Source organism: Oncorhynchus kisutch, linkage group LG27 (assembly GCF_002021735.2).
Source record: "Oncorhynchus kisutch isolate 150728-3 linkage group LG27, Okis_V2, whole genome shotgun sequence".
In the NCBI taxonomy this organism is placed as follows: Eukaryota; Metazoa; Chordata; class Actinopteri; order Salmoniformes; family Salmonidae; genus Oncorhynchus; species Oncorhynchus kisutch.
Genome location: NC_034200.2, coordinates 6,425,056 through 6,497,144, shown reverse-complemented (window position 1 = coordinate 6,497,144; position 72,089 = coordinate 6,425,056). Strand labels below are relative to the sequence as shown.

At 43.5% G+C, this 72,089-nt stretch overlaps 1 protein-coding gene across 3 annotated transcripts; it reads left to right on the top strand.

The window, feature by feature from the left end:
* The first annotated feature begins 38,154 nt into the window (after positions 1 to 38,154).
* On the top strand, positions 38,155 to 50,129 carry LOC109872336 (ATP-sensitive inward rectifier potassium channel 10). Of its 3 annotated transcripts, none has more exons than XM_031807116.1 (6): positions 38,155 to 38,479; positions 43,370 to 43,715; positions 44,620 to 44,831; positions 45,254 to 45,385; positions 47,260 to 47,437; positions 47,721 to 50,129. In XM_031807116.1, the coding sequence occupies exons 2-6, from the start codon at positions 43,370 to 43,372 to the stop codon at positions 48,122 to 48,124; spliced, it is 1,272 nt and encodes a 423-aa protein (XP_031662976.1). In that variant the 5' UTR covers positions 38,155 to 38,479; the 3' UTR covers positions 48,125 to 50,129. The 3 variants fall into 3 exon arrangements, with proteins under 3 accessions (XP_031662976.1, XP_031662977.1, XP_020319126.1); XM_031807117.1 differs by lacking the exon at positions 38,155 to 38,479 and adding an exon at positions 40,798 to 40,997 and having other exon boundaries at positions 43,402 to 43,715; positions 47,721 to 50,127; XM_020463537.2 differs by lacking the exon at positions 38,155 to 38,479 and adding an exon at positions 40,823 to 40,997 and having other exon boundaries at positions 47,721 to 50,127.
* Positions 50,130 to 72,089: the final 21,960 nt, after the last annotated feature.

The window sequence follows — 72,089 nt, the reverse complement described above, 5'->3', positions numbered from 1 at the left end:
CATGGCCCCATCCATCCTCCCCTCAATACGGTGCAGTCGTCCTGTCCACTTTGCAGAAAAGCATCCCCAAAGAATGATGTTTCCACCTCCATGCTTCACGGTTGGGATGGTGTTCTTGGGGTTGTACTCATCCTTCTTCCTCCAAACACGTCGAGTGGAGTTTAGACCAAAAAGCTCATTTTTTGTCTCATCAGACCACATGACCTGCTCCTATTCCCCCTCTGGATCATCCGGATGGTCATTGGCAAACTTCAGACGGGCCTGGACATGCGCTGGCTTGAGCAGGGGGACCTTGCGTGCGCTGCAGGATTTTAATCCATGACGGCGTAGTGTGTTACTAATGGTTTTCTTTGAGACTGTGGTCCCAGCTCTCTTCAGGTCATTGACCAGGTCCCGCCATGTAGTTCTGGCCTCACCTTCCTCACGATCATTGATGCCCCACGAGGTGAGATCTTGCATGGAGCCCCAGACCAAGGGTGATTGACCGTCATCTTGAACTTCTTCCATTTTCTAATAATTACCAAGCTGCTTGCCTATTGTCCTGTAGCCCATCCCAGCCTTGTGCAGGTCTACTATTTTATCCCTGATGTCTTTACACAGCTCTCTGGTCTTGGCCATTGTGGAGAGGTTGGAGTCTGTTTAATTGAGTGTGTGGACAGGTGTCTTTTATACAGGTAACAAGTTCAAACAGGTGCATGAGTGGTAATGAGTGGAGAACAGGAGGGCTTCTTAAAGAAAAACTAACAGGTCTGTGAGAGCCGGAATTCTTACTGGTTGGTAGGTGATCAAATACTTATGTTATGCAATAAAATGCAAATTAATTACTTAAAAATCATACAATGTGATTTTCTGGATTTTTGTTTTAGATTCCGTCTCTCGCAGTTGAAGTGTACCTATGATAAAAATGACAGACCTCTACATGCTTTATAAGTAGGAAACACTGCCGATTTTGCAGGTTATCAAATACTTGTTCTCCCCACTGTATACACTTATTGCAGGCATTTTGCTGGTATGGTTTATTACGATAAGTAGCCTGTACTAGAGAAATGTGAAGTTTAAAATAAAATAAATATGCTAATTGTTAATGGCTACAACCATCGAACTAGCAGTAGCAGTTTTAAAGGATAATAAAAAAACATTATAAACATATCTTATTTATCGTTATAACTTCAATTCAGGCAATTTATCATGACATGGATTTTTGTCTGTATCTACCTGCTCTGTGTTAGCCCACTTAGCTAAAGCTTATAGGGATAAGTTCAGGAAGTTCATGTCAAGCACAACACGTTGCTTGCTTAACGAGTTCTTCCCTCGATCAGCTCACACCGAGACTCGAACTCATGACCTCTGCCTCGCGAACACACATGACCTCCCTCCAAAATGCAATTTCTCCACCATTAATTTTGATGTTAACTTTGTTGTTGTGGGCCCCCCGAGTGGCGCAGCGGTCTAAGGCTGCGTTACTACAGATCCTGGTTCAATACCAGGCTGTGTCGCAGCCGGCCGCGACCGGAAGACCCATGAGGAGACGCAATTGGCCCAGCGTTGTCCGGATTAGGGGAGGGTTTGGCCGGCCGGGATGTCCTTGTGCCATCGCGCTCTAGCGACTCCTGTGGTGGGCCGGGTGCATGCACACTGACAAGGTCGCCAGGTGTACGGTGTTTCCTCCGGCTGTCTTTTGGGTTAGGCGTGTATTGTGTCAAGAAGCAGTGCGGCTTGGCAGGGTTGTGTTTCGGAGGATGCACGGCTCTCGAACCTTCGCCTCTCCCGAGTCCGTACTGGAGTTGCAGCAATGGGAGAAGACTGTATCTACCAATTTGGATTTTAAAACAACTTTGTGGCTGTGTCATCTATTGGACCCTTCACGATAAGTGGCACGCATGACTCGGTTGTCACTAGTTACCACACCCACAAAGTAATAAGCCCTGCCCATTTCTACAATTTATCTTTTTCAAATGTGATTTTAAAACCTTAACCTTAACCCTAACCTTAAATTAAGATCTGAACGCATATTTTTGTTGTCATTCATTTTTATGATATAGCCAATTTTGACTTTGTGGCTGTGGTAACTACTGGAAACCACAAGACCCCCCTACCGGCGAACGATGAACTCAACTCTAAATACTCATGATTCTGCAAGCCTCTCTTTCACTATAGGGGGATGATTGGAGCTGTCATTTGTTACTGAGACTTGTAAAGTGTGCTTTAAACAATGTACAATTTATTGATACATTTCAAACAAGGTGTAGTTTTGGCCACAACCGGACTAGATTGTGAACAAATCTTGGTGGTGTTGTCGAGCTCGAGTAAAGTTGCCTAATTATCAGATCAAAAATATCATAGCAGGCCTGGTAAACTTTCCAAATGTTGACAACAAAATACGCTAGACAATGTGTGATCTTTTTGTGTAGGTAAAAGGAATTCTGCAACAAATGTCGGTGGAAAGGCTTTTATGTGCAAATATTGATCTAATAACTATCATATCGAAGTAAACGTCATGCGATGAGATGTTGTGTTTCCCCCCCACTACATCTTGTCTGGAAAGCTGGCGATTTATTAGGCCAGTGGTTCCCAAACTGAAAAAAAACAACGAACACAATTATATTTTGGAAACTCAGTCCGACTTTCAAACTTACTCTTGAAAGTTGTAATAGTGGAATGCACAAGATGCAATTTCGAAATTGGGTAGTGCATCATCAGTTTTCATCGTCATGTCAGTCATTGCATACCTCAGAGAGCTATTTATAACTGCATATTTTAGTGGCCTTTTATTGTCCCCAGCACAAGGTACACCTGTGTAATGTCCAGGGTTTTCGTCGGACGGGGGCCGGACCCCCCCCCGTCTCAGCCTCCAGTATCTATGCTGCAATAGTCTATGTGCCGGGGGCTAGGGTCAGTCTGTTCACCGGATGTGCTACCTTGTCCCGGACCTGCTGTTTTCGACTCACTCTCTCTCTAACGCACTTGCTGTCTCAACCTCTGAATGCTCGGCTATGAAAAGCCAACTGACATTTACTCCTGAAGTACTGACCTGTTGCACCCTCTACAACCACTGTGATTATTATTTGACCCTGCTGGTCATCTATGAACATTTGAACATCTGGTCTTACTGGCCGTGTACTCTTATAATCTCCACCCGGCACAGCCAGAAGAGGACTGGCCACCACTCAGAGTCCGGTTCCTCTCTAGTTATCTTCCTAGGTTCCTGTCTTTCTAGGGAGTTTTTCCTAGCCACCTGGCTTCTACATCTGCAGTGCTTGCTGTTTGGGGTTTTAGGCTGGGTTTCTGTACAGCACTTTGTGATATCTGCTGATCCCAGTCCCAGTCTTTTGTCTCCACATGCTTCAAGATGGTTTCAATTGTTCCTGTACCCAGGAAGGCAAAGATAAATTAACTAAATGACTACCGCCCCGTAGCACTCACTTCTGTTCTGAAGTGCTTTGAGAGACCAGTCAAGGATCATATCACCTTCACCTTACCGGCCACCCTAGACCCACTTCAGTTTGCATACCTCCCCAACAGGTCCACAGACGACTGCACACTGCCCTATCCCATCTGGACAAAAGGAATATTATGTAAGAATGCTGTGCATTGACTACAGCTCAGCATTCAATACCATAGTACCCTCCAAGCTCATCATCAAGCTGGCGGCCCTGGGTCTCAACCCCTCCCTGTGCAATTGGGTCCTGGACTTTCTGATGGGCCGCCCCCAGGTGGTGAAGGTAAGAAACAACATCTCCACTTCACTGACCCTCAACACTGGGGCCCCACAAGGGGTGTATGCTCAGCCCCCTCCATCATGCACGCCTCCAACTCCATCATCAAGTTTGCAGACGACACAACAGTAGTGAGCTTGATGATCAACAACGACGAGACAGTCTACAGGGAGGAGGCGAGGGCACTCGGAGTGTGGTGTCAGGAAAACAACCTCTCACTCAACATCAACAAAACAAAGGAGATGATTGTGGACTTCAGGTAACAGATGAGGGAGCACCCCCCTATCCACATCGAAGGGACAGCAGTGGAGAAGGTGGAACGTTTTATGTTCCTCAGCATAGACATCACAGACAAACTGAAATGGTCCACTCACACAAACAGTGTGGTGAAGAAGGCGCAACAGCACCTCTTCAAACTCGGGAGTCTGAAGACATTTGGCTTGTCACCTAAAACCCTGACAAACTTTTACAGATGCAAAGTCAGAGCTTCCTGTCGGACTGTATCACAGCCTGGTACAGCAACTGCACCGCCCTCAACTGCAAGGCTCTCCGGAGGGTTTTGCTGTCTACACAACTCATCACTGGGGGCAAACTACCTGCCCTCCATGACACATACAGCACCCGATGTCACAGAAAGGCCAAGAAGATCATCAAGGACATCAACCACCCGAGCCACTGCCTGTTCACATCGCTACCATCCAGAAGGCGAGGTCAGTACAGGTGCATCAAAGCTGGGACCGAGAGACTGAAAAACAGCTTCTATATCAAGGCCATCAGACTGCGAAACAGAAATCCCTAACTCAGAGAGGCTGCTGCTTACATTGAGACCCAATCACTGGCCACTTTAATAAATGGATAGCTAGTCACTTTATACAATGCACTCTAAATAATGCCACTTTAATCATGTTTACATATCTTACATTACTCATATCACATGTACATACTGTATTTTATACCCTCGATTGCGCCTTGCCTATGCCGCTCGGCCATCACTCATCCATATACGTACATATTCTCATTCACCCCTTTAGATTTGTGTGTATTAGGTAGTTGTTGGGGAATTGTTAGATTACTTGTTAGATATTACTCCACTGTTGGAACTAGAAGCACAAGCACTTTGCATCACTTGCATTAACATCTGCTAACCATGTGTATGTGACAAAAACTATTTGATTTGATAAAAAGGGCTTCATAAATATATTTGATTAATGATCATGCTGTTTAATCAGCTTCTTGATATGCCACACCTGTCAGGTAGATTGGATCGATTATCTTGGCAAAAGAGAAACGCTCACTAACAGGGATGTAAACAAATTTGTGCACAAAATATGAGAGAAATAATATGTTTGTGCATTTGGAACATTTCTGGGATCTTTTATTTCAGCTCATGAAACATGGGACCAACACTTCACATTTTTGTTCAGTATAGATTTTGTTCTGCCAAATGAGTTGAGTCAATTCAGTTTAGTCTACCTGCTAACATTTTTATAAACCCTATATCTGAGAGTCCTGCAGGAGCCCTCGAGCAGTTTTCTTGATGTCTGTAATCATTTGCTGTTTCAGATAAGTAAATGGACAGCTGTGCTTCAGACTGGAGACCCAGTCAATGAGGAGATGAGGATGCATTTGGTGTGAAGGACATTCCACTTGGGTCGGCTTTGGTAGATGTCAAGGTTTCTGTGTCCCATGATTCTTGTGTAGTTGAATCAGAGATTGTACCAAACTTATTCTTTTTGGATCCTAGGGGAGCAAAGGGCCTCAACGGTGCATCTCTGTTGAGGCCCTTTGCTCCACTAGGAGCTGCAAGGGACACCTTTCATGAAGGTAGAGAGACCGGATGAAGGACCACGGAGCAGGGCGCAACATGGAGGACCAAGTGGATGGGGTAACTGAATTTATTGGGTCATTAGACAGGCCTACTTCTGTTCAAAACAGGGTCTCTGTCCCAAATGGCACCCTATTCCCTATATAGTGCACTACTTTTAAACAGGGCCCATAGGGCTTTGGTCAAACTTAGTGCACTCTGTCGGGAATAGGGTGCCATTTGGAATGCATACTTACTTGGTTACTTGGTTTCCAAACCTTGTTATACTGACCATGGTTTTGAACTTTTAATTTGATAACATTTTGCAATTATATCATTTTTTGGTCCATATAAGGAGGGCATCAAATTCTTGACGTAAGTACATGTACAGCTGAAGTCGGAAGTTTACATACACTTAGGTTGGAGTCATTAAAACTCGTTTTTCAACCACTCCACACATTTATTGTTAACAACCTATAGTTTTGTCAAGTCGGTTAGGACATCTACTTTGTGCATGACACAATTCATTTTTCCAACAATTGTTTATGTCACTGTATCACAAATCCAGTGGGTCAGCTTGGATTATGTAATGGCTTTAGAAGCTTCTGATAGGCTAATTGACATAATTTGAGTCAATTGGAGGTGTACCTGTGGATGTATTTGAGGCCTACCTTCAAACTCAGTGCTTCTTTGCTTGACATTATGGGAAAATCGAAATAAATCAGCCAAGACCTCAGAAAAAAATTGTAGACCTCCACAAGTCTGGGTCATCCTTGGGAGCAATTTCCAAACGCCTGAAGATACCACGTTCATCTGTACAAACAATAGTGCGCAAGTAGGAACCTTATGGAGCCACACAGCCATCTTACCGCTCAGGAAGGAGACGCGTTCTGTCTCCTAGAGAACGTACTTTGGCAAAGGACAGCAAAGGACCTTGAGAAGATGCTGGAGGAAACGGATACACAAGTATCTATGTCCACAGTAAAACGAGTCCTATATCGACATAACCTGAAAGGCCGCCCCAGCAAGGAAGAAGCCACTGCTCCAAGACCGCCATAAAAAAGCCAGACTACGGTTTGCACATGGGGACAAAGATTTAACTTTTTGGAGAAATGTCCTCTGGTCTGATGAAACAAAAATAGAACTGTTTGCACTTAATGACCATTGTTATTTTTGGAGGAAAAAGAGGGAGGCTTGCAAGCCGAAGAACACCATCCCAACAGTGAAGCATGGGGGTGGCAGCATTATGTTGTGGGGGTGCTTTGCTGTAGGCGGGACTGGTGCACTTCACAAAATAGATGGCTTCATGAGGTAGGAAAATTATGTGGATATATTGAAGCAACATCTCAAGACATCAGTCAGGAAGTTAAAGCTTGGTCGCAAATGGGTCTTCCAAATGGACAATGACCCCAAGCATACTTCCAAAGTTGTGGAAGAATGGCTTAAGGACAACAAAGTCAAGGTATTGGAGTGGCCATCACAAAGCCCTGACCTCAATCCTATAGAAAATGTATGGGCAGAACTGAAAAAGCGTGTGCGAGCAAGGAGGCCTAGAAACCTGACTCAGTTACACCAGTTCTGTCAGGAGGAATGGGCCAAAATTCCCCCAACTTATTGTGGGAAGCTTGTGGAAGGCTACCTAAAGTTTGACTCAAGTTAAACAATTTATAGGCAATGCTACCAAATGCTAATTGAGTGTATGTAAACGTCTGACCCACTGGGAATGTGATGAAAGAAATAAAAGCTGAAATTAATCATTCTCTCTAATATTATTCTGACATTTCACATTTTTTAAATAAAGAGGTGATCCTAACTGACCAAAGACAGGGAATTTGTACTCAGATTAAATGTCGGAAATTGTGAAAAACTGAGTTGAAATGTATTTGGCTAAGGTGTATGTAAACTTCCGACTTCAACTGTATATCTTTTTTTGGGGCTTTGCAATTATAACTGAGTGATGTCTTTGCAGGAAACACCAGATACAGTGATAATGCCATCCAGAATCTCCCCATTGAGAATAATCAGCACTTGGAAGAAGAGGAGAATCATGCCCCACTAACCCTCCTAGAGGAGCAGCTGGCAGAAGATCCAGAGAAGCTCAGTAAGCTGCACCAGTCTGGGAACCGTGGAGAGCAGGAGACCAGTGTTCTGGAGTTTGTAATAAAGATGGAGAAGGAGGAAGAACATACTGGATTCGGTCAGAATGGATGTCAACAGAGGAACACAGAAAAGCAGGAGAACCCCTTGAGCTCTGAGTTTGTAATGGATGAAAAGAGACCGTCAAATGTGGTCGTCTATAGTTCAAGGGAATGACCCTGACATAGTCATAGACACTGACTTTCCTAATTTCTCTTGTTGCAGTATTCAACAGTTTTTCAGATTGCATCGATGCTCAGGTACTATCCAAATGGCACCCTATATTCCCTATTTAGTGCACTACATTTGACCAGAGTCCTGACTTTTGTTTTGGATCTGAAACTAAATAATTGTGTTAATTGCTACACACCAGAGGGCAGTGTAACACTTCATTCAAAAATTAGCACATGGTCACAGTCACTCTAGTGTGGTTTTGCTGAGGGAACAAGAACTAACCCAAATTTAAAGTTGTCCTTTACTGTTGGGTCCTTTAAAATAATAAATTAAACTGTAATGGAGGGGTTGTCAATTCTGGAGGGGTTGTCATATGCCAGAAATAGAGAAAGCTATGATGCTTTTCCAAGACGTAAGAGCTTTTCAATACAACACAACTTTAATTGCTATTAGTTACAGCGAACAACGGAAAAGTGTCTTCCCCTTGCACCTAGCCATATTTCACTGGTGTAGACAGGAGGCAGTCGCAGGTTTAGAACTACTGAATTGATTTAAGTACCATAGAACAAAGTGGGAAAAAACCCAAACACTGTTGTGCTCAAAATATATCTTCATAATCAAAAGGCACAGGGCAAACCCAAAGTGCAAAATATAAAGTACTCAGGAAATAGTAGGAGAGATTCCTTTCAGGAAAACAAGTAACATTTACAATGACTGACAAAGACAAATGACAGAAGGAGTATATATACAGTGATAGAGTGCGGATTGGAACCAGGTGTGTGTAATGATGACGAGGGGATGACGAATGGGATGATGATGACAAAGCTCACCATGAAGAAGTGAGTCCAACAGGCTGCGGACGGAGTACGCCGGGGCCCCCTCGACGTCCAAGGGAGGCGGAGGTGCGTCGTGGGGTCTAGCACTAGCCAAGGGACCAGCTGCCACCGGCCTGAGGAGAGATACATGAAACGAAGAGTGAGATACGGTAATTGACGGGGAGCTGTAATCTGTACTTCACCTCATTGACTCTCCTCAGGACTTTGAACGGCCCCACAAACTGCTGGCTCAGCTTCCTGCAGTGCAGACAAAGGGGCAGGTCCTTTGTAGAAAGCCAGACCCTGTCACCGGGGTGAAAGACCGGGCCACACTGCTGTGATGATTGGCCTGCGCCTTTTGCCGGTGGATGACATGCTGGAGACTGGTGTGCGCTGTTCCCTACCACCTCGACGTACTGGAACCAATCGTCCACCGCAGGAGCCTCAATCTGACTCTGGTGCCATTGTGCCAGGGTCAGCTGATAGCCTAGAACACAACCTCACACAATGATTGTGTGAGGTTAGTGGAGGAGTGACAGAGGGGGTTTTGTGCGTATTTTGCCCAAGGCAGCAATGCAGCCCACTCCCCTGGCCGGTCCTAACAGTAACTACGAAGGTACCTACCCAGTTCCTGATTTATCCTTTCCATCTGCCCATTTGAATGGGGACCGTGACCCCCAGTCGTTCCATGAAAGCCTTCCAGACACAGGTGGTGAACTGAGGACCACATTCCGACACGATGTCCTCCTGGATCCCATAGTGCCGGAAGACGTGAGAGAAGAGAGCCTCCGCGGTCTGCAGGGCCATAGGGAGACCAGGCAGAGGAATCAAATGACAGGCTTTGGAAAACCAGTCCACAACGACCAGGATGGTGGTGTGCCCCTCCGATGGGTGAAGGTCTGTGACAAAGTCCACGGAGAGATGGGTGGAGTTTGCCATAGGGGAGGTGTCTAGGTGTCTTGTGCTGTGCGCAGGTGGAGCAGAATGAGATTTAAACCCGGACGTCCTGGGACAAGGTGGGCCACCAGTACTTTGCGGAGAGACAGTCGATAGTATGGGCTATACCCGGGTGCCCCGACACAGGTGCTGTGTGTGCCCAGGCAAAGAGACGGTCCCACACATCGGAGGGCATGTAGATACCCCCTCGGGACAGTGGGCAGGTGAGGGCTCCTGACGCAGGGCTCGATGGATGTTCGCGTCCACATTCCACACGACAGGAGCCACAATGCGACAGAGGGGAATAATGGGTGTCACTTTCTCCCTCCGATCCTCTGTGTCATGTACCCGGGACAATGCATCGGCCTTAACGATCTTTGATCTTTCAGCCACTTCGCTGCTCGAAATTACTCCGAGTTCCTGTGGTCCATCCAGACAATGAATCGGTGTTTAGCACCCTCCAGCCAGTGCCGTCATGCTTTCAGCGCCTTCTTGACGGCCAACAACTCACGATCCCCCACGGCGTAATTCTGCTCCGCGGGAGCCAGAAGGCGCATGGATGGAGTTTGGGCAACGATCCAGTGTGTTGGGAGAGAACAGCCCCTACTCCAACCTCGGAGGCGTCCACCTCCACGATGAAATGCAGAGACGGGTCAGGGTGAGCCAGAACAGGTGCGTTAGTAAAATGTTCCTTGAGTGCACTGAAGGCTTCATTGGCCTTCCCAGTCCAGCGCAGCTGTCGAGGACCTCCCTTGAGAGGGGCCACCACTGTGCTGAAACCCCTAATGAAATGTCTGAAATAGTTGGAAAAACCAAGGAAGCGCTGCACCGTGTTGATGTTGGATGGAACAGGCCACAACTATACTGCACTGACCCTCTGCTCTTCCATCCCGCGGTGGATATCCGCTAGCCCAGGAAGGAGACCGCCTGCTGAAAGAAAAGGCACTTCTCCGCCTTGGCATACAGGTGATGCCCTATCAGCCTCTCCAAAATGGACCTGACATGAGAGACATATTGCTCGCTTGTAGTACACCAAGATGTCGTCTATGGACACCACTACACAATGACCCAACATATCTCTAAACACCTCGTTATTGAATGATTGAAACACAGAGGGTGCATTTGTCAGGCCATAGGTCATTACCCTGTATTTGTAGTGCCTGGTGCTGGTGTTGAAGGCGGTCTTCCATTCATCCCCCCTCTAACGCGCAGCAGGTTGTAGGCACTGGGGAAATCCTATTTAGTAAAGTACTTAGCATCGTGTATCTGTTCAATCACTGTGGTATTTTAACAGTAACCAAATTCAGTGTCCAGTTATCGATACAGGGAGACCCCCCCCCCCCCCTTCTTCACGAAAAAGAAGCTGGATGTGGACAGACGGATGAATCCTTAGGCCAGTGCCTCCTGGACGTAGGCCTCCATGGCTTCGTTCTCTACATGCGAGAGAGGGTTGATGTGCCCCCGCAGGAGGGTAGAACCGTTAGTGCAGTCCCATGGGCGATGAGGAGGCAGGCACGTGGCACGAGTCTTCGAAAAGGCCACCTGTCGGTCCCAGGACTCCTCCGGGAAAGGGACGTGGGTGGCCTGGTTCAGACTTTCCATGGAGTTGGCACAGATTGACACAGAGAGACACCTCCCCTGACATCGTCTATGCATAGTCACTTTAGCTATACCTACATGTACATATCTCAATTAGCCCGACTAACCGGTGCCTCCTCACATTGACTCTGTACCAGTACCACCAGTATATAGCCTCGCTACTGTAATTCACTGTCATTTGACTGTTTATTTTTATTTTGTATTTCTTTACTTATCTATTGTTTACCTAATACCTATTTTTTACATAAAAATTGCACTGTTGGTTAGGGCTTGTAATTAAGCATTTCATTTCACCTGCTGTATTCAGCGCATGTGACAAATAAACTTTGATTTGACACTCCTGTGGCCAACCCAACAGCCTCCTCTCTGTCCATGATATCCTGGGATTATGCAACTGTAGCCAGGGGAAACATAAAACTATGTGGTGTCCAGGAGAATCTAAGATGAGGAAAGGGATGCGTTCATGGTGGTTGTGAGGGAAATTGGAATCGTGGTCTGGCACACCAGTCTTGTTCCTAGGGGACGCTTGTCTAATGCAAGGACTAGGATAGGGGGTTGTAAAGGGACTAGAGGCATGCGTAATGATAAAGCCACTGACAGGTCGTAAAAATTACCTGAAGTACCTGAGTCGACTAGGGCAGGACTCAGTGGGGGGCCAGGATAGTCCGGGAAGGTGACAGGGAGGAGGATGGGCTGGGTGGACAGAGAGGAGCAAGGCACGTCCACACCTACCTGGGAAGGTGCAGGAGCGCTCCTCAGCCTGTCGCTTCCTCGCCTGGTTCTCCTTCTGGGACAGGTGTTCCAGGGGAGAAGGTGCGTCATGCCCACCTCCATGGGCTCAGTCTCGCTGGAGGTTCCTGGGAGAGGGTGATGATTGGCACACAGGAGATTATCCAGGCAGATGGCCATGGCGATAAGTCCAGCGTGAGGTCCTCATTGTAACAGGCTAGCTTGGTCTGGATGTCCGCCTGTAATCCGCTGCAGAAAACCGTCAACAGGGCCTGGTTGTTCCAGCCAGTGGACGCCGCCATGGTCCAGAAACCTAGAGAGCTTACTCCGACGCTGTCCTAGACCCCTGGCGTAGATGGAGGAGATGCTCACCTCCCTCTCGGCCCTCTGTAGGGTGGTCGAAGATGGCACGGAAAGGTTGGGTGAAACACTCATAGGACTGCACTTCTGGTCCATCCCTCTTCCAGCCATAGCCCAGCTTGTCAGCACCTAGATCACAAAGGCCACCTTGTCCCTCTCGGAAGCCGTCCCAGCATGGCAGGCCAGGTGGAGATCACACTGCAAGAGAAACCTCCTACACTGAGCTGGGGTGCCGTCAAACCACTCCGGGAGGGGCAGGTGAATGTTGATGATCAGATCGGGTGATGTAGATGGTGGTAGGGTGGCTTAAATGACCGCGGGGAGCTGGGAAGGTGGTGGTGTAGCCTGCAGTTGGTGTACGGCCTGGAGCACCTCGTTCATGGTAGTCCCGAGGCGGTGGTGGTGGAGCTTCGCTCCTACAGCGGAGAGGTCGGGATGTCCTGCTGCTTCCTGTTTTCTTGGGTCGGTCATTCTGTCACTGGTGTAGGCAGTCGCAGGTTTAGAACTTACTGAATTTATTTAAGCACTATAGATCAAAGCAGGAAAAACCCCAAAACTGCTGTGCTCAAAATATATCTTCATAAACAAAAAGGCACAAGTGCAAAATATACTCAGGAAATAGTAGGAGAGAGTCCTCTCAGGGAAACAAGTAACATTTACAATGACCGACAAAGACAAATGGCAGAGGGAGTATATATACAGTGATAGAGTGGGAATTGGAACCAGGTGTGTAATGATGATGAGACAAGTCCGGGGTTGATGAGTGAAGAGCGTTTGCCAGCATTCGTTTTGGCAGCAGCTATAGAACTGGTGTGACACCGTCGGGGGAATTTGGAAAGGTTGTGGCTGTTTTAACTTCACTTATTGTGGTTTTCTATTCAGCACCATGGATAGTGCTGGGGTTGATCAATTGCCCGCGAATCTAAACCCACTGTGAATCATGTGCTAAAAGCTAACATTTACATATTGCATTCTTTAGCCTAAAAATCTATGGTTGGCCCATTTCTAGCAATAAAGTAAATGATCATCTCTCAAGGTTTTGTTTCAAAATGTTTATTTTGTCACAGCATAAAATAAATGAACCGTGAGCCTTCTGGCTACACAATCGTGGACTATACAAAGGGGGTACAAAACATTAGGAACTCCTGCTCTTTCAATGACAGACTGACAATGTGAATCCAGGTGAAAGCAATGATCCCTTATTGATGTCACCGTATTGATGTTAAATCCACTTCAATCAGTGTAGATGAAAGGGAGAAAACAGGTTTAAAGAAGGATTTTTAAGCCTTGAAACAATTGAGACATCGATTGCGTATGTGTGCCATTCAGAGGGTGAATGAGCAAGACAAAAGATGCGAGTGCCTTTGAATGGGGTATGGTAGTAGGTGCGATTAGCACCAGTTTGATTGTGTCAAGAACTGCAACATTGCTGGGTTTTTCACGCTCTACAGTTTCCCGTGTGTATCAAGAATGGTCCACCCCCCAAAGAATATCCAGCCAACTTGACCCAACTGTGGGAAGCATTGGAGTCGATATGGGCCAGCATCCCTGTGGGAAGCTTTCGACACCTTGTAGAGTCCATGCCCCTGCGAATTGAGGCAGTTCTGAGGGCAAAAGGGATACAACTCAATTTTAGGACGGTGTTCCTAATGTTTTGTTCACTCTGTGTATAATCTAATTAAATAAACAAGTCAAGACCCAGCAATTATCATTTTCCATTATTACTTTTATTCGATACAGAAAAAACTAAATGTTCATAAAGCAGTTCAATTTGAGTTCATTAGAAGATTTTTAAAAATGACATGAACATGAAAAACATGAAAAACGATCTTAGTCAGAAACAGTAACTATAATTTTAGATAGGCCTAACTGTAATTGTAGCTGACTGATTCTTAAGACCCAGCCAAGCACAGTGGTGTAAAGTACAGTACTTAAGTAAAAATACTTTAAAGTACTACTTAAGTAGTTTTTTGGGGTATCTGTACTTTACTTACTATTTATATTTTTTACTACTTTTACGCTTTTACTTTTACTTCACTATATTCCTTACGAAAATATACTTTTTACTCTATCCATTACTTAAGTATATTTTCCTTGTCACCCAAAAGTAGTTACATTTTGAATGCTTAGCAGGACATGAAAATAGTCAAATTTACACACTTATCAACCAACCATCTCTGGTCATCCCTACTGCCTCTCATCTGGGGGACTCACTAAACACACATGCTTCGTTTGTAAAAGATGTCTGAATGTTGGAGTGTGTCCGTGTCTTTCTGGAAAAAAAGAAAAAGAAAATGGTGCCGTCTGGTTTGCTAAATATAAGGAATTTGAAATTACTTATAATTTTACTTTTAATACTTAAGTATATTTTAAACCAAGTACTTTTGTACTTTTACTCAAGTTGAATTTTACTGGGTGACTTTTACTTTTACTTGAGTCATTTTCTATTAAGGTATCTTTACTTTTACTCAAGTAAGATAGTTGGGTACTTTTTCCCCCACTGGGAAAACACATGTAGAATAACATTCTACACACAAACTAAGGTTAGAGGCTACATCAAATAACCTGGTAGGCCTACCCTGTAGCAAACAAACAAAGTATTTGCTTAGGCTATAGGCCTATCTGTTTAACTTTTCTCTTTTATGCTGAAGTGGGCTCCAAAAAGCATGTGCATCAATTGTTCCCGGACTCAGGCGGTTACTGATATTCGCCACAAATTGGCCACAGACTGAGAAGGCTCTCTTGACCTCCATAGAGGTAGCCTGGATCTTGGCGAGAGAGGATGCATGTTTTTTTACCTGGTTTTTTGTTGCTTAAATCAGGCAGAATTCCCTTAGATAGGATTTTTAACAGGTTGGTTTTGTAGTAGGCCTCATTGACATTAGTTTGAATAAAGCTGTGCCACACAGACAACCTTTTTTTAGTTAATAAAAGCAGTTAGGCCAAACAGTAGCTCAAAAGCTGGAGTCAATTTTGTTACCTATTAACTGCAATACAAGGTTGTGTATAGTTTCAGCATAAACAATGCGTGAGCTTTGAATTTATGGAGACTTTGTGTAAGTATATATGGTAGGCTACAAGAGCATTGATTATTGCTAATAAAGATAGCAGCTCAGAAATGGCCATATAATGACAGATTTAGACATTGCATATAATTTAACAGTTCCATTTCACGTCATGCTGTTCATACAGTAGAAATAGTGTCTTGGCACACTTAGAGTATTTGAAAGGTATTCAGACGCCTTCACTTTCTCCACATTTTGTTACGATATACACAATACCCCATAATGGCAAAGCAAAAACGTGTTTTTAGACATTTTAGCACATTTATGAAAAATGAAAAAACAAAATCCCTTATTTACATAAGTATGAGACTCGAAATTGAGTTCAGGTGCATCCTGTTTCCATTGATCATCCTTGAAATGTTTCTACAACTTGATTGGAGTCCACCTGTTGTAAATTCAATTGATTGGACATGATTTGTAAAGACACACACCTGTCTATGTAAGATCCCCCAGTTGACAGGGAATGTCAGAGCAAAAACTAAGCCATGAAGTCGAAGGAATTGTTCGGAGAGCCCCGAGACAGGATTGTGTTGAGGCACAGATCTGGGGAAGGGTACCAAAACATTTCTGCACCATTGAAGGTTCCCAAGAACACAGTGGCCTCCATCATTCTTAAATGGAAGAAGTTTGGAACCAACAAGACCCTTCCTAGAGCTGGTAGCCCGGCCACACTGAGCAATTGGGGAGAGAAGGGCTTTGGTCAGGGAGGTGACCAAGAACCCGATGGTCACTCTGACAGAGCTCCAGAGTTCCTCTGTTGAGATGGGAGAACCTTCCAGAAGTGCAACCATCTCTGCAACACTCCAATCAGACCTTTATGGTAGAGTGGCCAGACGGAAGCCACTTGTCAGTAAAGGCACATCACAGCCCGCTTGGAGTTTGCCAAAAGGCACCTAAAGATGAGAAACAAGATTCTCTTATCTGATGAAACCAAGATTGAACTTTTTGGCCTGAATGCCAAGTATCACGTCTGGAGGAAACCTGGCACCATCCCCACAGAGAAGCATGGTGTTGGAAGAATGCTGTGGGGATGTTTTTCAAAAGATGAACGAAGCAACGTACAGAGAGATCCTTGATGAAAACCTGCACTGGAGCACTCAGGAATTTGGACTGTTGCAAAGATTCACCTTCGACCCTAAGCACATGTCCTTGAGTGGCCCAGCCAGAGCCTGGATTGGATACTGATCAAACATTTCTGGAAAGACCTGAAAATACCTCTGGAGAGACCTGAAAATACCCATGGAGCGACGCATCCTATTCAACCTGACAGAGCTTGAGAGGATCTGCAGAGAAGAATGGGAGAAACTCTCCAAATACAGGTGTGCCAAGCTTGTAGTGTCATAGTGCCAAGAAGACTCGATGCTGTATTCCCTGCCAAAGGTGCTTCAACAAAGTACTGAGTAAAGAGTCTGAATACTTATGTAAGTCGATGTATTTTTATTTTGTATTTTTTTATAAATGAGCAAAAATGTATATAAACCTGTTTTTGGCTTTGTCGTTATGGGGTATTGTGTGTAGATTGATGAGGGAAAAAACTATTTAATCAATTTTAGAATAAGGCTGTAACGTAACAAGATGTGGAAAAAGTCAAGGGGTCTGAACACTTTCCAAATGCACTGTATGTATCCAGGGAAAAGGGAGTGGGTTTAGGTGGGAAAACACGGTAAATCTTGTTAACCTGGTTCCCGTCATTAAACCTTAATAGGCCTTGATAGTGAAGGAAAAGAAGGAGAGTAGAGATAGTGGTAAAATATAGTTTGGGCCAACCCCCCCCAAAATACAACTCAGTCTCAACTTACTATTGAGGGTAAGAATAGTAGAATACGCCAGGTGTAAGAATAGTAGAATACGCCAGGTGTAAGAATAGTAGAATACGCCAGGTGTAAGAATAGTAGAATACGCCAGGTGTAAGAATAGTAGAATACGCCAGGTGTAAGAATAGTAGAATACGCCAGGTGTAAGAATAGTAGAATACGCCAGGTGTAAGAATAGTAGAATACGCCAGGTGTAAGAATAGTAGAATACGCCAGGTATAAGAATAGTAGAATACGCCAGGTGTAAGAATAATAGAATACGCCAGGTGTAAGAATAGTAGAATATGCCAGGTGTAAGAATAGTAGAATACGCCAGGTGTAAGAATAGTAGAATACGCCAGGTGTAAGAATAGTAGAATACGCCAGGTGTAAGAATAGTAGAATACGCCAGGTGTAAGAATAGTAGAATACGCCAGGTGTAAGAATAGTAGAATACGCCAGGTGTAAGAATAGTAGAATACGCCAGGTGTAAGAATAGTAGAATACGCCAGGTGTAAGAATAGTAGAATACGCCAGGTGTAAGAATAATAGAATACGCCAGGTGCCATTTCAAAATGTGGTCTTATTATGGCAGTCACTGATAATTACTCATTTAGCCATGTCAGCTAAGAATTTTTTGATTAGTAGTTAGTCTACGCAGCTATCTGAAATTGTAGTCATCATGACTGAATACCGACTGGGCATGCAGGGCACGTGCCCAGGTGCCCTGTGCTCCAAATCAAATCAAATTGTATTTGTCACATGATTTGTAAAGAACATGTGTAGACTAACTTACTGGCTCTTTCCAAAAATGAAGAGAGAAAAATAGAAAAAGAATAGAAAGATAATAACATGAGGAATAAATACACAATGAGTAACAACAACTTGGCTAGTACTGAATCCATGTGCAGGGGTATGAGGTAGTTGAGGTAGATATGTATATATGGGTAGGGGTAAAATTACGAGGCAACAGGATAGTTAATAAGCAGTAGCAGCAGCGTACAGCGAATTCAGAAAGTATTCACACCCCTTGACTTTTTCTACATTTTGCTGTGTTACAGCCTGAATTTCAAATGAATTACATTGAGATTGTATATCACTGGCCTACACACAACACCCCATAATGTCTAAATGGAATTCTTTTTTTTGAAATGTTTACAAATGAACACAAAATTATTTCTCGAGTCAATATGTATTCAATCCCGTTGTTATGGCAAGCCTAAATATGTGCAGGAGTAACATGATTTTTGAATGACTACCTCATCTCTGTAGCCCACACATACAATTATCTGTAAGGTCCCTCAGTCGAGCAGGTTTTCTAATGCCTCACAAAGAATGGCACCTATTGGTAGATGGGTAAAAGGTAAAACAAAACAGACATTGAATAGCCCTTTGAACATGGTGAAGTTAATAATTACACTTTGGATGGTGTATCAATACACCCAGTCACTACAAAGATACAGATGTCCTTCATAACTCAGTTGCCGGAGAGGAAGGAAACCGCTCAGGGGTTTCACCATGAGGCCAATGGAGGATGGATCAACAACATTGTAGTTACTCCACAATACTAACCTAAATGACAGAGTGAAAAGAAGGAAGCCTGTACAGAATAAAAATATTCCAAAACCTACACCATGTTTGCAACAAGGCATTAAAGTAAACTGATAAAACCGATCAAATCAAATTTGATTTGATTTAATTAAAAAATTTGGCAAAGAAGTTAACTTTATGTCCTGAATACAAAGTGGTATGTTTGGAGCAAATCCAACACATCACTGAGTACCACTCTTCATATTTTTAAGCATGGTGGTGGCTGCATCATGTAATGGGTATGCTTGTCATCGGCAAGGACTACGGAATGGGGCTGAGCACAGGCAAAATCCTAAAGGAAAACCTGGTTCAGTCTGCATTCCAACAGACACCGGGAGACAAATTCACCTTTCAGCAGGATAATGACCTAAAACACAAGGCCAAACACACACTGGTTGCTTACCAAGATGACATTGAATGTTCCTGAGTGGCCTAGTTACATGTTTGGACTTAAATCTGCTTACAAAATGTATGGCATAACTTGAAAATGGCTGTCCAGCAATGATCACTAACCAACTTGACAGAGCTTGGAGAGTTATACAAAACAAAAAAGTGCAAATATTGTGCAATCCAAGTGTGCAAAGCTCTTTGTGACTTACCCAGAAACACTCACAACTGAAATCACTGCCAAAGGGGATTCTTACATGTATTGACTCAGTGGTGTGAATACTTACGTAAATGAGATATTTCTTTATTTCATTTGGCAAAAAACAAATAATAATCTTTTCACGTTGTCATTATGGAATATTGTGCGTAGATGGGTGAGAGAAAAACATCAACATAATCAATTCTGACATCAGGCTATAACACAACAAAATGTGGAATAATTCAAGGGGTATGAATACTTTCCAAAGGCACTATATATCTACAGAATAACCCCCCTAGTTTGAATCCTCCTTTAAGACGTTAAATACAAAACATTAGTTATAGAATGAAAATGTGCTACTATAAATAAGTATTAGAAATATACAGAGAACACCCATAATTGTTAGTATACCAACATAGCACATTACAGTTACAGGTTACACCACTATGTTATGGGAACACTTACAGTTTGGTCATTTACTTCACCTATAAAATCTCATTAAAAAAACGAATACTGTTACAACTTGCAAGTATTTCTGAACTGAACTAAATAAATATAAATGTACTAAATGATCAAGCTAATACATTAATTGAATGTCAATAATAACAGTCGGGTCGATTCAGCTCAACACAGCAGTATATTTACAAAATTGTATGTACACTGAGTATACCAAAGATTAGGAACACCTTCCGAATATTGAGTTGCAACCCCTTCCCCTTTTGCCCTCAGAACAATCTCAATTTGTTGGAGCATGGACTCTACAAGGTTTCGAAAACATTCCACAGGGATGCTGGCCCATGTTGACTCCAATGTTTTCCACTGTTGTGTCAAGTTGGCTGGATGTCCTTTGGCTGGTGGACCATTCTTGATACACACGGGAAACTGTTGAGTATGAAAAACCCAGCAAATCAAATTAAAATCAAAACAAATGTATTTATATAGCCCTTCTTATATCAGCTGATATATCAAAGTGCTGTACAGACACCCAGCCTAAAACCCCAAACAGCAAGCAATGCACGTGTAGAAGCACGGTGGCTAGGAAAAACTCCTTAGAAAGGCCTAAACCCTAGAAGAAACCTAGAGAGGAACCAGGCTATGAAGGGTGGCCAGTCCTCTTCTGGCTGTGCCGGGTGGAGATTATAACAGAACATGGCCAAGATGTTCAAATGTTCATAAATGACCAGCATGGTCAAATAATAGATATGGAACAGGTAGCACGTCAAATCAAATCAAATCAAATCAAATTTATTTATATAGCCCTTCGTACATCAGCTGATATCTCAAAGTGCTGTACAGAAACCCAGCCTAAAACCCCAAACAGCAAGCAATGCAGGTGTAGAAGCACTTGATTTGATTTGATTTGATTTGAGGTAGCACGTCCGGTAAACAGGTCAGGATTCCATAGCCGCAGGCAGAACAGTTGAAACTGGAGCAGCAGCACGGCCAGGTGGACTGGGGACAGCAAGGAGTCATCATGCCAGGTAGTCCTGAAGCATGGTCCTACGGCTCAGGTCCTCCGAGAGAGAGAAAGAAAGAGAGAATTAGAGCATACTCAAATTCACACAGGACACCGGATAAGACAGGAGAAGTACTCTTACTAATATTGCAGACGATGCCAAAGTGAGTCTCATTAATTACCCAGTGGCCACCATCTTCTCCCAAGTGGATGTGACTTTGGGTGAACGTCTAATCAGTCAAAGCAGTGCCACATACCCATATAGGGCCATCATGGAGTGGTTACTCAACTACTCCGAAGACACTCTCAAGACACAATTCAGCGCCAGGCTGTTTAGCAGGAGTCTCTATGGAATAGACAGACCCTACCACCTGTGCAAACAAAGGACTCGCTACTGTGCCGAATCTCGAGAATTTCATCTGATAGGGCCTATACACTCTCACGTTTACTCTTAAAATCGGTTGATTTAAGAATAAAATTAACCAGGGCCAAGGATGAGTTTTGCCTGATGTCTGCCCAGAACGGCGACTTTAGTTTAAAAGTGTTGGGGGCAACGCTTTTTATTTAAAAAAGTGTCTGTATCTCTGGCAGTTCGTCTGGGTCACTCACAGGCTTTGATGAAAGGAAATGCCCTTTACCCTCTCCAAAGAATTACCATGAAAACCTTTAGCATACCTGTGGGCAGTAGAATCTGCAGTCAAGAAAACCTTTTTCTAGGCCCGATACATTGTTATAGGTTTGGTTGATCACGCCTCTAATACGGGCAGCTTACATAAAAACCCATTTAATTTTCAACACTTCAATGCAGAGTAGGTAGCTCTCTGTCAGGACGGACATCAGGTCCCTGCTAAGGCTTTCCAACCGCAATTTAATAACAACATATCTGTGCGAGAATTTTACAATCTATTCCTGGCTACCAGGAGGCATCTAAAAGATCTATCTTTACCTATTGACAGAAATGATTTTGTAGAGGGTTACACATTGTATGCTTTCAATTTGTCACCTGATGATGACACCTCAGGAAATTTGTTGGTGGTGTCCCAAGGTAACCTCAGGCTGGAAATGCGTTTCCGTACACCTTTAGCCTGTACCGTTAACATGATTGTTTATGCATGCTCTGATTCAATCTTGGAAGTGAATGCCCGAAGACAGGTCTTAGTGGATTATTATTAAGGATCGTTGAGCAAAGACATGAATACCCAAGAGTTGGAAGGGCTCATGAGCCCTTGGAAAACAATTTTGTGGAGTGTTGGCTTATGATGACCTATTGAGAAATGGCCGGAGCAGCCGGCCAAAAGTTAAATGGTTGGTCTCTCTTTCACCTTGTTTTACCAAAGCCAAATACCTTTGCAATAGGTTTGTGTATTTTTTTGACCTTATCATAAGGGTTCAATCCTTTTCGGTTCAAAATATTCTTCATGGCCGAATCCAAATCATTTCCCGCTGTTTGTCTGATATTTTCAGGACCCTGCATTTGTTTTTTAAGTCTATCCAACTCTTGTTGTGGCACCAAATACATTTTATTGGCCATCACACTCTGTGTTCAACCCCCACGTTTGGCAGCGATAAGGCTGGTGATGAAGGGCACGGCTATACTTAGTAAAGGTAGAAGAAAACCCCAAGACTGGTGTATGCTATGTCTTTTCTTTTGAAGACTGGCCCTTTTATTAGCGAAGAGTTTGATCGTGGTCTTTTGTCTCTTTAATTCTTTCAATTGTGTCAGGGTGAGTGGAATGTGTCCTTTGAGAAGATTCAAAGCAATCTCACATAGGGATAATATGAGATCTGAAGAACAGTGACCCAAGCTGGCCTTCCGTTCATTAGATGTTGCCCCAACTAGGCTTCTCAAGAGGGGCAGGTTTCTTTTTAAACGCAGATACAGAGCGGGTACTTTTTAGGAATGTACGCAGCCGGCCACTCCCACGGGAACAGACCGGTTCGTAGCCTCGGGTGTTCTGGAGGATTTGCTTTTAAATCCACGATTAAATTAGAAAATGGCGCTTTGGTAGCGTCCTCATAGCTCTCCATAAAGTAGGATTTCCTTCCCGGGTACATCTGCTGAGTGTTCATTTGTAGTTTGTCTCTAAGGTTTTTGAACAAAACCATGTCATTGACGTTCAAACTAATGGTATGGCTATTTTTACCTTGGTGAAACATATTCTGCACCAAGTAAAGCACGGACAGGTTTCTATGATGAGTATATTTGGTAAAAGCTTGTGCAATTTCGGGATGTTCGCTACCTGCAAATAGCATATCGTCCAAAACCAGCAGATTGTTTTTGTGAGGAGGGAGAAGTTCATCATCAGACAGGGATTCAGGTATTGCCACGCCCTGACCTTAGTTTGCTTTCTATGTTTATAGGTTTTGTTTGGTCAGGGTGTGATCTGAGTGGGCATTCTATGTTGTATGTCTAGTTTGTCTGTTTCTGTGTTTGGCCTGATATGGTTCTCAATCAGAGGCAGGTGTTAGTCGTTGTCTCTGATTGGGAAAGATATTTAGGTAGCCTGTTTTGTCATTGTGGGTTGTGGGTGACTGTCTATGTTAGTTGCTTGTGTCAGCACAGTTCGTATATAGCGTCACGGTCGTTGTTCATTTATTGTTTTGTTCAGTTTACTTCGTGTTTTTGTCATCCATTAAAATGATGCATTCACACCACACTGCGCTTTGGTCCGCTTCTTACGACGATCGTGACAGAATCACCCACCACAACTGGACCAAGCGGCGTGGTAACGGGCAGCAGCAACAGCAGCGGCCAGCATCATAAGACTCATGGACATGGGAGGACGAGTTGGACGGAAAAGGACCCTGGGCACAGCCAGGGGAATATCGCCGCCCCAAAGCAGAGCTGGAGGCAGAGAAGGCAGAGAGGCGCTGGTATGAGGAGGCAGCACTGCGGCGCGGTTGGAAGCCCGAGAGTCAGCCCCAAAAATGTATTGGGGGAGGCACACGGGTAGTGTGGCGAAGCCAGGTAGGAGACCTGCGGCAACTCTGCTTGCCGGAGAGCGAGAGGGACTGGGCAGGCACCGTGTTATGCTGTGGAGCACACGGTGTCCCCGGTGCGGGTGTATAGCCCGGTGCGCTATACATTCCAGCTCCTCGTATTGGCTGGGCTAGAGTGGGCATCGAGCCAGGTGCCATGAAGCCGGCTCTACGCATCTGGTCTCCAGTGCGTCTCCTTGGGCCGGCGTACATGGCACCAGCCTTACGCATGGTGTCCCCGGTTCGCCAGCACAGCCCAGTGCGGGCTATTCCACCTCGCCGCACTGGCCTGGCTACCGGGAGCATGCAACCAGGTAAGGTTGGGCAGGCTCGGTGCTCAAGAGCTCCAGTGCGCCTGCATGGTCCGGTCTATCCAGTGCCACCTCCACGCACCAGCCCTCCGGTGGTAGCCGCCCGCACCAGGCTGTCTCTCCATCTTCTGCCTACAGGGGCTCCCTCCTCTCCAGTGCTGCCAGAGCCTTCCTCCTGTCCTGAGCCGCCAGAGTCTCCCGCCTGTCCAGCGCTGCCAGAGCCTTCCTCCTCTCCAGCGCTGCCAGAGTCTCCCGCCTGTCCAGAGCCACCAGAGTCTCCCGCCTGTTCAGAGCCGCCAGAGTCTCCCGCCTGTCCAGAGCCGCCAGAGTCTCCCGCCCGTCCAGAGCCGCCAGAGTCTCCCGCCTGTCCAGAGCCGCCAGAGTCTCCCGTCTGTCCAGAGCCGCCAGAGTCTCCCGCCTGTCCAGAGCCGCCAGAGTCTCCCGCCTGTCCAGAGCCGCCAGAGTCTCCCGCCTGTCCAGAGCCGCCAGAGTCTCCCGCCTGTCCAGAGCCGCCAGAGTCTCCCGCCTGTCCAGAGCCGCCAGAGTCTCCCGCCTGTCCAGAGCCGCCAGAGTCTCCCGCCTGTCCAGAGCCGCCAGAGTCTCCCGCCTGTCCAGAGCCGCCAGAGTCTCCCGCCTGTCCAGAGCCGCCAGAGTCTCCCGCCTGTCCAGCGCCGCCAGAGTCTCCCGCCTGTCCAGGGCCGCCAGAGTCTCCAGCCTGTCCAGCACCGCCGGAGTCTCCCGCCAGCCAGGAGCTGCCAGAGACGTCAGCCAGTCCCGAGCTGCCCCTTCATTTTCATAGTTTTGAGTCACGCCTTTGGCTTTCAACACCACTTGATTGTCTTTAGTCCTAAAAGCATAGCTTTTGGGACCACAGGAGGACCATTCTGTGATATGGTCACCATCTTTGAGTTCCAATCACCATGTTTGCTTACATAGACCACAGAGTCTGTGTAGTGGTAAAGAATCTGCCTCTGAAGCTGCTCCATGAGGGTGCACAGTTCAAGTCGGCCATAGGCCGTGGTAAATGCTGCAAGAAACACATTTACATTACCCGGGGGTAGAACCCACTTCTTGTTACGCCTCCATTGCACCAGGGCAATGTCTTGACTCAAGAATGAAAAATGTAAAATTTCGTATTGGTCCGAAAAAACAAATTCCCAAAATTCTTCGGGGTCTTTAATGATCGACGTTGTTAGCATATTGCATCTCTGCGAAAGCTTACCCCAAAGCGAGTTCAAGTACAATTTTGACACATTCATTTTGGTTTTGAGGTATCCTTCACAAGTATATCCACATCATTGTCACAGTATGATTCCATCTCTTTATGGAAATCAAAGGTGCTATGTCTTACTGTCTCGTACCACGTCATGAATTTCTCACGCTCACGCTCAGATTTCCTGAATTAAAATTAAGTTGAGGTCATTTCCTGGTGATTGGACAGTCTTTTTGTCCAACAATGAAAAAACAAACAACAAAACATTTGTAAATCACTTAATAAATCATTTAAAGATGCAATCTGTGATATTTAGCACAACAAATTCGTAACAGATTGTACGATTATTTATTTAAATGTTCTATGTTTTGCAGGATGTATCATACGAAATGGATGACAGTACACAAATGGATGACAGTACACAAATGGATGACAGTACACAAATGGATGACAGTACACAAATGGATGACGTCGAACACAAAAAACAGGGACCACTTTTGGCTCGTGAGCACCACTTTCAAAATATTGGCGGAAATGTATACAAAAGATTGAGATTTAATAATAAATCACAAACATTTTATTGTTTGGAGACTTTTGCTTGCATCCCAAATGGCACCATATTCTCTACATAGTGCACTACTGGCTTTGGTCTAAAGTAGTGCACTTGATAGGGAATGGGGTGCAATTTCAGACTTAACTTTTGTATCCACACTTTCAGGTATGAAGACTGAGCTAAACTGCAGAAGCCTAATAGCTTGACTGGAATGCTCCATGAGAGGTATTGCACTACCTGGTTGTGTATCCTTACATCAACCTAAATCCTTGCATATCAACCAACGGCTGAGAAGATGGAAGAAGAAGAATAGACATCTGGCTCATTCTACTGGCCAAACGGTAAACTGTGAGTTGCATCGTAGCTCATTAGTTACACTGTCACACACTGGTACTTCTGGGTCGTGTTCATTTGGAACCAAATGGAAGAAACGGACTGAAACAGGGAGAGGCTATCTGAATTTCTCCAATAAGAAACACTGTTTCTGTTGCAAAACTTTTTGCTACAGTGTGCACTAATGAAATCCACTCTGGTGAGTTTCATTGTGCAGCCTCACAGTGGCAGACCCAGTTCTGAATATCCAGAGTGAGAAAGGAATGTACAGTATGAACAGAATTATAATATCATTTTTTATAAAAGGTGATGCTTAAAAGGTCCGTTGTGATGACTTTGTTTTTTCTACCATTGAATCATGCATTATAATGAAGATTGTTATGATCATATTATTCATTTTTGGGATTGAAATATGGGAAGGAAATGTAGAGCTAAATTGTGTTTATGCAGAGGAAAGAGCGTTATTGGCTTGTTAAACCAGCCTGATCTCACAAGCTTACATTATTTTTCACTGCACGTATCAAGGGAAGTGAAACGATCGTGAGCGCAATGGTCAGTCTGGTTTCACGAAGTTTGAACCTGAAGAAGAACTGAGCTACAAGCATAAAAAAAGCCTGTTTACGAACAAAAACCAAAAGGATCAGAGGACAGTGTGCATCCCAAATGGCACCCTTTTCTCTATAAAGTGCACTACTTTTGAACCCTCTGGTCAACAGTAGTGCACTATGCAGGGAATAGGATGCCATTTGGGATGAAGACAGATTGTGCAAAGGAAGTGAATGCTAATGCAGATGACAGAATAGGAAACTGTATCAAAAGGCTGTAAAGAATGCCAACAGATGAATAAAGCGGAGGTAACACTCGTGTAGAGTGTGTGTGTGTGTGTGTGTGTGTGTGTGTGTGTGTGTGTGTGTGTGTGTGTGTGTGTGTGTGTGTGCTAGGCTGTTTCTAGCTTTTTGGGGGCCCTAAGTGAGATTTGGTTACACCCCCCACCTCACAGGCAAAACATTTTAGTGGCCCCCCTGGAATTCTCCCAAAAATATCTATATGGCAGAGAGAGCATTTTGCAGTTTTAAAACACATTTCCTGCAATTGTACACATTTTGCCATGAGGTCGAAAGAAAAATGTGACATTTTAAAGCTGATTTTCTGCAGTTTTTGCCGTTTTGCCATGGGAGGAGAGAAAATATTGCAGCATTAAAGCAAATGTCCTGTAATTTTACACATTTTCCCATGACTTATGCCAAGTTCATATGACATCAGTGAGAGTGACTAACAAAATCCATTAGGGCCCCCTAGAGGTCAGGGCCCCTAGGCACGTGCCTTGAGTGCCCAGTCAGTAGTTCAGCTATGATTACTACAAGGTTAAGATAGCTGGCTGGATGAACTTACCTAGCAATCTATAAAATGTTAGCTAATTCAGTAACTGTCAGTGACTGACATAACAAGTGGGAAACTGCTGATGCATTGCAAAATTTAATTTCAAAATTGCACGTTGTGCATTTTACTTTCCTAACTAACAGTGAGTTGAGACACTGACCAACTTCCTGGTTGGGGGCCCCCTAACGGCCGCTTACGTCACTTATGTCTAGAAACGGCACTGTGTGTGTGTGTGTGTGTGTGTGTGTGTGTGTGTGTGTGTGTGTGTGTGTGTGTGTGTGTGTGTGTGTAAAGCGGAGGTAACATTACCGGTAGCAATGAGCCAAGAGCACTGACCCCGCCAAGTACAATACCCCCTAATTTCTCCTCCTCTCTTTTTCTACTCTGTCCTTCCTCTTCCTCTGTCTATCCGTTAACCCCTCTCTGAACCTGTTATTACAGTGAGGAAGTGATTTGGTTTAATATAAATATATAATATTTAATATAAATATTCAGCATACCAAAAACTATAATGGTAAGATTCTAGAGCAACTTCAAAACTGCCAAAGGTGAAGTGACTGAGCCAGAAAATAAGTGCTTTCAAGAGAGGCTTCTTAGTTGTGCAGTTCGAACTCTGAATGACCACCATCATCCAATACGGGGGGAAAAATGTATCTAAAATATTTTTGAGGGATGCATTTTGACATATAATGCAACATGTATTTGAAATGCATCTGAAAATGTATTTGTGCATGTACATGAAATGTAACACAAAAACTATTTTAAATATTTCACATACAATCAGGAAATGCATCCAAAATATATATTTGACATGCAGTTCAATTAAATGTAACATAAATAAACACTTAATTACCCCTTAATATGTAAATGTTTTATTTAAAATAATTCTGCAACTGAATGATTGCATCTAGTGGGGTGTTCCATCTAGTTTCATATCTGTAAAGAAAAAGAAAATGTTGAATCAAATTGGGGAAAAATTATAGATTGCTTGAGCGTTTATTGAAAACATGTTCAACTAAAGTTCAATCTTACCTTCAATACTCATACTGAGCCTCACCTAGTCTCAGACATCAGGCAGGCATACTCAGTTAGCACCATCGATGTTGCTGTGGACAGGGGAATGAGTAATTAGGGGTATTATTAATTGCAGATCAGCAATTTTGAATTTAAAGTGACATACATTGTTCTGAAAAAGGATTGCAGCTAACATTTTTCTTTCACATTTAGTATATTTCCTTGGACAAAATTCTTAGCAAGCCTTGTTAATTTCTGCTATCAATTATGTTATGACCTTCCAATGCTGCACAGCACATTCTCTCTCAAGCCTATGGAAACAAAAGGGGACAGACACATTTGAAGAGAGCTATTGAAGTAATTAGAAACAAACATGACTGTCAAAGCTGACAAAGTCATGAAGCTATCTTATATCTTCACATCTTTAAAGAAAAAGGAAGTGGTGAATCAAATTTGAAAGAAATGTACATTACCAAAAGTAATGCATCAAAAATTCAAAAATAATGCTTCTATCATTAAGATTTCAGGCACCATCTGTTTGCATCCCCAATGTTTCTGTGGAAAGGTTAGGGGGATGTATTAATTGCAGATCAGCAATTTAGAATTAAAAGGTGCTACATGGTTTTACATGTTCTGAAGATTTGCAGTTAAAAATGATTCTGAAGCATTTAGTCTATTCCCTTGAACATTCTTACCTAGCGTTGACCCACACAATTCCAAGGCTTGTTCATCTCTTCTGTCATTTGCACGTCCTCGGTTCTGCACACTTTATTCTCTCCATTCAGCATATGGAAACAAAACAAATTCTCAAATACATTAAAATCCCTTTTAGGCCTGTGTATTAAATGTAACAAAAACCAATGGAGAGGAAACAACAACAGAAGCTCAACAAAGCTAAGGCGAAATTGCATGGTATCTACCTCTAAGATAGCGAGCGGTTAGCAGTTAGCATGAATCCTTCTAAAATACATTTAATTAGCGTTGTTCTTGTGGACAAGAACCACAAGACTCACAAGATTATATTATACACACTATATTCAAACTCACTCACACACACTACACTGGCACTCTCACATAAATCCCACAAACATTCACATACACTACATACGCACACACACACACATATCCAACACAACACAAACACACACAAACGCACACACACGCTGCTGCTACTCAGTTCTTTATTTTACTCTTATTATCATCTATTCTGATGCCTGGTCACTTTACCCTGCCTTCATATACAGACACCTGATCTGGTACGGTTACTCCCTGTATATTCCTCTTACATTATATTTGCATAATTTTTTAAAACTCTGCATTGTTGGGAAGGGGTCAAAAGCAAGAATTTCAGAGGAAAGTCTACACCCATTGTTTTCGGTTGCATGTGACAGATACAATTTGATGTAAGTACTTCTTATACAAGCACACATTTGTAAAAAATAAACAATTTAAGAGCCAAAAGGTGTATAACGGAAATAAATTGTTATCCTTGACTTGCAAAAAAAAGTGAGCTATCTACTTTTTTGGGGCTATACTTATGGATAGGAAAAACCCACTCGGTCAAAACACCTAAATTATTCAGTACCAGTCAAAAGTTTGGACACATCTACTCATTCAAGTGTTTTTCTTTATTTATACTATTTTCTGCATTGCAGAATAATAGTGAAGACATCTAAACTCTGAAATAACACATATGGAATCATATAGTAACCACCCCAAAAAAAAAAAATATCTAAAAAAAAATCTACATTTTAGATTCTTCAAAGTAGTCACCCTTTGCCTTGATGACAGCTTTGCACACTCTTGGCATTCTCTCAACCAGCTTCACCTGGAATGCTTTTCCAACAGCTTCAAGACAAGTTACCACATATGCTGAGCACTTGTTGGCTGCTTTTCCGTCACTCTGCAGTCCAACTCATCCCAAACCATCTAAATTGGGTTTAGGTCGGGGTATTGTGGAGGCCAGGTCATCTGATGCAGCACTCCATCACTCTCCTTCTTGGTCAAATAGCCCTTACACAGCCCAGAGGTGTGTTGGGTCATTTCCTGTTGAAAAAACAAATGATTGTCCCACAAAGCGCAAACCAGATGGGATGGTGTATCGCTGCAGAATGCTGTGGTAGACATGCTGGTTACGTGTACCTTGAATTCAAAATAAATCACAGACAGTGTCACCAGCAAAGCACCATCACACCTCCTCCTCCATGCTTCACGGTGGGAACCTCACATGTGGAGATCATCCATTCACCTACTCTGCTTCTCACAAAGACACGGGGCCTGGAATGCAAAAATTATGAATTTGGACTCATCAGACCAAAAGACAGATTTCCACTGGTCTAATGTCCCAAGCAAGTCTCTTCTTTTTATTGGTGTCCTTTAGTAGTGGTTTCTTTGCAGCAATTCGACCATGAAGGCCTGATTCATGCAGTGTCTGTTACTTGAACTCTGTGAAGCATTTATGTGGGCTGCAATCTGAGGTGCAGTTAACTCTAATGAATTATCCTCTGCACCAGAGGTAACTTTGGGTTTGCCTTTCCTGTGGTAGTCCACATGAGAGCCAGTTTCATCATAGCGCTTGATGGCTTTTGCGGCTGCACTTGAAGAAACCTTCAAAGTTCTTGAAATGTTCCAAATTGACTGACCGTCATGTCTTAAAGTAATGGCGGACTGTCGTTTCTCTTTGCTTATTTGAGCTGTTCTTGCCAAAACAATTGACTTGGTCTTTTACCAAAGGACTATCTTCTGTATACCACCCCTACCTTGTCACAACACAACTGATTGGCTCTAATGTATTAAGATGGAAAGAACTTCCACAAATGAACTTTTAACAAGGCACACCTGTTAGTTGAAATTAATTCCAGGTGACTGTCATGAAGCTGGTTGAGAGAAGGCCAATCGTGTGCAAAGCTGTCATCAAGGCAAAGGCTAATTACTTTAATGAATCTCAATTATAAAATATTTTTTGATTTGTTTAACACTTTTTTGGTTACTACATTATTCCATATGTCTCATTTCATAGTTTTGATGTCTTCACTATCATACCACAATGTAGAAAATAGTAAAAATTAAGAAAAGCGCTTGAATGAGTAGATGTGTCCTAACTTTTGACTGTCTGAAGTTTACATACACCTTAGCCAAATACATTCAAACTCAGTTTTTCACAACTCCTGACATTTAATACACTTGATTTTTTTTCAGCTTTTATTTCTTTCATCACATTCCCAGTGGGTGAGAAGTTATCATACACTCAATTAGTATTTGGCAGCATTGCCTTTAAATTTTTTAAATTTTGGTCAAACGTTTCACATGCCTTCCACAAGCTTCCCACAAAAGGTTGGATGAATTTTGGCCCATTCCTCCTGATAGAGCTGGTGTAACTGAGTCAGGTTTGTAGGCCTCCTTGCTCACACATGTTTTTTCAGTTCTTCCCACAAATGTTCTATGGGATTGAGGTCAAGGCTTTGTGATGGCCACTCCAATACCTTGACTTTGTTGTACTTAAGCCATTTTGCAACCACTTTGGAAGTATGCTTGGGGGTCATTGTCCATTTGGAAGACCCATTTGTGACCAAGCTCCTGCAGTAAAGCACCCCCACAACATGATGCTGCCACCCCTGTGCTTCACGGTTGGGATGGTGTTCTTCGGCTTGCAAGCCTCCCCCTTTTTCCTCCAAACATAACGATGGTCATTATGGCCAAACAGTTCTATTTTTGTTTCATCAGACCGTAGAACATTTCTCAAAAATGTACAATCTTTGTCCCCTTGTGCAGTTGCAAATGGTAATCTGTCTTTTTTATGGCGGTTTTGGAGCAGTGACTTCTTACTTGCTGAGCGACCTTTCAGGTTATGTCGATAAAGGACTTGTTTTACTGTTAATATAGTTACTTTTGTATTGTATCTGTTTCCTCCAGCATCTTCACAAGGTCCTTTGCTGTTATTCTGGAATTGATTTGCACTTTTCTCACGAATGTACGTTCAACTCTAGGAGACAGAAAGCGTCTCCTTCCTGAGCGGTATGATGGCTGCGTGGTCCCATGATGTTTATACTTGCGTATTATTGTTTATACAGATGAACGTGGTACCTTCAGGTGTTTGGAAATTGCTCCCAAGGATGATCCAGACTTGTGGAGGTCTTGGCAGATTTCTTTTGATTTTCCCATGATGTCAAGCAAAGAGGCACTGCGTTTGAAGGTAGGCCTTGAAATACATCCATAAGTACACCTCCAATTGACTGAAATTATGTAAATTAGCCCATCAGAAGCTTCTAAAGCCATGACATCATTTTCTGGAATTTTCCAAGCTGTTTAAAGGCACAGTCAACTCAGTGTATGTAAACTTCTGACCCTCTGGAATTGGCATACAGTGAATTATAAGTGAAATAATCTGTCTGTAAACAGTTGTTGGGAAAATTACTTGTGTTGTGCACAAGTAGATGTCCTAACCGACTTCATAGTCAAAACTATAGTTTGTTAACAAGACATTTGTGGAGGGGTTGAAAAACGAGTTTTAATGACCAACCTAAGTGTATGTAAACTTCCGATTTCTAAAATATAAATGCAAAATTGAACAATTTCAACGATTTACAGTTACAGTTCATGTAAGCAAATGAGTCAATTTAAATAATTTCATCAGGCCCTAATCTATGGATTTCACATGACTGGGCAGGGGCGGGGTGGGCCTGGATGTGCACCCACTTCTGGGAATGCTTGCAAAACAGACCAAACAGAGCAGGCTGGATTGAGAAGTCAATGAGAGAAATACAACATTATTATTTTGTTGTTAATTTGTTTTAAAATCTAAAGGCACAACCAGTGTCTTAAGTAGTTGAACATGTTTTACTACAACATCGAGAAAGTGACAAACTGCCAAGTTTTTGAGACCTGCACATGCTCAGTTCGTCGCGAGACGACCATTAGACGCAATAACTTGTTTCTATGCATGAGCTTAGATAGCCAATGTTGCCATGACATCGCCTTCAAGTGTGATTGGGGATTTTTATTGGAGAAGCAGTTTTAACATATGTTCATACTGTACTGCCTTTGGCTATAATGACAAGCTATCATTGTAAACACTACCATGTGAATACCATCTATGCCCATGAAATAGGAAGCAATGTAACACCCATTCAAAACAGCTTAAATGTTTGAACTTTCAAACTACATTTCAATCGGATACAGGCTTTACTGAATGGACAACAAAGACAGAATGCAATATGGAATTTGTATTTAAATAGATTGGGGTAGGCCTCCTCTCTGAAGAAATGATCCTTTGAGGTAGATGTGGATGACAGATAATCCCTTAGCATGGCAGCTGGAATCGAAAATGAATCACCAAGAAGTAGGGACACAGCAGAGCAGAGGTTGGATCTAAAGATTGAAGACAAGTTAATTAGATATCAAAGACATGCATGCAAAGTATAGAACAGACGTGCATTCTGCTGTCATGGAAATAATTCAATGTTTACTCATGCAAGGTGCGCTGAGCGTAGGATTAAAAACAACGTATTATGTGTTTTGTTCAAATAAGACATCTGCAAGTACATCTACCCAACAACATATTCCACAATGTGAAAAGTATGATTAACATGAAACGCTAGCTGAGTGTTGAGCCCAATAGTACATGCCGAAATACGGCCCAATGCTAGCGTGCTGTGTGCTAGCATTGTAACATTTGAAATATATGATTATCAAATAACCATCAAACGACTGTAAGCGTGTTTGAGATTGGGTACTCGCAAGATTGAGGTACTTTAGCTATGTGTAGTTAGATTTGAGGGATCATTGGGCTGCGGGGATGGCCGATTGATTTGGCCTGACGTATGACGTGTAGGCAGAGAATGACCACCAGTTAGCGGACCCCCATAGTGCTGCTATCATTAAATTGTTTAGAACAGCAGCATTTCCGAGTGCATAGGCGGTGACACCGGATCCTTGCTGGTTGCTGGGCAGAGGCGAGGGAACTCCTGGGAATGGAAATGATTATGAATGACAGACTGCCATGTAAGCGCCTAAGAAGGGTAATGATTACATTGGCTGACGAGCGTCCTTTATTAATTATGACAATTGCGGCTTAACTTTCACGGTGAACAGTTATGCGTTTCCCTTGCCATACATGGCCCCCAAACCCCACAGATGGGGCACCATCTGTGAAGAACTTGAGGGAATCCGAGGACACAGGCATCTCATCAAAGAAAAAAAGACATGCCGTTCCAGCTATTAAGCTACATAGACCAAAACCGGAGGTCTGAACGGCAGCCCTAATCCAGGATTACTCGGAACCTGGACTGAGGAAGCTAGCATTAGGAGCCATGATATAAAGGCCCGCCCTCGAGGGATGATCCGCATCACAAAGTTAAGTTGTCCAGTAGAGACAATAAGTCACATTTCCTGATGGGCTGCCCATCAGTGAAGGACTACACTGATTCGCAGATCCGTAACAGTTTATCTAGGGGGAGGGAGGTGCACATATTGGTGCTGTCTGGAATTATGCCTAGGAACTCGAGAGAAGTCAGGGGTCTGACAGTTTTCTCCTCTGACAGCTATGAATTTGTTCAGAAGTATTGAGATAGCGTGGCCTGAATTGTCGGGAGGGATATTGTTAACCAGAAAATTTATCTGGTTAATTTAGAAGATGCAACACGAAAGGTAAATGGCAGTTATCCAACACAAGGCTTCAGACAGAGAATTTAAAATATGGGGCTACTCCTGCACCCGAAGGAGAGCCTGACAACTAAATAATACTGCGATTCCCACATGACACATGACAATGTTTAATTGGCCATTTTGAGCAGTGGAGTGGCAAGATTTTGAAAGCATCTGTGATGTCTACTTTGGATAACTTGGAGCCCGTAACCACCAGCTTTATGAGCTTAATAGCATGATCCACGGCAGCATAATACAGACAAAAGCTTTGTGGGGAATGCTCTCATTAACGCTGGCTATCGGGACCTGAGCAGGGCGTCAAAAATGGAACATTTCCTCCCCGATTACGGACATTTTGAACTTAAAGAAAGGAGTGGAAGCAAAGGAGCCAATTAAGGAGCTTTTCTTGATCTTCTTATCCAACACTACCAGCAATTGGCTTATTGAGAGCGGACTGGAGATTCTGAACTTTGTGACTACCCACCTTAAAGTAATCTACAAAGGGGGTGCCAGGATGGTACCACAGTTAGTGGCCAGGGCTTGGATGTTGACTGGAGTGGAAGTTTCTTTCGAATTTCTTTGAACCTTTCCCCTTCCAGGAGGCCTTCGGGGGGCATAACCGGCATGGGCAGACAGACTTGGGGTGAGGATCGAAGCATGAGATGCAGATGTAGAGGAAGATGCTATTATAGAAGGTGCAGACATTCTCATTAAAATGACTGCATATGGGGGTGTTATTATGAAACTTCACCTGGTGTCCCTGGAGGTCAGACTTGACAATGAAACTTGGCGCTGGATCATGGAGGACCTCTGGAGGCTTAACTCTGAAAGCAGCTTTTAGGCACACCTCGGGGGCCTGCCCTGGCTGGCCACAATCTAGGCAGGTTAGGACCCTAGCAGTGTGTAAACATGGGCACTCCGGAGAAGAACATCTCAGGACCCTCACTGCTACTTTGGACAGTGTAAGTGAGGCTGGAACTGATAACGGAAGCAGAGCTGCCTCCTTCGATCACTTCGAGTCATGCTTCAATAGAGCCCATGGTGTCGAGGGCACCGGGTCATTGGTCACGGCCACAGCAAGAGGGGCCTTGATGAAGGTAGCCTCAGCGGCGGGGTGGGGAGTAGAAGAAGAAGGACCAGCCTGGTCGAGTGCACTTCTGCCCTCACGTCTTGGAATCTTCCCCTTTGCTGATGAAGCCGATTTCTGGAGTCTTTTGTTGCCTCTGGGTGAACCAATGACAGGATTCCATCATCTGGGCGGCAGGGTAGCCTAGTGGTTAGAGCGTTGGACTAGTAACCGAAAGGTTGCAAGTTCAAATCCCCGAGCTGACAAGGTACAAATCTGCTGTTCTGCCCCTGAACAGGCAGTTAACCCACTGTTCCTAGGCCGTCATTGAAAATAAGAATTTGTTCTTAACTGACTTGCCTAGTTAAATAAAGGTAAAATAAAATAAATAAATAAAATATGGGAGTTGCAGAGAAGAGCACATTTGTAGCCAGTTGGAGGAACTCATGCCTTCCACCACTGTGATACCCTTATCGGCCAGAATGCCCAGAAGTTGGGCGTTTCTCTCACTCCTTCTTGGGGAAATCCTGGTCGTAGAGGAATCACCTGGATTGCCTGGGTGTGGGAGTAGATTGATCGTTGAAACAAAGGGGATATTTCTCCGTCTGACACAGAAAGCACTGACCATCGTTTGGAAGACAACACTAGTGACCCCATATTATGCTTACTGAAAAGATATACAAGTGACACCCATTCAGACCAGCCTTAGTGATTGAAGTTTCTTAAATCACATTGTGGTTTTATCCCGTGGGGTATCACAATGCTTGAAATTCTGCATTGCACTGAAAGTGTTATTTTGACCAGCTTTTTAACCTGGGGGGGTCAATTATTAGGCTTCTTTGGTAAAATAGAGCTAGATCTGAACTTTCATTGATTATTTGCTACTTTATCAGCTATTTGTTTATCTGATCAGTGGCCCTTTGTTTTCCACTTTAAGTGTGTGTTAACACTTCCCCTGGAATCTTATTCCTTCTCTGTCTTTCATTAGAGAAACGCTTGGTCACCCTCTTATTCATAAGCCAGGGCTGAGTCCCAAATAGCACACTATTTCCTATATGGTGCACTACCCTGGCCAGAAGTAATGCACTATTATATAGGGAATAGGGTGCCATTTGGGACACAGTCAAGAAAAGCAGTATTCTCCTCACGGATGTTTCTCTTTATGTGTTCCCTCCAACAGGACACCGTGTACAGACGCTCTTGGCCACATGCAATGCGGGCAGCGAATACAGAGGCATTGAGGGCATGCTAAGGGGTATTTCACAAATGACACCCTATTCCCTATATAGTGGCCCATACAAAAAGAGTACACTTCATAGGAAATAGGGGGACATTTGGGATCAAACAAAAAGAGAGGGGGATAAACAGCAAGATGCCCAAAAGAACAGGTGGCCATCTTCAAAGAAATTGATATAGCATACATGATTTAATGCAATTGACAACTAGAAAACTTGCCCCCCTTCCAAAATAGATGGAAACAATTCAGTGTAGTGTTCATTTCGTAGAGATATGTTATTTATATTTGGTAAATATGACTAAGGGGTTAAAAAGCACATTGGGACTGCAGATAATGTGTCCACAAAGACAGTTAACGGCCAAACTGCAACACTTCAAACCACCACAGCAAGATGCGGACTAGCTCTGGTCCAGTGCGTTACGTGCGGCTAGACGATGAGTCTTAAGCATCAGCAATACGCACGTAACACCCTGGACGAGAGCCATCATCGGACATGCTCGGTAGGATAGACCATTGACGAAGTGCTGCCAATTACAGCAATTACACGGCCAGCCGAGAATAAGAGAGAGAGAGAGAGAGAGAGAGAGAGAGAGAGAGAGAGAGAGAGAGAGAGAGAGAGAGAGAGAGAGAGAGAGAGAGAGATCAACTGACCACTTATAAACCCAACACAAATCTTGTCACAAATCTACAGCTTGGTTCAAGAGAAGAGCCTGAGCCTGAGCTATCAATGTATTGATGTGTATTTTATATTTTAAAGAAGGTATAGGCTATCTATTTCTAGTTTACAATCTTACTGTAGTTTCTTCCAATACACCATCCAAGTTGGATTGCAATGACTGGGTTGCATGAGCATGCGTATGATAACAATGCAGACAAGTGCACTAGACAAATGTCAAGGAGTCTTACGGTTTAGTATTAGAAGAACTTTGCCTTCTTCTGACGCACTTTTCAATTAGTTTTTAAACACGGCTTGCAAGACACATCAAGTCAAGGTAAGTTAAACTTTTTGGGGGCAAATAAGTATCACTTCAGATAAAGATATAAATGTATTTTGTTGATTGGCCTTTCAATTAGGCCCACTCTCCAAATAAAGATGGGGAAATAATAATAAGACGATCAACTACAGTATTACTAGCTAGGTTTCCATCCAACTGGCGACAGATTTTCTTGCAAATATTCTAAACCGTGTTTCCATCAAATTGCAGATAAAAAAAGATGTGTGATGACATGGGGCACATAAAAACGTACCAATATTTTTGCGGTTAAAAAAATACAAAGAATGGGGTTCCATCTCATGTTAAACTCTACAGGTCGTTTTGTCACAACAAAAATTGCAATACGTAGCGAATGTGCCCACTCTGGTCTTTGCACTGGCCAACAGCTCACAGACACGGTGCGGGTGCCTACCTACAAGATGAGATTATTATGGAAAAAAGAGTCAAATCAAAAGGCTGCCAAGCATCGATCATCATATCGCCAGAATAAGACCCATATCCCAGAAAAAAATCCAATAATAATAATATATATATTAATCAAAAATATTAACAAAAGTAGTGTACCAGGCCTTTACTAGTCCCGTATATAGTTGTCTGTAGCAAAAAAACATATTCTGCTGCAACACTATGCTATCAGATAAAAATGAAACAACAGGTATTGAACAGTTAATATTTCAAGGTTGCTTAATTAAGGACTTACATCAGAGTAGCCTCCATTAATACCTCAATAAATATGAAGAGGAGATATTACATTTACATGATCAATTTCTCTAGTTTTCATTGACTACCTTTTTCATTTGATAACTTGGCTATTTTGGGCTATTTTTAGTGAGGAGTCAGTGGGAGGGTTTTGCAGTTGATGAGTGACATATGACTGTTGATCAAAAGTCACGACCCTTCAACATCCTAAAAGGTGTTTATTTCAGATGTTTGTTAATGGTCAAATACACATCAACCTAATGGCTATCATTAAAAAGAATAACCCACTCAGTAATGTACTCTTATTTGGAGGTGATACATGACAATTGGTGTGTGCCAGAGAGTTAACCAAAGAGTAGGCTAATAAGGGAAACACATTTTCACCACGGCTTCGGGGATTCCTGCACCATGTTACATCTCTACTGCATGGGTTGGGGTCAATTCAAATTGACGCCAATCAATTAAAGAAGTCAAATTAATTGTAGTTTTTGTAAAAATGGCATCAATTTTGAATGATCCCTGAGTTAACTAAAACAATAGAGGAACAGAGGACAGCATATGGATTTTTAAAAATATATTTTTACATTTGATTTGATTTATTGGACAATATCAAACACAATTCAACCACAAATGTGGGTACATAACATTTACAATAATTGAGGATAACACAAAAAACTGCTTTACTACTTATTTCCATTGTGGTCCTGGAGCAGAGAATGGAACCTGAGGGGTTGTGGAGCTCTATGGTTTGGCCATCAGTTTGATTATACAGAGCTTGTTGAATCTGCTCTTCACAAGTCCTCAGTGTCAGCCCTAGCTATGGAAACACAATTTCCCTAGTGTAACTTCAAGGTGAATTCACCAGTGAAACACCGGTGTCACAGTCGAAGAGCAGCTTTAGGGGGGTCTGGATGGAATAGTGTTAGTCAATAATAACAGTAGCTAGCGATGAGAGGAACAGCTGTCAGTTAGAGCTGTATGGAACTAGTCAGTATGGATCTGGAAGCACTGATCTGTGTAAACTGAGGTGGTAATTAACGTTATGTTATGACGGCTTCTTTCTATGCTGTGCAACAATCAACTACGATTGGTGTGTGTGTGTGTGAGAGAGAGATGGAGAGGGAGGGAGACGGCGTGAGCAGTAAAGAACGAGAGCGGGGAAGAGAAAGAAAGCGAGGAAGAGAGAGATAGGGGTAGAAAGGGAGAGAGGGAATGGGGGCAACAGTGGGGGTAATAGCGTGTTTCAGTATCTACTTGTGGGGGATTACTCTACACTCTGGAATATTAACGAGGGCCTTTTGTCACAGATCTCTTTCTCTCTTTTCCTTTCACACACCAGGCACACACACACACACACACACACACACACACACACACACACACACACACACACACACACACACACACACACACACACACACACACACACACACACACACACACACACACACACACACACACACACACACACACGCATGCAGGCGCACGCGCGCACACAGACAGACGTTTTTTGTCAATGGTCTCTTTTGTTCCTTTCATCTCTGACCCAAACAAAGCATTCCTGTGTACACAGGAGAGAGAGGAGAGATAGAGAGGGAGAGAGCGAGCGAGAGAAAGGGAGAGAGAGCAAGAGGGTGAGAGAGGGAGCAGGAGAGGGAAAGGAAAAGGAGAGGGAGATCAGGAAAACATGCAAAACGCCTTTGTAGTTTAGAGGGAGAAGTTTTGATTCAGTTGATCATTCTGATATTAGAGTAATAATACCGTTGTACAAAAGTAGATGTGTTGTCATGGAGATGGAATACATCCTATTGGAAAGGTATTGATTGGTTACGCTTCTTCTTTTGTTAAAGTTTTTATTCATAAGATGTTATCTTCTTGTGTACAAGTTGTAGGCCTTGAGGCTGCACATTCAGGAAAAAGGGAGGATGAGAAAGAAAGAGCGTGTGTGTGAGAGAGGGAGAGAGGGATAAAGGGGGACACTGGTGAAAGTTTTCAATACTGTCATTGTAACTATGAAAGAGTTGCATAACCAGAGATGTGTAATTAACAGTAATTGCTTACGTAAAACTCTGCATTGTTGCTGAGCTATTTCGGTGTTTATTTTTTACGTCACTTAGTTGGAATTTGTGTGTATGTCGTGTGTATGTGCATTAGAACATTGTGTTTTTTTGTCAATGTGATTTTAAAAGGTCTTATTACTATACTCCTGTAGACTACAATCACTGCCTGGTAACATCAGTGACAGACATTGGGGGAAATACTGTGTTTGTGCGTGTGCGTGTGCGTGTGAGAGAGAGAGAGAGAGAGAGAGAGAGAGAGAAAATTTGAGAGAGACCAGCATGAGAGTTAAGAAGGGAATGCCTATAAAAGCCTCCTTAATTTTCCATCTGTAAAACCCTGATGAAGGCTATGCTACGGGTCAAAGGGCATTGGTTTTAACAATAAAGAAGAATGTATATCATTCACTGACCTCTAGGAGTTGGTGAATTCCCTTTTGAATTCAAGAAGGGACACGGCTTGAAAGGTGCAGGGCAACCAGAAAGGGAATGTTGGCCTTCTTCCTTGTTAACTCTTATCACCATATCCTGTTTCTAGACAGAAGTTCACTCTTTGTCCACTAAAGGGCCCTCTATTTGGAATCAACAGCACAGTCACGTCTCTTTTTACTTCATCTAGATAAACTCAGTGTTTTTAACAGAGCATTGGCCTTAATTTAATCGGTCCAGTTTCCCTTTTTGTACGGCTCACAAAGTGAGTCCCTGTATCTATTGTCTGTTTTGATGCAGTAATGTTAATCTGGTCATCCTAATTCTACACCTCCTTCTTATTCCCATTTCCCTTATCAAACTATTTTATCTCTCATTTGTGTCTCTCCCACTTCTCTTTGCCATGTTCAACTTCTGGTCTACGTGCTTTGTGGAAGTAAGTGAGAGAATGACATTAGCTCGGTTTCCATCCAATTGGCGACAGATTTCCACGCGAATATTCTAAAATCCGCGTAAATATGAAGTGCAAATTGTCACACCAGAGATGCGTTTCCATCAAACTGACTTGTTGTGGATAAAAGTCGTTGCGTAATGACACATAAAAGTTACTTTTGCAGTTAAATTGCGAGTGAATAAAAAAGATATAGTAATAAAACACACAAGTTAAATGGGTTTCCATCGTATTTTCAATGGCTTTGTCACAAAACAATTTGCGTTTCATAGCAAATGTGCCCACTCTGGTATTGGTTCATGTGCTCTAGTCAACAGCTTGCAGGTACAGTACGAGTATAGGCTACATGATGAGATTATTATGGACAAAAGTGCAAGAATATGTTTCTTTGTCAAACGGCAACCAAGCATCGATTATCATGTCGCCAGAAAAAGACCTTTGATATTGATTGGACAGGAGCATCAAGCTCATCACCTGGCACTTTCACCACCCTGTGAAGTTCATCATAACTTATTCCATCTGTAGCCTAATAAACTGCATGTCTTCCTGAGTCGTAGAGGGAGGACCACACACCATATCATCGCGACTCCAAGTTTACTTCGATATGATGGTTAATATATCAATAAAATGGTGTGGTATGACTTTACTCGCATACAAACTGTGGATGGAAACGTTGTTACTGTGTAGGACTTTTTGCCTTTGTCCCAAATGACACCCTATTAACTATATAGTGTATTACTTTTGACAAGAGCTCATAGGGCCCTGGCCAAAATTAGTGAGGGAATAGGTTGCCATTTGGGACACACAGTGTGTGGAATCTGCATGTGCTTGTTTGGTCCCTCGTCATGTTGTGTTTGTGTCTTCATCTGTTCTGCAATCTTCCAGCAAAAGATGCATATATTTGTTTAACTTTAAGGCTACAGTGCAGTACTTTCGCATTACAATAGTCATGCGAAAGTGCAGTAATGCATTTTATAGTCCTACATTGCCATTTTGAGACTCAACTCTGACAACTGGTTTTGATGTTTGTCGATCAAAGCTCGAGTGACTTTCTAAATGTTAATTAATTGCAATGCTCTTTTGTTGCTCTTGTGTGGTTTGAGAATATAATCTTAATAGCACTGGTTAACTGGTTAACATTTGTACTGCAGGATGTCTAAACTTTATTTACAGTTATTATTTCATGCCCTGTTACTGTGCCAAAGACGTCACCTAATCAGTCTCTCCTTCCTTCCTGTTGCGTTGTGACAGATGACATCTGCCACGCCCCCTTCCTCCCGAAGCTGCTCCCCTCAAAAGGTGTGTCACTCGCAGACGCAGACAGACGTTCTAAAGCCCCTATTGGGCGCCGGGGGCTCCGGCGGGGGCGGGACCTTGAGGAGGCGGAGACGTGTTCTGTCTAAGGATGGGAGGAGTAACGTACGCATCGAACACATCAGCGGGCGGTCGGCCCTGTACATGCGTGACCTCTGGACGACGTTCCTGGATATGCAGTGGCGGTGGAAGTTCTTTCTCTTCACCCTTACCTTCACGGGGACGTGGTTCCTGTTCGGGGTTCTGTGGTACCTGGTGGCATTAGTGCATGGAGATCTGCTGGGTGAGAGAGTGGAGAGAATGGAGACATTTTAAAATCCTCAGTACTACAGTACAATTCGCTGTCCCACTGTTGTTTTAGATCAGTACAACTAAACAAAAACCACCAACTCAGTTTTGTGTAACGTACATTGGCTGTCCAAAATGGCACCTTACTCCCTATATAGTTAGTGCACTACTTCTGACCAGAGCCCCTTTCCCAATCTCTCCTCTCACTCTCTGGCCTTTTCTTGTTTGGGCAAAAGTCCGTCCTCTGTCTATTCTCCTCCGTCCTCTCTCCTCCGTGACCCAGAAACCAATAAGTGGTCGAGGAGTGTGTCAATTCTTTAGTAGGCAAGGTTAAGATGGTCCTCCCCTCCTCGATAGCCTCCTAAGTGGTGAGGAAGCACAAGTGTATTCTACAGCAGAAGAGTTTTGATGTCTTCCACACCCCCTTTGAATCAGCTGTTGTATCAGCTGTTGAAAAGCATGCACATATTTAAAAACGATATGCTACTTATCTTTATATCGACAAAATGGTTTTCACAACTAACTTAATTTGCTTTTATCACTTTACACATGTATTTTGGGATCCACCCCTGTAAATGACCCACGAGTGGAGTAGGACCTTCTCATTTCATATAAGCGCATTTTCGTCCACGTTCACTATCCTCATCGCCTCTCTTCGATTACCTTTGACCATTTTCCAAAGGAGGCCAGAGAGGACAGAGAGAGGATGCAGGAGTTGAGCAAATCTAATTGAGAAAAGGCCTCTGTCCTCTCTCTCTTTCTTCCTCTCAATCTCCCTTTGCTCTCTCTCGTCTCCCTCACTCTTTCCTTCTCCTCTCTTTCTCTGTCCTCTCTCCTCTCTCTTTCTCACTTTCTCTCCTCTCTCTGTCTCCCTCTCTCTCTCTTCTGGGCCCTCTCAGAGTTCAATCCACCGTCGAACCACACCCCGTGTGTGCTGCAGATGCAGACCCTGACTGGGGCATTCCTGTTCTCGCTGGAGTCCCAGACCACCATTGGCTACGGCTTCCGTTGCATCACAGAGGAATGTCCAGCTGCTATCATTCTCCTGATCCTGCAACTCGTCATCACCATGGTGCTGGAGATCTTCATCACCGGAACCTTCCTCGCCAAGGTAGAGTAAGGCTTACTGAGCACTGCACTTGAGGACAAAACACACCGTGCCAATGAATGGTTAAAAGCAGCAGACGGCCGTCCTATCGCTTCTGAACAGAACATTGCCTTCATGTTCTGTTCTTTGTCCGTCTATTCTACATTTTGAATTGCCACCAATAATGGACTCCCAGCTGGTGATTGGTTGACCACCCACTGCTTTCAAACGTTTCTTTGGCATGGTGTGTTTTGTACCGTCTTACATCACTTGGGTCATCATCGCTGTTTGAAATCTCTGATACACACATTGTTGCGGTCAGTTGAATTGCTAATTAACTTCTATGTGTACTTCAATTGTTGAATGTCTCCTGAATTGACTAAATTGAAATGGAATTGACACCAAACCTGAACACAAGATACAATAGTCTTTACTGCTTACCTCAGGTGGCTCGGCCAAAGAAGCGAGGTGAGACGGTGAAGTTTAGCCAGCACGCCGTGGTGTCCAGTCACGAAGGCCGACCCTGCCTCATGATCCGAGTGGCCAACATGCGGAAGAGCCTGCTGCTGGGGTGCCAGGTAACTGCTCAACTGTGTGTGTGTGTGTGTGTGTGTGTGTGTGTGTGTGTGTGTGTGTGTGTGTGTGTGTGTGTGTGTGTGTGTGTGTGTGTGTGTGTGTGTGTAAAGTACAACATACAATATATATATTTTTCTTACTGAGTTACAGTTCATATTAGGAAATCAGTCAATTGAAATACATTCATTTGGCACTAATCTATGGATTTCACATGATTGGGAATACATACAGTATATGCATCTCTTGGTCACATATACCTTAGAGAAAGGGTAGGGGCGTGGATCAGAAAACCAGTTAGTATTTGGTGTGACCACCATTTGCCTCATGCAGCGCAATAAATCTCCTTCACATAGAGTTGATCAGGCTGTTGATTGTGGCCTGTGGAATGTTGTCCCACTCCTCTTAAAAGTTGCTGGATATTGGTGGGAACTGGAAATGTCATACATGTCGATCCAGAGCATCCCAAACATGCTCAATGGGTGACATGTCTGGTGAGTATGCAGGCCATGGAAGAACTGTGGCACTTTCAGCTTCCAGGAAGTGTGTACAGATCCTTGCGACATGGTGCATGATGATGATGAAACATGAGGTGATGGCATCATCATTGTTGACATCAACAAACCGTTTGCCCAAATGACGCCATACCTGCTGCCTGTCATCTGCCCAGTACAGTTAAAACCTGGATTCATCCATGAAGAGCACACTTCCCCAGCGTGCCAGTTGCCATCTAAGGTGAGCTTTTCCACTGAGGTTGGTTACGTCGCCGAACTGCAGTCAGGTCAAGACCCTGGTGAGGATGACGAGCAAGCAGATGAGCTTCCCTGAAATGGTTTCTGACAGTTTGTGCAGAAATTCTTTGCTTGTGCAAACCCACAGTTTCATCAGCTGTCCAGGTCACTGTTCTCAGATGATCCCGCAGGTGAAGAAGCCAGATGTGGAGGTCCTGGGCTGGCGTTGTTACACGTGGTCTGCGGTTGTGAGGCTGGTTGGAAGTGCAGTATTGCCAAATTCTGTAAAATTATATTGGAGGTGGCTTACGGTAGAGAAATGACATTCTCTGGCAACAGCTCCTGCAGTCAGCATGCCAATTGCATGCTCCCTCAAAACATTGAGACCTCTGTGTCATTGTGTTGTGTGACAAAACTGCACATTTTAGAGTGTCCTTTTATTGTCCCCAGCACAAGGTGCACCTGTGTAATGATCATGCTGTTTAAACAGCTTCTTGCTATGCCACACCTGTCAGGTGTGTGGATTATCTTGGCAAAGGATCTATCCTACTTAGCTTTCTCTTTTACAACCTGTCTGTATAGTGAAGAAGAAGAAGAAAAATATGAGCAGAGTTGATCCCCTCTAAAATCAAACCCCCTTAGCGCAGGGGTTTTCAAACGATTTAACGTCAAGCACCCCAAATATTATGAGCCCCTTGGTGAGGACATGAGTCTGAGAGAAAATTGTGCAAATTGTTTTAAAGCAAATATCCTACTATTCTACACATATATGCTATCTGAGCAGGGCCTGCTCTAGCCTTTTGGGGCTAGAGTTTTGTTTGGGGGCCTTTGCACCCTGCTGCCGGAAATAATAATAATATTAGTTGGGGCCCCCTGGAGGTCAGGGCCCCAGGGCAGAGTGAGACAGGAAAATGCAAAGGTTATTTGTATACTGATCAAAACAATTAATTGCCATTGGGGGTGGATAGGAAACATGTTCTGTACGTATTATAAAAAACTAATTTAGTGTAAAAAAATTAAGAAGAAAATGCTTTTTGTTTATTTATAAACATTTTCCACGGACCCCCTGGCACCCCCTTGTGGAACCCCGGGCGTCCGCAGACCTCAGTTTGAAAACACCTGCCCTAGGGATTGTGTGCGCCCCCTAGGTGACGGGGAAGCTGCTGCAGACATCTCATACTAAGGAGGGGGAGACAGTGCGTCTGGACCAGAGGAACGTTCCCTTCCAGGTGGATACATCCAGCGACAGCCCCTTCCTCATCCTCCCCCTCACATTTTACCACATCATAGATGACAACAGCCCGCTCAGGGCCTGGGCCGCCAAGGGTACGCCTGGTTATTACTGTGGGAATGGATCTGTGGGTTCATCCCAAATGGCACCCTATAACCTATGTAGTGCACTACTTTTGAACAGGGCCCTATGGGCTCTGGTCAAAAGCAGTGCGCTGTAAAGGGAATAGAGTGCCATTTGGGACCAGCCTAGAACTACAGTAATGGATCTGTGTTTGTGTGTGTGTCAGGGCCTTTAATTTGAGATATTTGTGTCTCTCTCTCTCTCTCTCTCTCTCTCTCTCTCTCTCGCTCTCACTCTCTCACTCTCTCCCCTCAGGCGGGGGATGGACAGATCCTGAACTGGCGGACTTTGAGCTGCTGGTTATCATGAGTGCCACGGTAGAGCCCACCTCAGCCACCTGCCAGGTGCGTACCTCATACCTGCCTGACGAGATCCTGTGGGGGTACGAGTTCCCCCCTGTGGTCTCCCTCTCCCCCTCAGGGAAGTACGTGGCCGACTTTGCCTTCTTCGACAAAGTGGCCAAAACCAAGACCACACCCCTCTTCAAAACATCCCGCCCACAGAGCTACCATGGCAATGGAGGAGGAGGAGGAGGGGGGGTGGAGGGGACTGACCCGGAGAAGATCCGATTGGAGCAGAGCTACAGGGAGAGAGGAGAGGAAGGGAGAGGGAGGGTCAGAGACAGTAGCCCTCTCAGTGTCCGCATCAGCAATGTCTGAGAGCCTACACACTGAGACGCATACACCAGACCTGGGTTCAAATACTATTGGAAATCATTTCAAATACTTTTGTCCGTGCTTGATTGAGCTTTGCCTGGCTTAATGGATCCAATAGAATAGTCCGGAAACCGTAAACCCTGCCCATCTGGCACTTCAGTAAGACTTAAGCAAACTCCAACTATTTGAAAGATGTAAATAGTATATGAACCTAGGTCTTGCATACACTGGATTCTAAGCAGGGTCTGTTACAGTTTACTACAAATATTGAAATGATTAATTCATTGCTTGTTGTTTATTTACATGAAATTGGTACGTATAGAAATATTGTGGGGCAAAGTGTGTTATGGCTGGAGAGGGGGAATCCCCTGGAAAGGCTTTGAATGCTTAGCGTGGATCGCAAATGGCACCCTACTCCCTTTATATCCCCTACGGGCCCTGGTCAAAAGTAGTGCACTATATAGGGAATAGGGTGCCATTTGGGATTCAGACTTTGTACTGACGCTTCTCTGCCAACGTACTGGACATCCGTCCATAAATACACTGTAAAAACATACAAATATGTAACACTTTAGAATGTCTTATGATTTTGTTATTTGTTATTGTTAAGTGCCAATGTACTGTAGAATATGCTAGCTTAAAGCACTTTGGTGAAATGATAACACTAATGTATCAATACAAAAAAGAATGTAGACCTGTTGTGGACTTTGACTGGATATGAAGAAGACGAGAGAAGATGATTTTAAGGTGCTGTGTATAGTCGTCAGTATGCCTTTTCTGCACAGATATATCTGTTATTGTTGCTACAGAGGACTGCAGTTAGCACTTTATTAAGTACCTTTGCACCTTAGGAGCGTTTGTAGCACTTAATATTACTGGAATGTAGATTTGTGCTTGTAACCCAACTAAAAGCACTTTAACACTGGATGAACTGTTTGAATTATGCTTTCTATTCATATTTTATGATTGGGATTTTAATGATTTTCCTCTCTTCAGTCAGTTTGCCATGTGTTGTTTCTGTGGCACATTGATAGAAAATAATATTTTTGTAAATAATCGCAAACAGCCATTTAGACGGTTCAGCAGGATACGTTCTAGGCCTATTCTAGACACCAGATTGCCTTTACATAGAGTCAAAAAACACTCCATTCCCTATAAGTGCACTACTTTTCACCTTTGATTAAGGCCCACAGGGCTCTGGTCAAAAGTAGTGCACTATATATGGAATAGGGTGCCATTTGGGATGCACACCCAGGGACTCACATGAGTACAAGCTTCTATTTCTTCCTCTGGTGGTAGGTAATCATGGCTTCATGTGTAAAGTAGGTTTCGGGAAAATTTGGGTGGGGTAACTTAAGTTGAGAGAGGTGTGTTCAAGACCTAATCATGGGTTTAGATTAGAATATTAACCCATGCCTTAATTTGGTTTACAGGAGAGAATGTACACGGACTGTTGGTATTGCTGAGGTGTTTTGAGAGGAAAGCAAATGTGATTATTGTGTGGTGTCCATGATTAGACTTGGGTTCAAATGCAATTGGAATCATAACAAAAACGAATCCTGGCCTTGATTGAGCTTGCCTGGCGCAAAGGAACCAATCGAATAGTCGCAAAACTGCAAACTCCACCCAGACTCTGGCAGTCTAGACAGACTGAAGCAAATGCTAAGGGGCAGGTTTCCCAGACAAAGATGAATCCTAGTCTGAGACTAAAAAAACATTTTTAATGGAGAGATTGAAAGTGCATTGAAAGTGCTTCTTAGTCCATGTCAAGGCTTAATCTGTGGTCATAAAAGTAAATATTTGAAGCCAGGTCTGATCATGATTTTGCCATTATGATCTCTCAGAGGCCTTGAAGCCTGAGTGCTTTGTTGATATGAACTATTAACTGTGGGAGAGGTTTGATATTTTGTCTTCAACTTGTCTAGGTTTTTCACTGGAAAACTTGAATGTTGTCTTCTAGATCTTTAACAGCATAAGCTAATTTGAAATAAAGAATTATCAAAGTATAGAGCAGTCATTTTTTAAGATTTATTTAAAATATTACACTGAATCCCCTATTTGTGTGTCAGTAATTTGGTAGGGGCTGCCCCACTGGAAATGTACATGTTGAAAATACTACAATTACACAATAACAAATCTCATCGTAACACAACTTGGCTTGTAACATGAAAATGCATTCTACCCCGTCTTTTCTTTCACAAACACTTGCGTTTGGTGCTCATTTTCTGTTCCTAAGTACATTTAAAATGTATTGGAAACAGGTTATCAAATCATTTCGCATGCCACAGAACATGTTAGAATTGCAAACGGAATGTGTTAATCTTGTGTGAAATTTCCGGTCATGTATGTTTTAAAAGCTCATGGAGGAAGAGGAAGTAACTTCAAGGCAAAAGTATTTGAATATACTCTAGATTTAAACATATTTTGAAGCTGTACATGTCGGATTACGAAGACTCAAATTAAACAAAAACATAAACAATTGTGGAATATAGCAATTTTGGATTGTGATACTTTAATGTAGCCTCTTACTTGTGAGAAAAAGTTAACAAAGTGTTAGTTAGGCTACAGGAAAGTCAGTAACAGGAAACTGCGCCACAAGGTCATTTGAAGGATGGAAACTTCTCACTACCAGAAAGTCACACCACAGAGCGCTACGCATAGCTCAACTCATTTTTGGACATGTCTGTCAGTCGACTACAAATAAGTGGGCTGAAAAACCTGACACACTCTCTGTGCATCAATGTGATCTACGCTTTTAGGCAGATTAGGTTTCCTTCATGGATTTCTACTTCATAAAGTTGCTGAAAAGCAATGTTTTCTGAAACGGAATAGTTGAAATCGTGTGCATCATATCCTTGTTCTTTATTGCCAAGGTACTTCTGTATTAGTTGTTAACAAAGGCAGCTATAGGATGCTCTAAAGGCAGCTAACCTTTTTGATCAGTTCATCTTTAAACCATTTTGCAAATGGGTCTTTCTATAAATAATGGTGACATTGGGTTAAACATTTCAACATGATTTGAAACAAACATTTCATAGATGTTTATGCAGTGTACATAGAGGAATAAAAGTTAATTCTGTATATGCAAATTGCTCTTAACTCCAGCTATACAACAACATAGGTCTACTGTAGGACTATACATCCTTCAAGCAGGGTTCATACAGACATTGTCAAATTCAAGGACTTTCAGGGACTTTTTCAAGCACTTAATTGTAATTTTCATGGACCTCAATTTTATGCAATTGTTTTATATATATATATATGGACACACTATATAGGACACACTATATAGGACACACTATATAGGACACACTATATAGGACACACTATATAGGACACACTATATAGGACACACTATATAGGACACACTATATAGGACACACTATATAGGACACACTATATAGGACACACTATATAGGACACACTATATAGGACACACTATATAGGACACACTATATAGGACACACTATATAGGACACACTATATAGGACACACTATATAGGACACACTATATAGGACACACTATATAGGACACACTATATAGGACACACTATATAGGACACACTATATAGGACACACTATATAGGACACACTATATAGGACACACTATATAGGACACACTATATAGGACACACTATATAGGACACACTATATAGGACACACTTCCCCCCCCAAAAAACTATGCAAAAGTGTAAATAAAAAGTAGGCCACTACCACTTTAAGAATAATAACTTTTTTAGACCTTGATATTCTAATTATTATTACATTCTAAAATATGTGAGAATAATGTGGAAATAGCCTGACCAAATAGATGGGATTCATGCATGCCGATTTTTCTTGACGCAGCTATATGGGCGACGCAGGCACACAATTAACCGTGAATAGCGGTAGCATTAATCTCACCAGCGTTGTTTTATTAATGAGAAAGTGACCAAAAAGCAGGTTTCTTGGTTAAGGATTTGTTTGGAAAGCCAAGTTGAAGCCAACATTAGATGTGGTTTCCCCTCAACAAAGTAGCGTAATTATTATATATATTTTTATTTAACCTACTTCACTAGGCAAGTCAGTTAAAAACAAATTGTTATTCACAATTACGGCCTACCAAAAGGCCTCACATGGGGGATGGGATAAAAAAAGATATATAGGACAAAATACACATCACGACAAGAGAGACACTACAACACTACGTAAAGAGAGACCTAAGACAACAACACAGCGAATCAAATCAAATCCAAGTTTATTTGTTACGTGCGCCGAATACAACAGGTACAATACAATACAACCTTACAGTGAAATGCTTACTTACAGGCTCTAACCAATAGTGCAAAAAAAGTATTCGCTGAACAATAGGTAGGTAAAGAAATAAAACAACAGTAAAAAGATGGGCTATATACAGTAGAGAGGCTATAACAGTAGCGAGGCTACATACAGACACCGGTTAGTCAGGCTGATTGAGGTACTATGTACATGTAGATATGGTTAAAGTGACTATGCATATATGATAAACAGAGAGTAGCAGTAGCGTAAAAAAGGGGTTGGCGGGTGGTGGGTGGGACACAATGCAGATAGCCCGGTTAGCCAATGTGCGGGAGCACTTGTTGGTCGGCCCAATTGAGGTAGTACGTACATGAGTGAATAGTTATAGTGACTATGCATATATGATAAACAGAGAGTAGCAGCAGCGTAAAAAGAGGGGTTGCGGGGGCGTTTGGGGGGGCTCACAATGCAAATAGTCCGGCAGCAACACATGACAACACAGCATGGTAGCAACACATGACAACACGAGTGATGAACTTGCTGTCTCTGCCTGGCCAGCTCCTCTCTCTCCACTGAGTTTCTCTGGCTCTGACAATATTACGGGGGCTGAGTCACTGGCTTACTAGTGCTCTTCCATGCTGTCCCTAGGCGGGGTGCGTCACGTGCCAGGCTTTTTTTCTCTATACTTGACTTGATTGGGTTGGGTCACTGACTTGATCTTCCTGTCCGGTTTTGCGCCCTCTCAGGCTCATGCGGTGGAGGAGATCTTCATGGCCTAAACTCCTTGTCTCAGGGTAGTAAGTTAGTGGTCTGTTGATATCCCTCTAGTGGTGGGGGCTGTGCTTTGGCAAAGTGGGTGGGGTTATATCCTGCCTGGTTGGGCCACAGTGTCACCAGACCCTCCCTGTCTCAGCCTCCAGTATCTATGCTGCAATAGTCTATGTGCTGGGGGGCTGGGGTCAGTCTGTCCTACCTGGTGAAATTCTCCTGTCTTATCTGGTGTCCTGTGTGAACTTAAGTAAACATTACACTCACAAAAGTTCCAAAATAATTAAGACATGTCAAATGTCATATTATGTCTGTATACAGTGTTGTAATGATGTGAAAATAAAAACTACAAAAGGGAAAATAAATCAACATAAAAATAGGTTGTATTTACAATGGTGTTTGTTCTTCACTTGTTGCCCCTTTCTTGTGGCAACAGGTCACACATCTTGCTGATGTGATTGCACACTGTGGAATTTCACCCAATGTATGCGTTTATCAAAATTGGATTTGTTTTCTAATTCATATTGGGTCTGTGTAATCTGAGGGAAATATGTGTACATTTGGCAGGTTAGGAAGTGCAGCTCAGTTTACACTTCATTTTGTGGGCAGTCTGCACATAGCCTGTCTTGTCTTGAGAGGCTGGTCTGCCTTTCGGCAGGCTTTCTCAATAGCAAGGCTATGCTCACTGAGTCTGTACATAGTCAAAGATTTCATTAATTTTGGGTCAGTCACAGTGGTCAGGTATTCTGCAACTGTGTACTCCCTCTTAATGGCCAAATAGCATTCTAGTTCGCGCAGTTTTTTTTGTAAATTCTTTCTAATGTATCAACTAATTATATTTTTGTCTTCTCATGATTTGGTTAGGTCTAATTGTATTGCTGTCCTGGGGCTCTGTCACGTTCTGACCTTTATTTCCTGTGTTTTGTATTTAGTTAGTATGGTCAGGGCTTGGGTGGGCAGTCTATGTTTGATTTTCTATGATTTGGGGTTTTCTATGTTTCGGCCTAGTATGGTTCTTAATCAGAGGCAGGTGTCATTGGTTGTCTCTGATTGAGAATCATACTTAGGTAGCCTGGGTGTCACTGTGTGTTTGTGGGTGATTGTTCCTGTCTTTGTGTTTTGCACCAGATAGGGCTGTTGAGGGTTTCACACGTTTCTTGTTTTTGTTGTATCAGTTGTTCATGAGTAAATTTACATATTAAAAGAACCATGGACACTTACCACGCCACATATTGGTCCTCTGATCCGTTTCGCCTCTCCTCTTCGGAAGAAGAGGAGGAAATCCCTTACAGAATCACCCACCCAACTCGGACCAAGCGTCGTGGTAAACAGCAGCGACGACAGCAGCAGCAGCAGAAACAACAGCAACAACAGCGGCCAGCATCACAGGACTCCTGGACATGGGAGGAGATACTGAACGGAGAGGGACCCTGGGCAAAGGCTGGGGAACATCACCGCCCGAAAGCTGAGCGGGGGCGATATGAGGAGGCAGCACGGCAGTGCGACAGGTACGAGAGGCAGCCCCAACATTTTTTTGGGGGGAGCAGATGAGGTGTGGTACTAAGCCAGGTAGCAGACCTGAGCTCACTCCTCTTGCTTATGATAAGCAGCGCATTACTGGTCAGGCACCGTGTTATGCGGTTAAGCGCACGGTTTCGCCAGTGTGTGTCCATAGCCCGGTGCGCTATAGGGCAGCCCCCCGAAAGTGCCATGCGAGTGTGGGCATTGAGCCAGGGCGTATGGTGCCTGCTCAGCGGGTCTGGTCGCCGGTACTCAGTTTTGGTCCAGGTTATCCTGCGCCGGCTCTGCGTGCTGTGTCTCCGGGGCGCTGGGAGGGTGCAGTGCGTCCTCTGCCTGCGCTCCGCTCGTGCCGGGCAAATGTGGGAGTGGAGCCTAGGGGAGAGGTGCGTGTAGTGAGCACTAGATCTCCCGTGCTTATCCACAGCCCGGTTCAACCTGTGCCTGCACTCTGGAGGGTCCGGGCTAGAGTAGTTGTCCAGCCTGGGAAAGTGGTGCCAAGGTTGTGCACCAGAGCTCCAGTGCTCCCCCACAGCCCGGTCCTTCAGGTGCCTCCTCCTAACACCAAGCCCCCTGAAGGTCTCCCCAGCCTGGTGGTTCCTGTGGCAGCCCCACGCACCAGGCTGTCTCTCCGTCTCCTCCCTGCAAGTGGTCCCACCTGTCCGGCGCAGCTGCCGGAGCCTCCCGCCTGTCCGGAGCCTCCCGCTTGTCCGGCGCCGCTGCCGGAGCCTCCCGCCTGTCCGGCGCTGCTGCCGGAGTCTCCCGCCTGTCCGGCGCTGCTGCCGGAGTCTCCCGCCTGTCCGGCGCTGCTGCCGGAGTCTCCCACCTGTCCGGCGCTGCTGCCGGAGTCTCCCGCCTGTCCGGCGCTGCTGCCGGAGTCTCCCGCCTGTCCGGCGCCGCTGCCGGAGTCTGAGGTGCCAGAGCCCCTCAGCCCAGAGGCGCCAGAGCCCCTCAGCCCAGAGGCGCCAGAGCTTCTGCCCCTCTGTCCAGAGCTTCTGCCCCTCTGTCCAGAGCTTCTGCCCCTCTGTCCCGAGCTGCCCCTCTGTCCAGTGGGGTCATTGAGAGGGGTGGCCATGATGAGAAAGCCACGGAGGCGGACAATAAGGCGGACTAAGACAATGGTGAAGTGGGGTCCGCGTCCTGCGCCAGAGCCGCCACCGCGGACAGACGCCCACCCAGACCCTCCCCTATAGGTCAAGGTTTTGCGGCCGGAGTCCGCACCTTTGGGGGGGGGGGGGTACTGTCACGTTCTGACCTTTTATTTCCTGTGTTTTGTATTTAGTTAGTATGGTCAGGGCGTGAGTTGGGTGGGCAGTCTATGTTTGATTTTCTATGATTTGGGGTTTTCTATGTTTCGGCCTAGTATGGTTCTCAATCAGAGGCAGGTGTCATTGGTTGTCTCTGATTGAGAATCAAACTTAGGTAGCCTGGGTGTCACTGTGTGTTTGTGGGTGATTGTTCCTGTCTTTGTGTTTTGCACCAGATAGGGCTGTTGAGGGTTTCACACATTTCTTGTTTTTGTTGTATCAGTTGTTCATGAGTAAATTTACATATTAAAAGAACCATGGACACTTACCACGCCGCATATTGGTCCTCTGATCCGTTTCGCCTCTCCTCTTCGGAAGAAGAGGAGGAAATCCCTTACAGGCTCTGTGGGGTCTGTTTGTGTTTGTGAACAGGACCAGCTTGCTTATGGGTCTTTTCTCCAAATTCATTTCTCTGTAGGTGATGGTTTTGTTATGGAAGTTTTGGGAATCGCTTCCTTTTAGGTGTTTGCGGAATTTAACGGCTCTTTTCTGGATTTTGATAATTAGCGGGTATCGGCCTAATTTTGCTTTGCATGCGATATTTGGTGTTTCACATTATGCACTGAGAATTTCTTTGCAGAATTCTGCATGCAGTCTCAATTTGGTGTTTGTCCCATTTTGTGAATACTTGGTTGGTGAGCGGACGTCGGACCTCACAACTATGAAGGGCAATGGATTCTATAACTGATTCAAGCATTTTTTTTGCCAGATCCTAATTGGTATGTCGAATTTTATGTTCCTTTTGATGGCATATAACATCCTTCTTGCCTTGTCTCTCGTTCACAGCTTTGTGGAAGTTACCTGTGGCGCTGATGTTTAGGCCGAGGTATGTATAGTTTTTTGTGTGCTCTAGGGCAACGGTGTCTAAATTGAATTTGTATTTGTAGTCCTGTCAACTGGACCCTTTTTGGAACACCATTATTTTTGAGATATACTGTCAGGGCCCAGGTCTGACAGAATCTGTGCAGAAGATCTAGGTGCTGCTGTAGGCCTGTCCTTTGATGGGAACAGAAGCACCAGACCATCAGCAAACAGTAGATATTTGACTTAATATTCTAGTTGGGTGCTGCAGACTGTTCTAGTGCCCTCGCCAATTTGTTGATAGATACAGTATATCACAAAAGTGAGTACACCCCTCACATTTTTGTAAATATTTGAGTAAATCTTTTCATGTGACAACACTGAAGAAATTACACTTTGCTACAATGTAAAGTAGTGAGTGTACAGCTTGTATAACAGTGTAAATTTGCTGTCCCCTCAAAATAACTAAAAATAACCGCTGACAACAAAAGTGAGTACACCCCCTCCTCCACCTTCCGTTTGAGGATGCCCCACAGATGCTCAATAGGGTTTAGGTCTGGAGACATGCTTGGCCAGTCCATCACCTTTACCCTCAGCTTCTTTAGCAAGGCCGTGGTCGTCTTGGAAGTGTGTTTGGGGTCATTATCATGTTGGAACACTGCCCTGCGGCCCAGTCTCCGAAGGGAGGGGGATCATGCTCTGCTTCAGTATGTCACAGTACATGTTTACAAAAAACTTGGGGCCCTGAGAGGGGAGAGGTCAGGATTGTCTTCATATGTGAGGGTATTTGTTAAACCATGTGAAGGGCTCCACATTGTCTGTACACCAGTCACTCCCTACTTTTCCCATTGGGAGGAGGAGTATGGCAGTGTCTGGAACCATTGTATGTCCCCTCTGATGTCGAAACTTGTCTTTCATGGTATATAACCTAGAGGCTCACTCCTCTCCGTGAGTTGTCCAGGAGGAGTTGTATTTGAGATGGGAGTATCTAGAATTGTCAATTGATATATGCCATTGGATGAGGTAATGGTTTGGTAATATGAAGTACCAAGAACGAGAAGTAGAACCTCGTCTAAGAGAGCAAACTGAAGGATAATTTATAGCTAATGCTGTCTGGCTATGGGATACTCCTCTCTCAAGTAAAAGTCTTCCTTTGTGCAGTTTTCCTAAGACCTGTGTGTCACAATCGTCGTAGTGAGGAGACCAAAGCGCAGCATGGTGTGAATACATACTTTTAATGAATGACGAAAAGACACGAAGTACACTAAACAAACAAAATAACCAAACGAACGTGACCACTATCGAAACTGAGTGCTAACATGCAAGATCACAGAGACAATAACCCACGAAATACCCAAAGATGATGACTGCTTAAATATGGTTCCCAATCAGAGACAACGATAAACAGCTGCCTCTAACTGAGAACCAATCTAGGCAACCATAGACATACATAAACACCTAGATGGTAGACAACCCCATAGACCTACAAAAACCCCTAGACAGTACAAAAACACATACATAACCCATGTCACACCCTGACCTAACCAAAATATATAAAGAAAACAAAGAATACTCAGGTCAGGGCGTGAAATTGGTTCGTCATTGTGAGTTGGGAGGGGTGGATCCTTGCTATAAAAGATCTCAGTTGCCATTATGTTGGCACTCTGAGAATTAATTTATAGACACTGAATTAATCTGAGAGTCACAGGGCTATGGTGAAGCTCATATACTTTAAACTTCATCTTTTAATAATAACTCTGACTTGTGTGTGGTTTGTAAACTCTCCTTTCACTTAGTAATACAGGAAATTACCACGACAAGCCCCAGACCATGACACTCCCACCACCATGCTTGACTGTAGGCAAGACACACTTGTCTTTGTACTCCTCACCTGGTTGCCGCCACACACGCTTGACACAATCTGAACCAAATAAGTTCTTGATCTCATCAGACCACAGGACATGGTTCCAGTAATCCATGTCCTTAGTCTGCTTGTCTTCAGCAAACTGTTTGCGGGCTTTCTTGTGCATCATCTTTAGAAGAGGCTTCCTTCTGGGACGACAGCCATGCAGACCAATTTGATGCAGTGTACGGCGTATGGTCTGAGCACTGACAGGCTGACCCCCCACCCCTTTAACCTCTGCAGCAATGCTGGCAGCACTCATACGTCTTTTTCCCAAAGACATCCTCTGGATATGACGCTGAGCACGTGCACTCAACTTATTTGGTCGACCATGGCGAGGCCTGTTCTGAGTGGAACCTGTCCAGTTAAACCGCTGTATGGTCTTGGCCACCGTGCTGCAGCTCAGTTTCAGGGTCTTGGCAATCTTCTTATAGCCCAGGCCATCTTTATATAGAGCAACAATTCTTTTTTTCAGATCCTCAGAGAGTTCTTTGCCATGAGGTGCCATGTTGAACATCAAGTGACCAGTCAGTATGAGGGAGTATGAGAGCGATGACACCAAATTTAACACACCTGCTCCCCATTCACACCTGAGACCTTGTAACACTAACGAGTCACATGACACCGGGAAGGGAAATGGCTAATTGGGCCCAATTTGGACATTTTCACTGAGGGGTGTACTCACTTTTGTTGCCAGCGGTTTAGACATTAATGGCCAACTGACATTTACTCCTGAGGAGCGGATCTGTTGCACCCTTTACAACCACTGTGATTATTATTTGACCCTGCTGGTCATCTATGAATGTTTGAACATCTTGAAGAATGATCTGGCCTTAATAGCCTATACTCTTATAATCTCCACCCGGCACAGCCAGAAGAGGACTGGCCACCCCTTAGAGCCTGGATCCTCTCTAGGTTTTTTCCTAGGTTTCTGCTTTTCTAGGGAGTTTTTCCTAGCCATCATGCTTCTACATCTGCATTACTTGCTGTTTGGGGTTTTAGGCTGGGTTTCTGTAGAAGCACTTTGTGACATCTGCTGATGTAAAAATGTCTTCATAAATACATTTGATTTAATTTGATTATGTGCAAATACATAGTTTTGGCAAATCAGGAAATAATGTGTCAGCACATTTGGCTATTTGCCAAAATGATCCATTTGCACGTATTCCTTTTGGAGGTTGCGTTGCGAAATTCGATATCATACATCTATTTGTCACATACTGTAGTTTTTTAAAACCCCTTCATCTTTTTTCACATGAAGTCTCCTATCTCTTTATACAGTGCTGTGACCAGTGCTGTGACCTCTGTGTTAGTGTTGAAGGGACAGGATGTTCATCTGGATGTCCAGTTAAATTTAGAACTGCAAAAGTGCAATGCTTTTATGTGGAAGTTTAACAGTTTAGGCAACCTAGTAAAAATACATATATGGAGTCGGGACAGTCCACAACAGCACTGAGTTTAGTGAGGAAAACTTCTCTCTGCACTTGAATAACCAACCGGAAAGAGACAGTGGACTTTATGTATTTGTTGTGAGTGGTAAAAATACAAAAATGTTGCAAACTACCAGATATCAGTTCGAAGACATTTTTTTCTCTCTCTCTTTATTTCAGTACGGTGATAGTTATTAAGATAATCAATGCAGTTAAATTCAAACCCTGTCAGTAGTACGTAGTTACAGCAAATCCACACACGAGAGTGAGTTATGACCTAAATATCAAAGGTCACATACACTGAGTACACCAAACATTAGGAACCCCTGCCTTTTTCCCTCAGAACAGCCTCAATTCGTAGTGGCATGAACTCTACAAGGTGTTGAAAGTGTTCCACAGGGATGCTGACTCCAATACTTCCCACAGATGTGTCAAGTTGGCTGGATGTCCTTTGGGTGGTGGACCATTCTCTATACACACAGGAACCTGTTGAGCGTGAAAAACCCAGTTGTGTTGCAGTTCTTGACACAAACTGGTGTGCCTGGCACCTACTACCATACCCCATTAAAAAGCACTTAAATCTTTTGTCTTGCCTATTCAACCTCTGAATGGCACACATAAACAATTCAAGGCTTAAAAATCCTTCTTTTACATGTCTCCTCCCCTTCATCTACACTGATTGAAGTGAATGTATCAAGTGACAACAAGTGACAATAAGGGATCATAGCTTTCACCGGGATTCACCTGATCAGTCTATGTCATGGAAAAAGCAGGTGTTTTAATGTTTTGAATACTTAGTGCACATGTACTCACGTAAAATAGGTCAGGTGGTTTAGACACTGGAGGTTTTTGTCCAATCAGGAATGTGGGAGTATTCCAATGATGATGTATGTGCGTTTGCGCGTACATACTTACGTACGTACAGTATATGTGTACAATTCGTAGAATTAGTGTTTGTCCCAAAAAAACGTTTGTCAGTACAGGACAGGTGTGTGGTGGTGTGAGTCTAAAGACACATTGTGTGGGGCCCATACCCGGCCCTGTAGTCTCGGGGGGAGGAAAAGCACTTAGGCACTGTGGGGATAGTGTGTGCAAGTAGTTCTTACAAAACAAGTCAGGTCCTCATGGGAGTTTCTACAAAACTGTTTGTTCAAACCATTTGGACTTGTGACTTTCCCTTCCATATCCATAAACAAAGAGTTGCAGTCACCCTGCAATTAGCGTGGCTGTCAACCGGTCTATCCAAATAGTATGCTAGACTTTAAGCTGTTTTCTACACCAGAAGAAGTAGACGTTTAATTAGTCTCGATGTTCCAGTTCCTGAGTGCTCCAGATCCGTCCGAGGTCCTTCCAAAAACATGCAGTCTGAATCCAGAGCCCCCCAAAGAGGGTCTCATGCATAGTTGAAATTGGGAGTGTTTAGCAGAGTCACAAACTAAGTACAATTGATTTTGGCACCTCAGGTCAAATCTCTTTGTGATTTGGAGTATATCTTTGGAAAATCTTCTTTGGTTAGTCCCCAGCTACAAGAGTGTTACAGAAGCTCTGTTCTGAGAGGACATATGTTTTCTCTAGAAGGTACCTACAGTAGAACAGAGTGACACTGCAGTTTTGCAACATTGTATTGATATTTCGCCAGTATGCAAGTATTCAGAAAGTTATCATTACTAGCTTTGGGATGCACTGTTTCCTGCATTACACAGAGAAGAGTGTGTGCTGATATGTGCAGAAAAGATTGTGGAGGAGATTATGGATATTTTAAAAGGAAATAAGATACTGTGATTCCTCAGACCACTTGGTTGAGCAAACTTGTAAAATCTTCTTTGGTTAGTCTTCAGTTACAGAACTGTTACAGCATCTTGTCTAGAAGGTACTTATACATACAGTATACTTGATACTATTACTATTACTGGGACATATGAGGTAGTGTTGTGTTATTACAGCTTGATTTGACAATATAAGTGCGTAAGAAAAGAGGGATCCCATGATCACTCTGGATGAACTGCAGAGATCTACAGCTGAGGTGGGAGATTCTGTCCACAATCAGTCATATATTGCACAAATCTGGCCTTTATGGAAGAGTGGCAAGAAGAAAGCCATTTCTTAAAGATATCCATAAAAAGTGTCGTTTAAAGTTTGCCACAAGCCACCTGGGAGACACACCAAACATGTGGAAGAAGGTGCTCTGGTCAGATGAAACCAAAATTGAACTTTTTGGCAACAATGCAAAACGTTATGTTTGGCGTAAAAGCAACACAGCTCATCACCCTGAACACACCATCCCCACTGTCAAACATGGTGGTGGCAGCATCATGGTTTGGGCCTGCTTTTCTTCAGCAGGGACAGGGAAGATGGTTAAAATTGATGGGAAGATGGATGGAGCCAAATACAGGACCATTCTGGAAGAAAACCTGATGGAGTCTGCAAAAGACCTGAGACTGGGACGGAGATTTGTCTTCCAACAAGACAATGATCCAAAACATAAAGCTAAATCTACAATGGAATGTTTCAAAAATAAACATATCCAGGTTAGAATGGCCAAGTCAAAGTCCAGACCTGAATCCAATCGAGAATCTGTGGAAAGAACTGAAAACTGCTGTTCACAAATGCTCTCCATCCAACCTCACTGAGCTCAAGCTGTTTTGCAAGGAGGAATGGGAAAAAATGTCAGTCTCTCGATGTGCAAAACTGATAGAGACATACCCCAAGCAACTTACAGCTGTAATCGCAGCAAAAGGTGGCGCTACAAAGTATTAACTTAAGGGAGCTGAATAATTTTGCACGCCCAATTTTTCAGTTTTTGATTTGTTAAAAAAGTTTGAAATATCCAATAAATGTCATTCCACTTCATGATTGTGTCCCACTTGTTGTTGATTCTTCACAAAAAAATACAGTTTTATATCTTTATGTTTGAAGCCTGAAATGTGGCAAAGTTCAAGGGGGCCGAATACTTTCGCAAGGCACTGTATGTGTGTATGTATTCATATATACATTTTTGTCACCAAGATGGCATAGCAGTCAGATGTCTTTTGTCTTGTCGTCTTGTCGTGTCCCGTATATACAGTATATATATATTTACAACTTTCTTCGCATACCTTTTATATATATATTTTTTATATTCCATAAACTCATCTTCAAAACACTCTCCTGCAACCCGCCTCACCAATGTATATATATATAAAAAAGAGAAAGTATTATTTACCTCAAATCTGTAATCCTCCATAGAAGCTAACTAGAAGCTAACCAGAAGCTAACCAGAAGCTAGCCAGAAGCTAACCAGAAGCTAGCCAGAAGCTAGCCAGAAGCTAGTTAGCTTCTTTACTGTCTAATCGTTAGTATTCAGCTAACCACAGTTTGTGGTCATCAGCTATCCTTTAGCTCGGAATTCTATCGGCAGTTTTGTACAGCGCGGCACAGACCGGAACTATTTTTCTCTCCATGTCCCCGGATTTCAACCGCAAGCTCTGGACTTTTATATCTGGATCTCGCAACTAGCTAGCTGCTATTGTTGGATCCTGTGTTTTACATTATAGCCATTACCATATATATGATTGAATATGATCTGCTGTTGGCTTGTGTGGATGTATGTATGTGTTATGCAACATAGCTGACTTGAAACATTGTTAAAAGCTTCAGGGCCGTGGGCCTTTCTCATGATTGAAAAAAGACAGGAACTGTGCAATGAGTTGGGGGGGGGGCACATTGAGAGCGTGGGGATGCAGAACAAGCGGTCTTTTGTTAGATAACAGGAGCCAGGTGCGAGATAACGGTATGGAGCATGAGCGCATGGATGTTCTTCACAGCAACAGTTACATCTATCAACAGAAGCGCCAAGAGGCGGGGACCTGCCTGAGCGCCTGCAATAGGCTGAGCAAGTTTAAACCACGCCCAGTCCTACTGTGATAGGCCACAGACGGGTTAGAACTGTCTATCACAGTATAAAGAATACTGTTTACATACATCTTGTCAGTTCTCTGTTCTGCCCTGCGTGGTATTACAATGAGCCCGTATATACGAAAGTTGCATTTGCCATTAATTACTTAGCTAATAAAAAATACATAGTATAAAATCGGTGACTCATTGTTATATTTATCCTGATACCAGATTCGAATTTACGCAACTCTAACACTATCCGTGTGACTTGTGGCTTACGTCTATTCTGGAGCAAACATCAATTATTCCGGAGCTAGCCAGCTGAAGAGTTCCATCAGTCACTCCTGGGCTACAATCACCTATCCGGACCCATTTTACTGCCAACGCGGAGCCCCACCGGGCCTTCACAACTGGACTACCGACGTTATCTGCCCGAGGGAGTTATCCAGCTGGCTCCTCCATCGCGACGTTACCTGAACGCCCATCTGCGGTCCGCTAAACGTTAGCTGTCTTATCGGCTGCTATCTGAATAGATAGCTATCTGCTATCTGAATTTTTTTTTTTTCTTGGGCCTCTATAACTATATCTATTTTTTATTTTTTGGGCGAATTGGATTGATCCCCTCTACCACACGGAACCCCACTAATCCTACCGACGGAAACACACGAGGTGGCTAAAAACAGACATCCATCCTATGCTAGCTTGCTACCGATGGCCCGGCTAGCTGTCTGAATCGCCGTGACCCAAACCAACCTCACTACTCACTGGACCCTTTTGATCACTCGACTAAGCATGCCTCTCCTTAATGTCAATATGCCTTGTCCATTGCTGTTCGGGTTAGTGTTTATTGGCTTATTTCACTGTAGAGCCTCTAGTCCTGCTCATTATACCTTATTCAACCTATTAGTTCCACCACCAACACATGTGATGACGTCTCCTGGTTTCAATGATGTTTCTAGAGACAATATCTCTCTCATCATCACGTAATACCTAGGTTTACCTCCACTGTATTCACATCATACCATACCTTTGTCTGTACATTATACCTTAATGTCTATTTTATCTCCCCCAGAAACCTCCTTTCACTCTCTGTTCCAGACATTCTAGACGACCAATTCTCATTGCTTTTAGCTGTACCCTTATCCTACTCCTCCTCTTTTCCTCTTTTGATGTAGAGGTGAATCCAGGCCCTGCAGTGCCTAGCTCCACTCCTATTCCCCAGGCACTCTCTTTTGATGACTTCTGTAACCGTAATAGCCTTGGTTTCATGCATGTTAACATTAGAAGCCTCCTCCCTAAGTTTGTTTTATTCACTGCTTTAGCACACTCTGCCAACCCGGATGTTCTAGCTGTGTCTGAATCCTGGCTTAGGAAACCAAAAATTCAGAAATGTTCATCCCAATCTACAACATTTTCAGACAAGATAGAACTGCCAAAGGGGGCGGTGTTGCAATCTACTGCAAAGATAACCTGCAGAGTTCTGTCCTACTATCCAGGTCTGTACCCAAACAATTTGAATTTCTACTTTTAAAAATCCACCTCTAAAAACAAGTCTCTCACCGTTGCCGCCTGGCATAGACCACCCTCTGAACCCCCAGCTGTGCTCTGGACACCATATGTGAACTGATTGCCCCCCATCTATCTTCAGAGCTCGTGCTGCTAGGCGACCTAAACTGGAACATGCTTAACACACCAGCCATCCTACAATCTAAGCTTGATGCCCTCAATCTCACACAAATTATCAATGAACCTACCAGGTACCTCCCCAAAGCCGTAAACACGGTCACCCTCATAGATACCATCCTAACCAACTTGCCCTCTAAATACACCTCTGCTGTCTTCAACCAAGATCTCAGCGATCACTGCCTGCATCCGTAATGGGTCAGCGGTGAAACGACCTCCACTCATCACTGTCAAACGCTCCCTGAAACACTTCAGCAAGCAGGCCTTTCTAATCAACCTGGCCGGGGTATGCTGGAAGGATATTGATCTCATCCCGTCAGTAGAGGATGCCTGGTTATTTATTATTATTATTATTTTTAAATGCCTTCCTAACCATTGTAAATAAGCATGCCCCATTCAAGAAATTTAGAACCAGGAACAGATATAGCCCTTGGTTCTCCCCAGACCTGACTGCCCTTAACCAACACAAAAACATCCTATGGCGTTCTGCATTAGCATCGAACAGCCGCCGTGATATGCAGCTTTTCAGGGAAGCTAGAAACTTGCTTTCTGCAACACAAACTCAAAAAAGTTCTGGGACACTGTAAAGTCCATGGAGAATAAGAACACCTCCTCCCAGCTGCCCACTGCACTGAAGATAGGAAACACTGTCACCACTGATAAATCCACTATAATTGAGAATTTCAATAAGCATTTTTCTACGGCTGGCCATGCTTTCCACCTGGCTACCCCTACCCCGGTCAACAGCACTGCACCCAACACAACAACTCGCTCCCCATTTCTCCTTCTCCCAAATCCAGTCAGCTGATGTTCTGAAAGAGCTGCAAAATCTGGACCCCTACAAATCAGCCGGGCTAGACAATATGGACCCTTTCTTTCTAAAATGATCTGCCGAAATTGTTGCCACCCCTATTACTAGCCTGTTCAACCTCTCTTTTGTGTCATCTGAGATTCCCAAAGATTGGAAAGCAGCTGCGGTCATCCCCCCTCTTCAAAGGGGGGGACACTCTTGACCCAAACTGTTACAGACCTATATCTATCCTACCCTGCCTCTAAGGTCTTCGAAAGCCAAGTCAACAAACAGATTACCGACCATTTCGAATCTCACCCTACCCTCTCTGCTATGCAATCTGGTTTCAGAGCTGGTCATGGGTGTACCTCAGCCACGCTCAAGGTCCTAAACGATATCTGAACCGTCATCGATAAGAAACATTACTGTGCAACCTTATTCATTGATCTGGCCAAGGCTTTCGACTCTCTCAATCACCACATCCTCATCGGCAGACTCGACAGCCTTGGTTTCTCAAATGATTGCCTCGCCTGGTTCACCAACTACTTCTCTGATAGAGTTCAGTGTGTCAAATCGGAGGGTCTGATGTCCGGACCTCTGGCAGTCTCTATGGGGGTGCCACAGGGTTCAATTCTTGGACCGACTCTCTTCTCTGTATACATCAATGATTTCGCTCTTGCTGCTGGTGAGTCTCTGATCCACCTCGATGCAGACAACACCATTCTGTATACTTCTGGCCCTTCTTTGGACACTGTGTTAACAACCCTCCAGGCAAGCTTCAATGCCATACAACTCTCCTTCCGTGGCCTCCAATTGCTCTTAAATACAAGTAAAACTAAATGCATGCTCTTCAACCGATCGCTGCCTGCACCTTTCCGCCTGTCCAACATCACTACTCTGGACGGCTCTGACCTAGAATACGTGGACAACTACAAATAACTAGGTGTCTGGTTAGACTGTAAACTCTCCTTCCAGACCCACATCAAACATCTCCAATCCAAAGTTAATTCTAGAATTGTCTTCCTATTTCGCAGCAAAGCATCCTTCACTCATGCTGCCAAACATACCCATGTAAAACTGACCATCCTACCAATCCTCGACTTCGGCGATGTCATTTACAAAATATCCTCCAATACCTTACTCAACAAATTGGATGCAGTCTATCACAGTGCCATCCGTTTTGTCACCAAAGCCCTATATACTACCCACCATTGCGACCTGTACGCTCTCGTTGTCTGGCCCTCACTTCATACTCGTCGCCAAACCCACTGGCTCCATGTCATCTACAAGACCCTGCTAGGTAAAGTCCCCCCTTATCTCAGCTCGCTGGTCACCATAGCATCTCCCACCTGTAGCACGCACTCCAGCAGGTATATCTCTCTGGTCACCCCCAAAACCAATTATTTCTTTGGCCGCCTCTCCTTCCAGTTCTCCGCTGCCTACTTTGCACATTCTTCCACTGCAAATCTACCATTCTAGTGTTTTACTTGCTTGTATTTACTTTGCCACCATGGCATTTTTTGCATTTACCTCCCTTATCTCACCTCATTTGCTCACATCGTATATAGACTTGTTTCTACTGTATTATTGACTGTATGTTTGTTTTACTCCATGTGTAACTCTTTGTTGTTGTATGTGTCGAACTGCTTTGCTTTATCTTGGCCAGGTCGCAATTGTAAATGAGAACATGTTCTCAACTTGCCTACCTGGTTAAATAAAGGTGAAATAAATAAAAATATTTAGCATTTATAGTATATAACTTGGCATTTACTATCATCAGGTCATTCAGCTTTCACTGCCACCTGACCCTGATATTGATTCTCTGTCACGCCTTGGTCTTGTGTTTTGTGTTTTCGTTATATATTTGGTCAGGCCAGGGTGTGACAGGGGTTTACGTGTTGTATTTCGTATTGGGGTTTGTTGTATTTGGGATCGCGGCTGATTAGGGGTGTGTCTAGTTAGGTTTGGGCTGCCTGAGGCGGTTCTCGATCAGTCAGGTGTTTCTTGTTGTCTCTGATTGGGAACCGTATTTAGGTAGCCTGAGTTTCGCTTTGTCTTTCGTGGGTGATTGTTCCTGTCTCTGTGTAGTGTTCACCAGATAGGCTGTATTAGGTTTCACGTTCCGTTTGTTGTTTTCGTATTTATTTAGTTATTTAATGTATCGCCGTTTCCTTTATTAAAGATCATGATTAACCACCACGCTGCATTTCGGTCCGACTCTCTTTCGACAAACGAAGAACGCCGTTACATTCTCAAATTCACCAAATTTTCATTTGATTTTAAATAGATTTTAGATTGAAAAAAGCTGATGGAATCCGGCGAAATGTGGTAAGGAAAATAAATACTAAAACCCCCTTGAACCTCTCACACACTAGAACATGTGGTAGTAGTAATTCATACAAAATGGACTAGAAGACCAGCATCCAGGAGTCGCTTCTTCACTGTTGACATTGAGACTGGTGTTTTGCGGGTACTATTTCTCAAAAATGTTGTGCACAAATTTCTTCACATCCCTGTTAGTGAGCATTTCTCTTTTGCCAAGGTAATTCATTCACCTGGCAGGTGTGGCATGTAAAGAAGCTGATTAAACAGCATGATTATTACACAGTGCAACTTGTGCTGGGGACAATAAAAGGCCACTTTAAAATGTGCAGTTTTGTCACACAACACAATGGCACAGATGTCTCAAGTTTTGACAGAGCGTGCAATTGGCATGCTGACCGCAGGAATGTCCACAAGAGCTGTTGCCAGAGAATATAATGTTAATGTATCTACCATAAACCGCCTCGAATATACCAAATTCTCTAAAGTGACATCTAACCGGCCTCACAACCGCAGACCACGTGTATGGAGTCGTGTGGGCGACCGGTTTGCTGATGTCAATGTTGTGAACAGAGTAACCCATGGTGGCGGTGGGGTTATGTTATGGGCAGGCATAAGCTATGGACAATGAACACAATTGCATTTTATCGATGGCAATTTGAATGCACAGAGATACCGTGACGAGATCCTGAGGCCCATCGTCCTGCCATTCATCTGCTGCCATCACCTCATGTTTCAGCATGATATAATGCTCTGCCCCATGTCGCAAAGATCTTTACAATTCCTGGAAGCTGAAAATGTCCCAGTTCTTCCATGGCCTGCATACTCACCAGACATGTCACCCATTGAGCATGTTTGGGATGCTCTGAATTGACTTGTACGACAGCGTGTTCCAGTTCCCGCCAATATCCATCAACTTTGCCCAGTCATTGAAGTGGAGTACGACAACATTACAAACGCAACAATCAACAGCCTGATCAACTCTATGCGAAGGAGATTTCAGGCAGTCTTTGCAAACAGCTCTTACACTAAAAGGACATTATAATTTTCACAATTTCAAGGTATTATTCCAACTTCAGCGTGGATATATATATATAAAACCCAGGACTATTAAATGTTTGACTGCACAGGGACTTTAATAAAGAACTCAAGCTCATGTAGGCTACGCCTGCCATCTTGGGTCATGCTGGTTCAGATGTAGATGTCACAATGGCTGCATTTACACAGGCAGACAAATTCTGATCTTCCACTAATTGGTCTATTGACCACTCAACATCAGACCTTTAACATCAGCTATTTTTCAGAGCTGATCTGATTGGTCAAAATACTGTGTGTACTGTCTGTGTAAACGCAGCCATAGCGCTCCAATGAACCCACTTAACCTAAAGTCTGATATTCAAGGAACACCATTAAACTTTTAAAATGTCTGGTAGAAAATGTGTGCTTAATGCAGGAGAGTTTGGAGCTTTAGACAACTGCCCTTGAAATGCTCTTTGTATGCTTTATTTATAATGACATTTATTAATGCTTGTATTCCTCTGAGGAAATAGAGTAATATGTATTTACCTCCATATGCATTTACCAACGTGCAAAATATCATGACACAGGTACATCTTTCAAATGTCCATATCAATAGAGGCATTAGAACACTAATATATAACATCTCTATTTGCAGGCAGCAGGGTAGCTTAGTGGTTAGAGTGTTGAACTAGTAACCGGAAGGTTACTGACAAGGTCAAATCTGTTGTTCTGCCCCCTGAACAGGCACTGTTCCTAGGCCATCATTGAAAATAAGAATTTGTTCTTAACTGACTTGCCTAGTTAAATAAAGGTAAATGCATGAATTTGGTGCAATTTGAGATCAACATTGAGAGATTAGATATTTTTCAGGTAACTTGCACCTCCCCACCTGCCATAGTAGACACTGCTAGTACTCAGTTGCTAATGTGGGTACTCTCTACTCTGGAACAATCTCTACTCTCTACTCTGGAACATTTATATCTACAGTGTATTGCCAAAAACCACTCAACAACTTCAAACATAGGCTCTGACCTGTCCAATAAGCCAAACTGATTAAAGAATCCCACAGTACACACACACAGAGCACAGTAATTAGAATCGATAGAGCAGCTGTAAGTGATACTGTGTTCTTACCCCTCTGCCTCTCTCCATCACTTTTTCTGTGACATCTGTTGCTGTTTCTCTTGTCTGCCCTCTGTATTCTATGTTGCTGTCTCTTGTCTACACTCTCTCGTCCGGTCCTGGTTATAACAAATATTCAAGTTAACAATCTCTCGCCCTGTCCTGGTTATAACAAGTATTACTCTTAGGGATAGGGGCAGTATTCGGAAGTTTGGATGACTGAGGTGCCCAAGGTAAACTGCCTGTTACTCAGTCCCAGAAGCTAGGATATGCATAGAATTGGTAGTATTGGATAGACAACACTCTAAAGTTTCTAGAACTGTTAAAATAATGTCTGTGAGTATAACAGAACTGATATGACAGGCGAAAACCCAAGGAGAGTCCACCCGGAACATTTTGTTTTAGGTCACCACTCATTGAAATGGCTGTCTATGGGGAAGTCAAAGGAATTACCTCCCAGATTGCAGTTCCTAGGGCTTCCAGTAGATGTCAACAGTCTTTAGAAAGAGTTTCAGGCTTGTTTTTTGAAAAATGAGCTAGAATTTGTTGTTTTTCTAGGTGGCTCCCACTTTGGCTGTACTATTGTGGCGCGCGTGGGTGAGGGTGCACACTTCATTATTTATCTCCGGTAATGAACATACTATTCTCCGTCTTAAATTTCTACTTTTATTTACATATTTGGGTACCTGAGGATTGGTTAGATACGTTGTTTGACTTGTTTGGATGAAGTTTATTGGTAACTTTTGTGATTCCTTTGTATGCATTTTGAACAAGGGACACCGGTAGATTACTGAATCAAGCGCACCAACTAAACTGACTTTTTTAGGATATAAAGAAGGACTTTATTGAACAAAACTACCATTTGTTATGTAGCTGGCACTCTTGGGATTGCAAACAGAGGAAGATCTTCAAAGGTAAGTGATTTATTTTATCGCTATTTCTGACTTTCGTGACGCCTCTGCTTGTTTGAAAAATCTTTGTAATGCTTTTGTACGCGGGGAGCTGTCCTCAAATAATCGCATGGTAAGCTTTCGCTGTAAAGCCTTTTTGACAAAGCGTCTGGATTAACAGGAAGTTAAGTTTTTTGTATTTTCATGAATGTTTAATATTACGAATATTGTATTTTGAATTTCGCACTATTTTGCAATTTCACCGGATGTTGTCGAGGTGGGGG

What these genes read in the sequence shown, in the direction of transcription:
- LOC109872336 (XM_020463537.2), top strand. Translation starts at nt 40,959, where the DNA reads ATGTGTTGTCATGGAGATGGAATACATCCTATTGGAAAG. An exon ending in CCGGAACCTTCCTCGCCAAG is followed by an intron (nt 44,832 to 45,253) that starts GTAGAGTAAGGC and finishes TGCTTACCTCAG; the next exon opens with GTGGCTCGGCCAAAGAAGCG. An exon ending in GCCTGCTGCTGGGGTGCCAG is followed by an intron (nt 45,386 to 47,259) that starts GTAACTGCTCAA and finishes TGCGCCCCCTAG; the next exon opens with GTGACGGGGAAGCTGCTGCA.